This window comes from Spermophilus citellus, assembly GCF_964194105.1.
Source record: "Spermophilus citellus genome assembly, chromosome: X".
In the NCBI taxonomy this organism is placed as follows: Eukaryota; Metazoa; Chordata; class Mammalia; order Rodentia; family Sciuridae; genus Spermophilus; species Spermophilus citellus.
The window spans coordinates 95,099,900-95,171,988 of record NC_138190.1 but is presented as its reverse complement, the minus strand read 5'-3'; positions in this window follow the sequence as shown (position 1 = coordinate 95,171,988).

Sequence of the window (72,089 nt, the reverse complement as noted above, 5' to 3'; positions counted from 1 at the left end):
AATGAAGTCTTCCTGTCTGCGTCTTCATTTTTCTTGGTTGTCTGAAGACCTTAAAAGAGCATGCTACATGGATACTGCCACATCGATGTTCATAGCAGCACAATTCACAATAGCTTGATTGTGGAACCAACCCAGATGCCCTTCAATAGATGAATGGATTAAAAAATGTGGCATTTATACACCATGGAATATTACGCAGCACTAAAAAATGACAAAATCATGGAATTTGCAGGGAAATGGATGGCACTAGAGCAGATTATGCTTAGTGAAGCTAGCCAATCCCTAAAAAAACAAAGACCAAATGTCTTCTTTGATATAATGAGAGCAACTATGAACAGAGCAGGGAGGAAGAGCAGGAAGAAAAGATTAACATTAAACAGAGACATGAGATGGGAGGGAAAGGGAGAGAAAAGGGAAATTGCATGGAAATGAAGGGAGACCCTCATTGCTATACAAAATTACATATAAGAGGTTGTGAGGGGAATGGGAAAATAAACAAGGAGAGAAATGAATTACAGTAGATGGGGTAGAGAGAGAAGATGTGAGGGAAGGGGATGGGGGATAGTAGGGGATAGGAAAGGTAGCAGATTACAACAATTACTAATAGGGCATTATGTAAAATTGTGGATGTGTAACCGACATGATTCTGCAATCTGCATTTGGGGTAAAATTGGGAGTTCATAACCCACTTCAATCTAATGTATGAAATATGATATGTCAAGAGCTTTGTAATGTTGTGAACAACCAATAAAAAAAATAAAATCTATTATGTTTATTTTTATTCAGTAATGATGAAAGAATTAATAATAATGATGAAAATGTATGGGGTACTGACTATTGCTAGAAACTGTGCTAAGAATTTTACTCATTTATTCAGTTATCCCAACAATATTATTAATAATGTACTCTTGGGTTGGGGTTGTGGATCAGCGTTGGAGCACTTGCCTAGCACATGTGAGGCCCTGGGTTCAATGCTCAGCACCACATAAAAATAAATAAAATAATGCTATTTAAAAATTAATTAAAAATATGTACTCTTATTATGCAATTTAAAGATGAAAAACTGGAGATACAGAAATATTAGTAAGAGTTCTTTTGTTTATGAAGCACTATATGTGGCACTGTGCTAAATGTGTCCCAATGAATTTTTTCATTTAGTGTTCCAAAAAGAAAAACCCCTAGAGTTAGCATTGTAAAGACAACCACTTACAGATTTTTTTTTAATCTTAAGAAGCTTAATCAAGGTAATACATATGGTTAGTGCTACAATTGGAATTCAAACTTCAGATCCAAGCTCATAAGTACTATGAATTCATTTTCCTTCTTTCCTCAAACAACTTGGCCATTTCAATATCTTTAGTCAATTATTCATTGATTTCTTGGATGATTTCTACAAGTTGATAATATCCCCCATGCTATATAGCTTTGACCATGTTTATTCTGAGGACAATAATATTTCAATTACTTTCATTTTTTTTGTAAAGATATTGGAATATCAACTTTTATTAAGTACATGATATATCTGGGACCAAAAATGAGTAAGGCATAATGCCTTCTGCTGAGAAGCTCCCAGTCAGTAGGCACAAATAGACATGTAAGCAGATTTATTACAGTTAAACAGGACTATTACATGACTATTAATTAATAAGGAACACCTAGAAGAACAGAAAAATTAATACTGAAACAGAAAGAGGTTTTTGTGTGTGTGTCTGTGTGTATGTGTTTAAGCATATAAAGCAGGATTTATTGAAAAAGGGGTAACAGACTTCTTCTGGGAGGGAGAGGGAGGGCATAGCTGGTATCTTGGCATCCCAAAAAAAGCCAGGCTTTTTGTCATTTTTATATGTCTTAGCTTCCTTTGTTCTTCTACTCTCTTCCACTTATTGTTCACCTTCATGCATATGTGACTAGGCCCAGAAAATGCTCAGTTGGATGGCAAAAAGGTGGGAAACAGATGGGCTGAATGGGCTGGGGAGGAGTGATCTGGGTAGAAGGGTGCCTAATTAACAACTTCCTATAGGGAAGCACAATTCCTGGGACAGGTTACATTAGCAACAGGTTGTAGCCATGGCAGGTGGAGGAAGAACTCTGAAGGCATTAGCATTTCAATCTATCACCAACTTCCCAGACCCAAATTGGTCTCCTTGATCTGATATGACTTGATTTGCCTATCTATACTGACTGCCTTTTTAAATTCTGGCTTCATTCCCTCCTCTATTTTTAGGAACTCATTACTGTTGTAAGGAGAAGGGGTGATGACTGCTCAAGATGCTTGTAGCTGAGAGGGGGCAACGTGAGGTAGGGCAAGCAGTTTGGAGTTCCCTTTTAGAAGTTGGGCTGCGGAAGAACAGGTTGTAAAGTAATCTAGGGGTGGAAGCTTCAGGAGTTGTAAGAGCTGAGAAGTTGTTCTTAAAACAAGGCTGGAAAGGACTAGGCCTTTATTTGGGCATGTTAATCCTTAACATTGCCAGAGTTTTCAGGGATGTAAGCACAACATTTAACTTTTAATGTCACAAGTGTCCATTCCCATAAGATGTAGTTCATCTATTTAATGTCATCTGTTTTTTTTTTTTTTTTTTAAACATCTTTCTATTGGTATGACCTCTGTGTTTAGTAGAGTTCCCTTTATTTTGATACTTAGGTCTAGATAATCATATTAGCAAAAATTAATCCTACCTGTGTAGGTTAGGAAGATCTGTAGGTCTTAAAGTAGCTAAAAACTTTTGGTTCTGGTGGTTTCTCTTGATAGTTGTCAGGCACTCATGCCTAAGAATCTCTTTTGTAGCCTCCAGTCTTATTCTTGGGGGCTAACACAAGTGTATATATTAAGTTACATTTAACTATTTTTTTTTTTAATTTTCTTGTTTAAGTGCCTAGGAATGGCTGTGTTTGGGGTTTAACTGTTTTTGCTACATGTTTAAGATGAAGCAGGTAAAACTGATTTTTGTTTATATCTATTGGTAAGAGTCAGCTGAGTTCCTATGGGGGTCATTCTTGGGGAACTTGAGAGTAGCTTCTTAGCTCTGCTAGTGACATTTGCACAAGGACAGTTTGAGGTCTCAGTGACCATGTGGCTTCCCTTGGAAACATCAGGGATATCTCCCTTCTCCAATGACCATTCTCATCTTAGCAAGAGCACTGATAGGCTTTTTCAGTTCTCCAGTGATCTCATTAATCTTCCTAATTAGGAGGTTATGTGGCCCAGAGTTGCAAATCTCTTTAGAGAAGTTTCCTATTCTCTGGAATCAGACTAAATCCAAGGGCAATAGCCAAATATTCTTGGCCCTTTTAATTTAACTATAATTTTTAAGTCTTGATCTTATATAGCAAGTCAGTCTCATCAGTCTTAAATTAAGAGTACTAGGATTTAACGTTAATGTCTATAATATTACCATAACATTACCGTCATTTACCTCTTTTGTTAACTGGAGTCTGCATTATCCTATCTGTCCTGTAGGTGATGACTTATTTTCTTAAATTAACCCAGGTTGTGTATTCTTGAAGCAATTTATAGGCAACAGTTTACAGTTTATAAGGAAAATACAAAATGAAATTAATAAGAACAAAAACATATTTAGTTTGTTCAATAGCTATCTTGAATTTTGGCTGAGCTATACATTATATCTCCTTTTGGAGATTGTGGTAACATTTATAATACAAATTAATCTTTTGAACAAATCTTAAATGAACTGAAGTCTGGCCTAATTTGGAGTCATTTTAACATGTAGTAAGGTGAGAGACAGAGCTCTTCATAAATCTTAGGTAGAGCATTCTACTTCTGAAGCTTATGTTTGCCTCTTTTTAAAATATTATTTTACAAAGTTTACATATATTGTTTCTTGATTCCACATGAATATTAGCTAACACAATATGATATTACATATAAAACATGAATTAAAGAAAGCCTGAGAAGGCTTTTAGTTTTTTCTTTTGTGTGAAAAATTAGCTAAATTTTTCATATTTTATAATATTAAAAATTTAAATATATTAGATTCTCATTTACTTAAAAATTTATTTAAATTTTTCCCTATTGTAAAAAGTAACATAAAACTTTATATTTTATTGATGACAGGTTCAGTTATAGAACATTAAATGATATAAATAAATCTTTAATAAAATTTGTTATTCTTATAATTCTAAAATTACCATACAACTTTAGTTTGGAGAACACCAGCTTGATATAATGTTCTTTTAAATCTTCTACCTTAAAGACTTGCATATCTGGAAGATATGAATACATTTAATATAAAAAGAAGAGTAATAGCACCACCATTATATTGATGTTTTCAAATTAACAATGTTTAGCTCTTAAAGAAATAACATTGTAAAATACTGCAAAATAACAATTGTTTAACCACAGTTGTATAAACCTTAATTCCTTCAAGATTTCTTGTTCTAAAAAATAAAATTAATAAACACAATGTTATGGATAAATTAATGTTTTAAGAAATCCTTGTCATTTCAACACATAGATTAAACTTTGGTTTATATCAGTACATTAACATTTGACCTTAGGGGAAAAATATTTAAATAGCTTTAACTGGTTGTTCCATATATATAAAGCCAACTTAGTTACATACAAACTTGTTGAAATTTGCCCTTACTTACAGGAACCTTCTTTACCACTAAACTCTCTTGTTTATTTCATCACACTTTTTTTTACCCAGAAACACTTTCTTTTCCTTCTATTTAATATAGCTTTCATACCCAGAACCTTCTAATTTCTCTTTCCCATCTGTTAACTGCTTTTATCTGTTCACATTTTAAAATAATCCTTGTAAATTTCTGAATTTAGGAAAATTATTCCATTTTAGTAAGAAATACTTTATATGCAGTACACAGTTAAAACTTTTAAGTCACTTTGTATACAGAATCACATCTGTTTACCATTTTATGAAAATAAAAATAATGTTTAAGTCTATAGAATTAAACCTGTTGGAAATTTAAACTTTTAGTAACCTTGTTTTTAGTGATGACAAAGCAATTTAAATCCTTTCTTTTTCATTTACCAATATATGAAAACACCAATAAAGTTACCCTCTGGAATTCAAGGAGTTAAGAGTACTTGATGTTATATTTAGTAGTTAGCATTTTAACTTGGATATTAATCAGATGTCTGACAAACACATTTATGAGTAAGCCCATGTCAAATCTAATTTACTTATTTTTAAAGATATCAGACAAGTATATTGAACAGTATTAGCCATCTCTTCCAATATTTTATTAGTTCTTTGACCACCTAGAGAGACTCCTGAGTTAAGTAATTTTAAAGGCATCTTTACTTCTAACTGGTTGTTCCATATATATAAAGCCAACTTAGTTACATACAAACTTGTTGAAATTTGTTCACCCAATCTAAACTGAATCTTCTTAAGTCATGCGAATTAAAGGTATTTTGATCCATTCTTTTTATTTCTATTAGTACCCATTATATATATGCCAATTTTGATATCATATACACAATATATGGATGCACATACATATAGACAGACAACACATAACACAAGTGTGCACATATAATAGCAAAGGCCTTGTACCTTTTTCTAGGTGAATATCCATTGCAATGTTACAGATGTTTAAAAAACCCCATAGTTGAATAAAAAATAGGACTGATCAGAAAAACATCAATCTAGGTGTGTAGGAGCAAAATCATGAGCTCAAAAAAATACAGAATTTAAGGAAAATCAGGAATTCTGGAAAAAAAATGATACAGCTGGTAACTATTTTAGTAAGGTATCATATAATTTACTTTTTGGAATAATCTAGTTACAGTAAAAGACACTTTCCTTTTTTTTTTATTCCCCCTTGGGCCTCAGACCAGTCTCCTACTGAGCCTGCAGGCTTCTTTCATTTACATTTCAATGTAAGCCCTGACTGAGATCTGGAGGAGCTGGGGAAAACTACTGTTTTGAGCAGAAACCTAAGCCTAAGGCATTTCAACCATTTTTCTTTTTCCTAGTTGATAATCAACACAGGTTTGGATGTTGAAAATTATAATACCTTATTTTTCATTATGTTTGAGAACAAGCCTACTATGTTAAGCTCCTTACAGAGAAAAAAATACAGGCTGTTGAGCAGGTTGGTTCATGGGTGTCTTCCAGTATTTGGGGGGTGATTATTTTCAGGGTTATTTTTCTCAGTGACTAACAGGTTAAAACTTTTCAGTATGTAACCTGAGGACAGGTGCTCAAGCTCAAATTAAGACCCCATTTTAATGTCTTAAAGCCTTCCAAAGCTTCAGAGGGGGAGTAAACTTTTTGGTAATAGGCTGTTCAGACATCCCTCATTTCTGATTTTTCTTTTCTGTCTTTTCTCTCTCCCTTCCTCCCCCCTCCCCCTCCCCCTCCCCCTCCCCCTCCCCCTCCCCCTCCCCCTCCCCCTCCCCCTCCCCCTCCCCCTCCCCCTCCCCCTCCCCCTCCCCCTCCCCCTCCCCCTCCCCCTCTCCCTCTCCCTCAGAATTGCCTGTGCTCTAAAGGAATAATTAGGTTCCCTTCTAATTTGTATTGTTGGGGCCTGGGCAAAATTTATATCATCCCCAAATTGTTTAGCTGCTTTAGGATGGCCTCCTTCTCAATGGAAGGCTAAAGTTTGGCTAAGTAATAGCATAATATTTTTCCAGGTGAGGCCAAATATCTGGCATAACTTTTGAAACATCTCAATATAATTATTTGGATACTTTGAAAATCTCCCTGAATTTATTCATATCTGGGATTTTTTTTTTCTTTGTAGTTGGACAGAATGCCTTTATTTTATTAGTTTATTTTTATGTGGTGCTGAGGATCGAACTCAGTGCCTCATGTATGCTAGGCAGGCACTCTACCACTGAGCTACAGCTCCAACCCTCATGTCTGTTTTAAGTTGGGAGGGGTTCTCTTGATTTTCTTCCTTAGTAGGTGATTTCTTAAGGCCTTCTCTCATGGCATCAATTGAGGTTAGGCTTAACAAAACATGAAAATCAGGCACTTGTCTTGATAATTTCCCAGTATGTAGACTAGTGGTCAATCTACAACTGTTGAGAGGGAAGCTCCCACCTGACTGATTGTTTCATGTGCTACTTTTTTTTTTCAGTGTTTTACGACAATAGGTTTACAGTCTTTGTTAAATCAGATTTTTTTCAGACATTATTTATTTAAAATATCTCATTCTTTTTCCTCTCCTGTGGGAGTTCCAATTAAAATATATTAGTTCTCTTGAAATTATGACACCATTACTGATGCACTGTTCATATCTAAATGTTTTTTCTATGTTCATTTTGGATAGTTTTTACTACAAAGTTTTGAGGTTCACTAGTTTAAGTATTTAAACTACCTTTTATTCTCTCTATGATATTTCTCATCTGAGAAGATATAGTTTTCATCTCAAACACTGTATTTTTTCCTGTTGAAAAGTTCAACCTGAGTCTTTTAATATCTTCCATGTCTCAACTTTCTGAGCGTACAGAATATAGATCTAATAACTTTGTCCTTTCTTTGATAATTTTAACATATGTGTCAATTCTGGGTCAGTTTCAACTGACTTATCTCCTTCTTATGGGTCATATTTTTCTCCTTTACATGTCTGGCGATATTATATTAGCAAGCAAGCATTGTGAATTTTTTCTTGTTTAGTGCTAATTTTATAGAAATATCCTTGAGTTTTGCTTAATGATTCCATTATTTGAAATCAATTTGATCTTTGTTCTTTCTTTTAGGATTTATTAGGAAAAGAACAATGCTCAGTCTAGAATGGATTATTGAATTATTCTAAAGTAATTAGTGAATATATTTCCAAGTATTCTATTTAACACTTCATAAATCATGATGTTTTTTCCAAAATGGTTAGTGGGAACAGGCACTAATGATAAAACTATATTAACACCAGATATCATTAAAAATTTCATGGTGATTCTCTGCTTGGGCTTGGGTAATTTCCTTCCACTCCTGTGCTCATGAATACTTTTCTAAACACTCAAAGGGAGTTTCTATAGTTTGAATGAGATCCACCTTGGCTTACATGTTCAAAATTTCATCCTCAGATTCATATGTATATAATATCAGGAGCTGCAATCTTTGGGAGGTAATTAAGATTAGATGAGGTAATGAAGGTGGGGCCTCCTTGTTGGAATTAGTGAAATTTATAAGAGGAACACAGATTGAGCTATAATGTTTGATCTATCTTGCCATGTGATACCCTCTTACCCATGATATATTGAAGCAAAGTGGTCCTCGGGCAATGCTAGATTCATGCTCTTGGACTCCACAGTCTCCAGAAGTATGAGTTCAATAAGTCTCTCTTAAATGCATTAGAAAGCCTTAGTTACAGTGAAAGAAAATAATAGATATCTGGAATTCTCACATTGTGCAATTTTCTTCTCTCTAGAACTCTATCTTGTGAACTCTAGCCCCAGATTATCAGGACTGATTCCTGCCTCTTAACTCATAAGTTTCAGTTGGCTTAGAAATTCTTCATATAAATAAGTTGAGACAATCATAGGTCTCATCTCATTTGTTTACACTCTCTGTCTCATGGATCATTATCCTTTATCCATTATCCATTATCCATTATTGCCTAGTGTTTTGCAAACCATTGTTCATTGCATTTCTGTTCAATTTTGCATTGTTTCAGGCAAGAAGGAAAATACGATCCTTGACCCTTCATTTTATACAAAAGTGGAAATACTTGTATTCTCTCATCAACTCTTATGTCGAATTATCACTTGAGCTATATACTTTGAAGTAACTGAACTACTCCACATCCTGGTCACCTTGGATATAGTCCTTTGATGAGGAATTATATACCTAAACTTCTAGATAATATGGGAAAACATTATGATAAAGAGGCTTCCTGCCAATGTATCTTCAAATCACAGAAAAAAGTTCAGTTACAAAATGATTTTGTGTAGAAATAAACAAAAATATTCTTTCAGTATTATGTCAGTTTTTAATGTATCCAGTACAACTGAAGGTACTGGAGATGTTATAATATCTAACATTTTTATTTTTTAGTTGTAGTTGGAAAAAATACCTTTATATAATTTATTTATTTATTTTATGTGATGCTGAGGATCAAACCCAGTGCCTCACACACGCTAGGCAATTACACTACTACTGAGCCACAAGCCTAGCCCAATATCTAACATTTTTAGGAATAACTTTTTTATATTTTTATTAGCTTGTTATACATAATATTTGGATTCATTTACACATAATCATGCATGTGTGGAATATAAATTGCTCCACTTCAGTACCCAGTGCTTCCTCTCCCCTCCATTTCTCCCTCCCCCTGTTTCCCTTCCTCTACTCTACTGGTATTCCTTCTACTTATATTGTTTTAAATTAGTGCTTTATAGACACAAATAAAAGTGAAATGCACTGTTATATATCCATATGCATACATTACACAGTTTGGTCATTTTCATTCCACCCTTACTCCCTTTTCCTATTCTTCCTCCTTCCCCCTCCATCCCCTTCCGCTACTCTACTGATCTGCTTTCTGTTTTCATGATATTCTCCTCCATTTTTCCCCTTATTTTGGTCTAGCTTCTGCAATATGAGAGAAAACTTTCAACTATTTACTCTCTGAGCGTGCCTTTTTTCACTTTCCATGTTCTCCACTACCATTGATTAACTAAAAAATGCTGTAATGCCCTAATTTCATTCTTCTCTGTAGCTGAATAAAACTCCATCATGTGTGTGTGTGTGTGTGTGTGTGTGTGTGTGTTTGTGTGTATTATATTTTTGTTACCTGTAGATCTATTGATGGACACATGGGCTGCTTCTTTAACTTTGTTATTATGAATGGCACTGCTATAAACATCAAAGTACCTGCATCAAACAGGATACTGATTTTAGTTTTTTGGATAAATAATAGAGTTGTATAGATGGGTCAAATGGTAGTTCTATTTCTCATTTTGGTGGACTCTGCATACTGCTTTCTAGAGTGGTTGTAATACTTTATGGTCCCACCAACAATGTATGAGCACACCATTTTCCATGAATCCTCAGCAGAATTTATTATTATTTGTAGTCTTGCTAATTGCAATTCTAACCAGCATTTTATTAAATTTTATTTTGTATTCTAATTTATTATATATGACAGTGGAATGCATTACAATTCATATTATACATACAGAGCACAATGTTTTATATCTGTGCTTACCAGCCTTTTTTAAAGAAAGTCTTTTTTTTCCTTAATTTTAATATCTTGAGACTTGATTGAAATAGATAATCATCAACTGGTTCAAAAGGAATTTGAAGACCTTTCTAAGGTAACTGGCTGTTGTAAATATTTATTTGCTCTTTCCATTTAAATTTTGAATATAAGCCAGAGGTAGTGGTGCACATCTGTAGTACCCGGTTCTCAGGAGGTGAGGCAAGAAAATCAATTGAGCCCAGAAGTTGAAAGACAAACTATGGAACATACCAGAACCCTCTCTCAAAAAAGGAAACTGCATCAGTAGCAGTAAAAAAAAATGTGAATAAAATACTTCCTATAGTACATGAAGAAAATTACAGAAACTATTAAAAATTTAACCTTTACATTAAAATCTCTTTCACTGATTTCATATTTATGTATTTTCCAATTTCAATACATATATATATAAGTATTTACATTTTACATGATTTCTGCTACCAGAATTTGACTATGTAATGCATAGTCTCATTGTTAATGTGTTTATTACATTCTATTGAACATATAATGCATGATATATTTAATAATTCCCTATCATTTTCAATTTCAGTTCATTATTTTATTTCTTCTTTTGTTTTTATCCTTATAAATAACACATTCATGAAATATAACTATTATGTATTTCTGATAGATTTCCACAGGAGATATTACTCAGTCGAGATATTACTTAGTATAGCTTGTTTCACAGTTCTGCAGAGAAAATGAAATGATAGGATGATGATGTATACATCTAAATCTATCAATCTATTTTCATGCATAAATACAGTAGATGGTTGATACTCATTATATAAATAAACATGATAAGTATGATTGTTATTAATAAATTAAGAAATTTGTTATTCAAATTAAGAAATGACATGAATACTTGCTATGTTTATAAAAAATAAATATAACATATGTTGCACTTATTATAAAGTATAGGTTCAGGTATTTGTGGAGGTTGACATGTTCAATAATCGTTAAGATGTCTGCCATCTACATATTGGAGACCCAGGAAGGTCAATGGAGTAGCTTAAATACCTATGAACCAGAGAACCAATGACATAGTTTCCAATCTGAGTCTAAAGGCCTGAGAATCAAAAACACTGAAGACAGAAGTTTAAGGTTTCAATTCAAGCAGTCAGGTAGAATTAATTCAGTTTTGCTCTACATTTTTAGTCCATTAAAGCCCATAATGGACTGGATGGTGTGTACCTACATTATGGATTTATTCAGTTAACAATTGCACATGCTAATCTCTTCTAGAAACACCATCATAGGTACTCCCAGAAATAATATTTAATGAGTTCTCTGTATATCTTGTGAGCCAGTCAAATTAACCATCATCTACCTCTTTTTATTTTTTTTAAATTGTTGATGCATCTTTTATCTATTTATATGTGTTGTTAAGAATCAAACTCAATACTTCATGCATGCTAGGCAAGTGCTCCACCACTGGGCCACTACCCCAACCCCATCATCTACCTCTTGATACCTATTTAAAAATTGATTTTCAAAAAGTTATGTTTCAGCCTGGTGTGGTGGCACACTCCTGGAATCCTTGTGGCTCAGGAGGCTGAGGCAGGAGGATCATGAGGTCAAAGCCAGCCTCAGCAATAGTGAGGTGTTAAGTAACTCAGTGAGACCCTGTCTTTAAATTAAAAAAAAAATACAAAATAGGGCTGGGGACATGGCTCAGTGGTTAAGTGCCCCTGAGTTCAATCCCTGGTACAAAAAAAACCAAACCAAAACAAAACAAAACAACAACAACAACAACAACAACAAAAACAAGAAACAGTTATGTTCCAAGTATTTTTTTTAAAGAGAGAGAGAAAAAAAATTAATATTTATTTATCTTTTTTAGTTTTGGGTGGACACATCATCTTTATTTTATTTTATGTGGTGCTGAGGATCGAACACAGCGCCCCGCGCATGCCAGGCGAGTGCGTTGCTGATTGAACCACATTCCCAGCCCTGTTCTAAGTATTTTTTAAAATATTTATTTTTTCCTCTGTGAAATTTCTTTTCATGTGCTTTTCTTGTACCATATATTTTAAGTATAAAACCCATTACTAAATTCATGACTTCCTGTACTACTATTTGCATTTATTGACACAAAACAAAATTTATTTTATCCCTGTTGCTGTTTGCTCTTATTGCAATATGTTCATCCTAAAATATTTGAAATTTGTATAAATAGTACAAAGAACTTCTGGATAAGTTGAGGTACAATACCACTATCTAGTGATATTTCTTGTATGCTTTCTTTCACTGTTTGAGCACTGTAGTTTTTTTTTTTTTTTCAAAAAGTGGATATTATCATGAATACAGCTTGTTTCATGTTTTCCTTATTTAAAATTATTTCAATATACATAAACTCTAATTTTAATGGTCAGTTCCTATCACATAAATATATCATAATTTATGAACTACTTTATTATGGCTAGCCTATTTGCACAAATGTGCACTATAGTAAATGTCATTGCATATGTTACTTGAAGAAAACCTCAGATTTATTATTTTTAGGATTAAATAAATCCAAAGATTTTCTATATACCAATATTGAATATGGTATGAAAGAAATATGGAAAAGAATTCTATTAGTAATAGCTTCAAAAATGACTTAGGAATAAATATAGCCAAGAGGTAATTGACATGTACAAGAAAATGTACATAGTTCTGAAAAAAAGGAAATTGAATAAGAAACCAAAGAATAGAAAAAACCTATCAAGTTCATAGGCAGAATTAATATTTTTAAATGACCACACTATAAAAACTTCTCTACAAATTCAATACAATCCCCATAAAAATACCAATGATATTCTTCTCTTATATAGAAAATTTCCTCAAATTTATATAGGAAAATAAGGACTCAAAATAGTCTTACCAACCAATTCTGCACAAAAAGTGCAAGATGGATGCATCACAATACCTGAGTTTAAATTATAATAGACACCCATATTAACAATAACATCTTAGTACTGGCATAAAAATAGGTCTGTTGACCAATGGAACAGAATAAAAAGACACAGAACAAAGCTTACATAGCTACAGTTATCTTATTCTTGACAAATGAAGAAAAGACAGCCTCTTTAACAAATATTGCTGGGAAAATGGATATCCATATATTAAAGACTGACATTAGATTCTAATCACTTGATGTGCATGAAATTCAATTCAAAATGAATCAAATACCTAGGAAAAAGACCAGAAACTTTGCAACTTCTAGGACAGAGCATACGGGGAAAATAATGTAACATAGAGGAGGAAGCAGTGACTTCCTCAATAGGACTGCAGTAGCTTAGGATACAATTCCAATAATGAATAAATGGTATGACATAAAACTAAAAAGTGTCAATATAAGAAAAGAGATAATAAACAATATGAAGAGAGATCCTACAAACTGGAAAAAATATTTGCCAGTTACTCTTCCAACAGAGAATTGATATCTAGAATGCATAAAGAACTCAAAAAAAAACCCCTCATCAAAAATATAATCCATTTGATAAATGAACAAATGACTTAAACAGACATATCTGAAATGAAAAGGTACAAATGTCCAAAAAGTATCTGAAAGAAAAAATGCTCAATATCTCTAGTCATCTGAGAAATGTAAAGCAAAACTACACTGAGATTTTTTCTTTCTAAAGAACCACAAATACCAATAAATGCTGGTTAGTATGCACTATAAAAAGAACTCTTACATAGTATTGGTGAAAATGTGAATTAGTACATTCCAAAGGAAAATCAGAATGGTGTTTCCTTAAAAGATAAGGAAAAAAATGACCATATAATCCATTTATATCATCCTTGGTATTTATCCAAAAGAATTAAGGTCAGCATAACACAGAGATACATACATATTCATGTTCACAGAGCACAATTCACAATAGTGAAGTCATGAAACTTGCCTAGACAACCATCAACAGATAAATGGATAAATAAAATATGAGTTACATACACAATGGAGTTTTATTCAGCAATAAAAAACAAAACTGTCATTTGTGGAAAAAAATGGATGGAACTGGACAGCATTATATTAAGCAAAATAAATCAGACTCAGAAAAATAAAAGGCATTATGAATTTTTCCATATGTGAAACTAGACCAAAAAAAGGGGATAAAACAAGGGGAGTATCTCATGAAAATATGAAGCCATTAGAGTACAGAAATAGGATTGTGGGAGATGTAGGGAATGGAAAAGGGAGGTATTTGTGGATTGAAACTGATCAATTTTTTATGTGCATGTGTATGTGTGTCATTATAAATCCCACTATTCTGAATAATTATTATATACCAATAAAATATAAAATTAAAAAAAATTAGTATTAGAAGTAGAGTTTTAGATACATGTTGCAAAATTTTTTTTTCTGGAAGAGATATTATGGCCAGGTGGATCTAGATAGCAACACCTGACTCCTCCACAGTCCAGAAATGAAACAACTGGCCAGAGAGATAGTGACAGAATTAACACTATAAAACTCAATACTAGACAGCTTGAGACTTGGAGGGACCTGGAAATAGGTTCCTGGATCAGAAAATAAGGACAGAATTCTTTGACCCAAATTCTTACCAGGGTGGAGACAAAGGGAAGAGTAACAAAGAGAGAAAAGGGGGATTAAAAAAAAAAAAGCCCATAAGCTTACTTCCTTAAAGTAAGAAGACCAAGTTAAAATAAACAGAAAAAGCAAAAATGATGAAAGAGATCACAGAGTTGAGTCCAACTTGTGGACTGAGAGCTGCTCCAGACAGGGCAACCATTTTGTGGACACCAGAGCTATCCAGCCTCCCTAGAAAATGTTTAAACAATGTAGATTCTCTCTACCTACAGATAGTAAGAAAAAAAAAAAAAAACACCACAGGAAACACCTCTGAAATGGGTTGTCTCAGAAATTCATCAAAAAGGAATTTGTAAAGGGATTGCTGCTAGCTGGAGTATATGGATACTCCCTCACCCTTACTGAGAGCAATGTGAGTGGGGTGGAGTTTACCTGAGATAGTTAGCCTAAACCCAGTGCAATCCAGACCTTGCACAGGAGCTCAGGCAAAGATAGGCCAACTGAAATACAACCCACATTGTGGTGACAAGTAAAACCTCAGTTAACTGCAGCAGCCAAGGTTAAGCATTCTATATCACAGGCTGCCATGGAGAGGCCCCACAGTTGTAGACAGTCACCAAGCTGCATGCCACTTTATAAAGAAGCCCCTGTTGAGGGAAGTGGTTGTTTAGTGTTCACATCAGTCAATGCCAGTCCTGAGCCCTGCACTCTATGCCCCTGCTTCAAGCAGAAAAAGCCAGAAGATACGTTATTCTCCAAGCATATAAATTGGGACCTCTGGGCTAACTAATGAGCACCATAAATTAAAGGGATACAAATAGGAAAATAAATAAAATTATCTGTGTTTGCTAATGACATGGTACTATAAGACCCCAAAAATAAAAACCAAATGATTATATAGATAATAAAAATAAATTCAACATAGTAGCAGAATATAAGTTCAACATACATCATTCATTCACTTCTATACTCTGGTTATGAATCTGCTGAGAAACAAATCAGGAAAATAATACCATTAATAATGGCCTCAAAAAATTAAAAAAAAATCCTGGGGATTAAATTTAATAATTTATAATGAAAACTACAGAATAGTGAATAAAGAAATTGAAGAAGATCTTAGAAGATAGAAAGATCTCCCATTATCTTGTATAGGTAGAATTAACATTGTCAAAATTGCCATACTAACAACAGTGATCAAAATACCAATAACATTCTTCACAGTCCTGAAATTCATTTGGAAAAACAAAAGACCCAGATTAGCCAAAGCAATGCTCAACAAGGAGAGTGATGCTAAAGGCATCATAATGCTTCAACTCAAATTATACTGCAGCACTATAGTAATAAAAAACAGCATTGAAATGACATCACAGCGAACATGAAGACCAAAGATATAGCACAGAATTCATACAAAGCCATAATGATATAGATATATGGAACTCAAAAAAGTACCCCAAACATATATTAAATAGAAGATAGCTTTCTTAACAAAAGGTGTTTAGAAAACTGGCTATTCATACATATGTAGATGAATAAAACTATGTTCCTCTTTGACTCTGCACAGAAGTCACCTCAAAGTGGACCAACGACCTAGAAATTAGACCAGAAACTCTGTATCTGTTAGAAGAAAACATAGGACTCCATCATATTGGTGCAGATACCAACTTCCTTAATAGGATTTCTAAATCCCAATAAGTGTGAGATGGCATCACTTTAAAAGGCTTCTGAACAGCACAGGAAACAAATAGGAACATGGAGAGAGCTTACAGAATGGAAGAAGTCTTTGCCAGAAGCTCTTCAACAGGATTAATATCCAGAATATATAAAGAGCTCAAAATCTAAACACCAAAAAAATCCAAATAATAAATGGTAAAGGAATTAAACAGATATTTATCAAAATAAGAAATACAAATGACAATAAATGTATCAGAAAATGTTCAACAGCCTTAGAAGTTGGGGAAAATGAAATTAAAAAAAAAAACTACTGTGGGATTTTCTCTCACTCCAATAATAATAGTAATCATGAATATAGATAATAATAAATTCTGGTAAGGATATGGGAGACAAGTTACACTGACACTTAGTTGTTCAGACTGTAAATTAGTACAACCATTTTGGAAAGGAGTATAGAGATTCCTCAAAAGAAAACAAATGGAACAACCATATGACTCATGTATCCAACTCCTTGTTATTTATCCCAAATTACTAAAATCAGAATTCTATAGTGATACAGGCACATAAATATTTATAGGAGTATAATTCACAATAGCCAAGTTATGGAACCAGCCCGGGTACCTGTAAAAAGGTAGAATGGATAAAGAAAATTTAGTTATATACCCAATGGATATTTTACTTGGCCATAAAGAAAATTGAAACTTTGGATTTTCTGATAAATAATTGAAACTTGAGAACATTATGCTGAGTAAAATAAGCTGGATTCAGAAAATCAAAGGTCAACTGTTGTGTCTCATATGCAGAAGCTAGAACAAAATAAGGGGTAAAGGGGAGATCCCATGTAAATAGAATGGAGATCAATGGGATAGAGAAAGGAGGTAGAAGGTTAAGGAGGGACAGGAAAGGGGAAGAACAACCAAATGAAATGACCAAATTAAGGTATGTTCACATATGAATATACCACTATGAATTTCAACTTCATGTAGATCTATAAAGCACCAGTTAAGAAAAAGATTAAATAGAAGGAAGTCATAAAGAACAGAGAAAAGGGAATAGTGAGAAGGAGGGAGAGAGGGAAAAATGTAGTACTGGGGTCTGAAATTGAAAAAATTATATCCCACATATATCTGAATATCTCAAAATGAACCCTGTTACGCACTGTATAAATACAGTGCTATAATAAATAATTTAAAGTTTGAAAACCAGGATAATGGGCAAAATCAACTTGAGTATATTTTCTATGATTTTTAGCATTTATTACACATTATTTTCACTTGTTTAACATGGGAACTTTGTTATTTTGGAACAGGAAATGTCTGCTAAATTCCAGGATTTTTTAAAGTATTCTCTGGAGAACTCACATGAAATTGTTCACCCATTAGCATAATTCTGCTTCACTCACTGTACTGCCTTCAAACATGGTGAAATTTTTTATGCTTCCCAATTTTGTCAACTAATATATTTTCTTACTTTATTTTTAAAGCAACTTGATCATTCAATATTTAACATTTAAAAACTAAATGTATTGGCCACTTATATAATTGACTTTAACAGGAGTTCATTAGGGATATACTGGAGAGGCCAGAAAAAAAATATCATGCTGTGGTAAAATTCAAATCTATTAGAAGACCACTTAGGAGGCTATTGACTATATTAAGTATATTTTAATAATCCAAGGGAGAGAAAAATGAAGTCTAAAATAAATCTGTATTCTTGGAAAGTATATAACACAAATTTGGAGAGATGCTTTAGAAACAAAATGACAAGATTCAGTGATAACACAGTTCCTTGGTTAGGTGACTAGATAAATGATGATATCATTAAATGCAATTAGAATCATGTGAAGAATGTGTTTTGGGGGAAATTTATGAATACACTGCTCAACATAAGATATTTGTAGTGTCATTGTATGAAATTTGAAGGAATATTTTAGTAGGCAGTCAGGGTTCTATATCTCATTTCTGCAATATTAGTGAAATAGAAAAAGAAAGATTTCAAAACAAATGCTCAAATAGGTAAGAACTCAGTGTACAATATAACGGGCATTTCAAAAAAAAATTGAAAGGATGGACATTTTATTTAATATTTGGGAGAACTGATTTATTTTAAATAAAAGTAAATATATTATCTATCTCATATCCTATATAAAAATAAATACCAGATGTATTAAATATTTAAATGCAAAAGACAAAACCATTATCATATCAGAAGAAACACATTGTTTGCTTTAACTTCAGATTAAAGAAGGACTCTTAATTATGAAACAGAACCCAGAAGTCATAGAGAAATAATTAACCAAATTAACTAAATAAAATGTTTAAAATCATATAGAATAAAAATAAAGGGCAAAGGGATTTGCCATAGATTACATATATAGAAGTCTTATAGACCAACAAAATATAAATAACCCATTAGAAATAAAAATAAACCAAATAAAGTAGAAAATTATTTATGTTCACTAAAAATCAGAAAAATAAAAAATAATAATATTAAAAAATAGGGTATTAGTGAGCTACCAATTTTCAAATGTTCATAATATCTATTGTTGATTAGAATATTTGGAAAAAGTTCTTTTCATACCAGGTGAATTGGAGATTAAATTGATAAAGCTTTTTTGAATAGCAGTTTGACAATATCTATTAAAATTCTCATGCATGCCTTGGGTCAAGCAATTTCACTTCCTTTATTGTATCTCAGAAAGATCTATACATTAACATAAAGATATAGTTCAAATAATTGCAGCAATATCTTAATATATTTAAAAAATAAAACAAGATAAAAGTCTATCAACAGAGGAACTTAAATGTGATAATACATTTAAATTAATAAAATATTATGCAGTTTATTTTGAAAAATTTCTATGATCAATCATTAGTTTTAAAAAACCAATTCACTTCTTCTGGGAAAGCACATGCTCACAAGTGGAAGTCCAGGGGTCAAGCTTGTAGTTTCCTTCAGCTAGGAGCACAAGGGACCTCTTTTTCTCAAACTCAGAATGAAGGTGGCCACAAGCAAGTATGGGAGCTGGTGAGGACCAGGGGATGGCAACTTGTTGGCAGCAGAAGCAAAGCAGAAGCACTTCAACCTGGAAGCTAGGCATCTGATAGCCCAATGCAGCTCAGATTTCTCCAGTGGTAGCCTGTGTCCTCTGACCAGCAAGCCAAGTCATCCTGACCACTGTAGAAACTGAGCCTGATGAATTAGCTTGATGTGGGAAATAGATCTGAAGAGAAGCAACAAGCAGAGAAGAGGAGAACTCCAAACTTTATTTTAAGCCAGCAGGCCTAGTAGAGAACTGATTCCAAATTCTGAGCCCTGATCTATTGTGTCTCACATTTATAGGCTACTTGGCATCATCTTAGACTCATACTATCTTTTTCCCGTCTTTTAAAAGTATTCCTAATCTACAGGGCTGAAGGCCTTATGCAGGGTCTGTAACATAAAGCATGCTTACAGAAACAGATAAGAAGTAAGGGCTCTTTTCCCCTGCATCTTTTAAGTCTGGAGTCTTGAAAGCCTGAAACAGGGATGCTTACATTTTAAGAGGGAGTAGTCAGACTACTAGGGCAGTTTTTTACAATCTCAAAGGTAGGGACCTGTGGCTAACTAGGCTCCCAAAGAAAGGGTAAGAGAAGGGAGAAGAGGGGAACTGACTCTTCCCCCTGCATTGTTTTCTTACCATAATGTTTTTTATAATTTTATTTTGCAACCAAGTCTGGTTTTTCCATCACAAACTGGCCCCAGGCAGAAAGAAAAGGTCCTCAGGGAGAATAAGCAAGTCTCCTGAGTAAGAAGCTAAGGTCCAACATTCAAAGTGAGGCAGCAACAGGAGAATCAATAGCAATGTGAAACATTAGAACAGGACCACAGGAGAACTGGTAACAGTGACTGGGACCAGATACTATGACCATTCCAGCTGTAGAAGCTCTTACTAGAGGACTGGGGCTGTCAGGGACATGATCAAATGAGTCAACATGTGAAAGCATAGGAAAAGTGAGTTTAATGCCAGTTATTGGAAACATTGCAAGAATGAAGTCAGTGGCAGTGGTAATGAGACTCAGGAGTTGAGTCCTTAGCCTGGTGGTAATAACAACAGAGGTACCTGCAAAAAAAAAAAAAAAAAAAAAAAAAAAAAAAAAAAACAACAAAACCAAAATCTTTGGACTTTCTGATGCACCTCTGGAAGGCACCAATATGTTTAAGGCATAGTCATTAAATACAACAATCACTCCCCAGAAACACTTATCCCCAAAAATGCTAGTATCTCTGCCCATTTAAAAGGAGTACTTCCAGTCAAGTGTATCAATAGACAAAGTGCTTACCTTTTGTGTGACACCACCAAATTGCAGACTTACCAGTCTGAAAAGAGGCATGCAGCCTTTCAGTATCATCTTACGGCACATACCCACAATGATGGCACAGTTGGCTGAAGCCCTACATCACTGATGTTATCTCAGGCAATGGAACATTGAACAAATATATTAAGACACAGAGATACTATAAACACAAAGAAAAGGATGAACTTAAGTTTGGGTTCATATCTTGCTTCTGAAGTCATTGTATACCTCTGAACTAAATAGGAAGATGAGAATAAGGAGGAGGAAGAGGAAAGTCTTCTGACAGCTAGAAAACTCAAGAACCTTAACTACTAAGACAGCTAGAAAACTCAAGAACCTTAACTACTTTTTCTTCTTGGAAGACTTGAGGGTTGCCTTAAAGAAGATGGTGGTATTCTCTGTAATGTCTCTTATTGCCTCAATTCTTTCCTCTGTTGCTAACCAGCTTATGTTAATTTAATGCCACTGTCTTTAGCACATAAGCCACATGTCTGTGGGCATTTGTTTTTAAAACAGTCTTACCAATTATAACACATCGTGTTTTTAGTAGAAGTGTTATGGGTTTAGTTGGTGCTTTCAGAAATGCTGCCTAGTCATTAAATACAACAATCCAAACCCCAAAGGGATGCCTGTCCTCTTTGTAAGTAAGGTTTTGTGGACTACGAGTTTGGGAGGCAAACACCTGAGCAGATAATTTTATTAAACTTTAGTTGTCACCAAAACAGCCTCCAACATATGCCAAAGCTTTGACCTGTTGAGTTCTTGAATGTTAGAAGTTGTTATTTTACTTCATTTTTTGGGGGAAGATGGTAATTTACCAGGTGACCCAACTGTTTACATAGGCTTTATAGCCCCTCTTTAAGCACACAACTATATGGAAACATCATGGCTACTACCAATGGGTGCTGATTTAACATTGAGAGAAGCTGAAATGGGCCATGGATATGTTTATGATAAAATTTCCAATTTCTATTGAACGTTTACTTGACTTTGATCATGTCTGTTCTTTGATTTTGTATTATATTCAAAATTTGAAAAATACACTAATATAGTAGGTCCCTTTTTAACATGTGTAAGTAAAGGAGATTGTGTTATTTACACATTTATATACACTTCATCTTTTAATGGTTCAAAGGTTGTATTTACCTTCCAAGACTGGAAATCTAGAGAATCCATTTTAGTTTTTCTGGACGATGTAAACAGAAAAAAGGTATTAGATATAGTGTGAATGTAAATAAAAAATTGTGCATTGAAGAACTGCATACCAATTTCCATATGCCAGTGTTTTCTGATATAAATGTAACATATGACAGGCAAAAAAAATTCCACACAAACATACATGTTTTATGACCTCACTTATGTGTGTGTGTGTGAGTTCACATGTGTATTCACATATGCACATTTATGGGAGAAATAGCTGTTTTAAAAGTAAATATTCAGGCCCCATAAGGTCAAGATATATTATTCCCCTTTGTTTGCTTAAGACAACTCATTTTTAAATAAATCCCTATGCTAAAAAATTTTGACAGATTTGTGTTCCTTGTAGATAAAATAATCTGAAATCAGTTTGAGTGATTAGATTGGAGGTGGGTATTTTGGGTTGCTTTGTTAGGAAAGAGAAGTCTTAGACATAGTTTGGGGTGATGAGAATTTAGCAGAGATGAACATATAAATTCTAGAAGAAGAAAAAATGACAGAGGTGAAATCCCAAAAGGCACTGGAATAAAGTTTAGTCTTTCAAAGAAGGAAAGTTATATAATTTGACTAGGAAAGGAGAAAGGTAAATCTAGATAAAAGGACCCAAATTGCTCCCTGATTTATACACTGCAATGCAGCTAAAATGTCTTTAAAGTACTGGCATGTCCATGGGGGCATGGTTTTAACATATTTATTCAATGAAGAAATATAAATATTCTTTTAACTTTATTGTATAAGTATCTGAATAACCCCATTAATATTAAAAAGAACTTCCAGATCCAGAAATTGAAACTAGTAATACACAATAACTTTTAATACCCTAGCTTTCCTGTACAAATTGCCTTTTTGTTGTTGTTGTTTTTTGTTTGTTTGTTTGTTTGTTTTGCTAGAGTATGGAGATTATTAATCTTACAGTAAATGTTTCAATGGGAGCAATGGTGGATATTGATTTGAATGAAATATAATCCAAGTTATCTGTCAGGAGGAAATTGGATGGAAAGCAACTCTGCTCAACCTATCCATATGCTGGCATTGCTCAATGAACAGGGAATGAGAATAAGAAAATTGGAAATTATTGAATAAAATATATATGTTTTGCTGTATTGATGCCAATATCATAGATTGTATTTAGTAAAAAATTAATCCTGCCTAAAATGACACTAGCTCCTCCTCTTTCTCTCAATAGACATCACTACAGAATAGATGTTGAATGTACCACAAAAGACCACACACCAGATCACCAGAGTCATACTATTGGGAGGTGGTAGAACCTTTAGGAAGTAGGGCTTAGTAGGATGTTCTTATATTATTTGAGGAAGTCCTTTGAAGGAGATTGTAGGGTCCTAGTATTTTCCTTTTAATTATTGCTTCCTGGCTCATGATGTGAACAGTTTTGCTTCACTATGAACTCTTACTATGATGTACTGCGCCCTGCCCCCAGAATGCCAAAACTATGAGGTCACTCTATTTGGGACCGGAAGCTCCAAACTTTTAGTCAAATTGACTTTTTCTTCATAAATTATTTTGGGTAACTTTATGTAATACAAAGCTTACTAGTATACTTACTGTAAATGACAAGAGAAAACAGTGAGGTGTCTTGGTCCTGAGCTTATGTGAAGGCAGAGTATTTGGTTTTCATTATAACTGTAGAATGACCATGTACTGGCCCCTTAAATGTAATGCAAATGTGAGCATTTCAGTGTCATTATTAATTTAAAGTACACACACACACACACACACAATCTTTAAGTGAGAAACATATCATTGAGTCTCCTCTATAATAGATATTTACTATGAACTCTTTCAAAGATTTTGTTAATTGGATGGAGGTACTTTTACCATTTAATATAGAAAAGTTTATAGGGTTGTTACTAGAATATGCAGAGAAATATAAAATAGTTATTTATTCTCTATCTCTGAATTGTCTTAAAAGAGCATCAAAAATTATAAAATGACATTAACTATGAATAGATCTAATGGGAAAACAAAGTCCCATGTATTAGAATTGTAAATTAGCACAGAACTCTGATTCCAAATAATGTAGTAGCATTTATAGTTAAATCTAAGACTATGTTTTCTACTTAATGAAAATAAAATTATGGCCATCAAATATTTTAGTAAAAATTTTATCTTTTCTCTTGACATGGTGTTCACAAACCTATAAGGAATTATCCATTAAACCATAATTATGTGTAATTTAATCTGATTTTAATTATCAGTTGCTTACTTGCTCAATTATTTATCTTTAGTTGTTTTGTAAATAATTGTATAATATCTAAGAAGAATTAACTACATTATTATTCAAAAACTTTGCCCCTTCAAGTTCTTCATTGCATAATGTTATATATTTTAAAAGAAATTATTAATTATGCAAGCATTGCACTCAAAAAATTCCTTTGTTTAAAAAACTCTACAAAATATTTTGGTATATAATTTGCATGTTTATAGCTCCAAATTAGTGAGATTATAATGTGTACCATATATTAACTATCACGTACATAGTGAATGAGCTACCTACTGTGGTTTGTAAGTAGGTTTATTTCTTCCAAGACTTGAAATGCAAGCAACATTTGGATTAATATTTTTATATACAAATTTATCATCCCAAGGCTTTCTTTGACACCAGCATCATTTTCTTCACTATTATCATCATCTAGTAATATTCAATTCTGGGGTTATAACTTTATACTAAACTGCTAATCCTAAAATATTGACCAATAACCAAGTGGCTTGATAATTAAAATGTTGTTTTTATGAACATAATACTAAAACAAATATACTCAAATTTCCTTTCCGTTCAGGAGATTCCTGGTCTGAAGTCTTCCAGCGTGGACTGGATAATGGCTATACATCACCTGCAGGACTAATCCACCCACACTAGGAATCCTCACCATCCTGAGGGTGGAGCTACCATCACACCACACAACCCTACCTATCAGTTGGAAATGGAAGCTGAAAAACTTTGACCAAGGGAAACAACTGTTCAATTTCCCATTGAGGTTGTTTTTTTCCCTTTCTCTCATCTCCACAATTTTTGAAATCAAGAATTCTTCCTGGGCTGGGGATGTGGCTCAAGCAGTAAAGTGCTTGCCTGGCATGTGTGGAGTGCTGGGTTTGATCCTCAGAACCACATAAAAATAAAATAAGATGTTGTGTCCACTGAAAACTGAAAAATAAATATAAAAAAGTATTTTTCCTGCATCAGTTTATTGAGAACTGGGTTTTCTGAAGAGTATATTATTCTTTTATTTTTATAATTTCTTTTTATTATGATTATTAAAATTTTGTATATATATTTTTCCTCTCACTCATCTAGTTTCCTGGATTTTCTTTCTCTCTTTTCTCCTCCTAGAAACCAAACTCCATTAATTTCTCTTTCACTCTGTTTATAAAGTTTTACATCAATCATCTTTCCTCCTTCCTCATAAACATCACATCCTACACCACCTCTGGTCTCCCTTTGTTCACCATTTGAAATTGAAAATCCTTTCAGCAAATTTAATGTTTATATTGTAGATAACAATTGAACATATCATTTTTATTCATTATGACAAAAATGGAGACACATTAATAGGAGATATTTGGTTTAAATAGCTATATATTGTCTGCAGTGGGTGCTGTTATTATTGGTTTTCCCTTAAAGGTGAAGTACTGAAAAGCTCAGGGACAATATAATTCCACAGGGTAGAAAATACACTGCCTCAGATACACAATGAAAGATGGGAAGACACATTGTGGAGCATGATGTAACATGTGGGGCATATTGCATCAGAAAAGAGGAAACCTAACTTGCTGGATGCTACCCGCTTCCCGGTCTTGGGGCTGGACATGTGGCTAAGACGGCCCCTGGAGATCAGCCAGAAGGCTTTACCATGGGTTGTGACGAAAAATCGGACCACCTCTAGGATAGACTCAGAACCCTTCCACCCTCATGGACAGTTTGTGTCTCCCATTACTGCCTGTAGGATGGGTGTAGATGTAAATTCTCCCCACCCTGATGACCTTTATCCTGATTGGCTCCTGTACATTATATTAGCTGTGTGTGTTTTCTCAATAAATGAGCTCCTGCTTTGACTGGTCTCCCTGATGCGTCTGATTGTCCTCCGGTGAGGGAGTGCTGGGAGGGCTTGGTGCAGGCGGTCAGTAGGCCCTCTCCTTTCTTGGCTCTTCCTGGTCAGGGCATGCTCTCCCCATCTCTTCCGTAGATCAGGAGGGAACGAGGGCTAAAAACCCCGACAACACATAAAAAATATGAAAAAACAAGGGAACAAAGTGCCACAAACAAACCAAGGTACAGTAATAGAATACTTTAACAGCGCAGTAGAAGAAATGTCAGAGAAGGAGTTTAGAATGTACATAGTTAAACTGATGCATGACAAAACAGATGATGTGAGAAGTGAAATTAGAGACAAATTTCCAGAAGCGAAAGATCACTTCTATAAAGACATAGAGATTATGAACAAAAATAAGGAAGAAACTCTCAAAATGAAGTAATCAATAAAAAAAATAAAAATTCAATTTAAGCTACTATTAATAGACTAGACTACTTAGAAGACATAACCTCATACAAGAAAGGCAAAATGTATAATCTTGAAAATAAAGTTGATTACACAGAGGCAATGGTAAGAAACCATGAACAGAACTTCCAAAAATTATAGGATACCATGTAAAGATCAAATTTAAGGTTTATCAGGATAGATGAAGGTGTTGAGATACTAACTAAATGAATGCACAATATTCTCAATGAAATAATATGAGAAAACTTCCCCAAATTAATAATGAGATGGAAAATCAAATACAAGAGGCTTATAGGACTCCAAATACACAAAATTTGAGAAGATCTACACCAAGGCTCATTATAATGAAAATACCTAACATACAGAATAAGGATAGAATTTTAAAGTCTGCAAGAGAAAAAAAAAATATCAGATTATGAATGGGGGTAAACCAATATGGATCTCAGTTCATTTCTCAACCCAGAGCCTCAAAGCTAGGAGAGGCTAGAACAATATGCACCAACCTATGAAAGAAACTGGATGCCAACCAAGAATACTATAACTTGCAAAATTAAGCTTCAAATATGAAGATGAAATGAAAATCTTCCATGATAAACAAAAGTAAAAAGAATTGAGAATTGAAAAGCCTACACTGCAGAATATATTTAACAAAGTATTGCATGAAGATGTAATGAAAAAAAAGTGAAAACCAGAAAATAAAGAAACTACAGTACAGGAACATTCAATCAAAGGAGAAACTAAGTGTTATTAAAAACCTAATAAACCAAAATTACTGGGTAAAAAAATCTCAATAATAACATTAAATGTTATTGGCATAAACTCATCCATCAGAAGAAATAAATGAGCATATTGGATTAAAATAGAAGACACAACAATATGATATCTCCAAGAGACTCACTAACCTCATAGTAAAAAAAAAAATCTACAGACTGAAGGTGAAAGGATGGGGAAAAATATCACTTACATAGATAATGTAAATAAACAGAGTTTTCAAACCCCTTATCAGATAAAGTGGGCTTCAAGCCAAACTAATCAGAAGGGACAAAAAGGGCATTTCATACTGCTTAAGGGTATTATACATCAGAAAGACATAACAACCATAAATATTCATGCCCCAAAAAATGGAATCTATGTACATCAAATAAACCCTTCTCAATTTGAAGGATCAAACAGACCACATCACAATAATACTAGATAGATTTAACACACCTCTCTCACTGCTGAATAGATCTAAAAAGCAATAACTAAACAAAAAAATCTAGAAGACACTGACAAATTTCTAGATATATGACCTACCCAAACTAAATTAGGAGAACATACACAATTTATACAGATCAATTTCAAGTAATAAAGAGAAGATGATAGCAAAAGCCTACCAAAAAAAAAAAAAAGAAAACCCCAGGACCAGATTGTCAGCTGGGTTCTACAAGACCTTCAAGTAAGAATTAACACCAATACTCCATGAAATAGAAAAGGAGGGAACACTTCAAACTTATTCTATGAGGCTAGTATCACTCTGATACCGAAAGCTTACAAAGAAATATTAAGGAAAGAAAACTTCAGAACAATATCTTTGATGAATGTAGATAGAAAAATTCTTTTAAAAAATTCAGGCTTGGGCTGGGAATGGGGGCTCAAGCAGTAACACCCTCAGCTGTCATGTGTGGGGCACTGGGTTCGATCCTCAGCACCACATAAAAATAAAAAAATAAAGATGTTGTGTCCACCAAAAACTGAAAAATAAATATTAAAAACTTCTCTCTCTCTCTCTCTCTCTCTCTCTCTCTCTCTGTCTTTAAAAAAATTCAGGCCAACTGCATACAAAAACATTAAAAATATAGTGGACCACAATCCAGTGTGTTTTATTCCATGGATGCAAGATTGGTTTCACATAGGAAAATCATAAACATAATTCATCACATCAGTGGACTTAAAGACAAGAATCACACGATCTTCTCAATAGATGCATAAAAACAATTGACAAAAGACAACACCGCTTTATGTTCAAAACACTAGAAAACCCACAGACAATAGGAACATACTTTAACAATATAAAAGCTATGTATGCTAAACCAAGGCCAACATCATGCCAAATGGAGAAAAAAAATGAAGGCATTCCCTCTAAGAACTGGAACAAGATAAGCATGCCCCCTTTCACCCCTTCTATTTCACATCATCCTTGAAACACTTGCCAGAACAATTAGAGAGCAGAAAGAAATTAAAGGGATACAAGTACGAAAAGAAGAAATCAAACTACTACTATTTTCATAGACATGATTCAATATTTAGAAAACCCAAATTATTTCACCAGAAAACTTCTAGAACTAATAAATGAATTCAGCTAAGTAGCAGGATAGAAAATCAACACCCATAAATAAAATATGTTCCTACATCAATGATGAATCCATTGAAGGAGAAATTAGAAAAACTACCCCATTGAAAATAACCTCAAAAAATAAAATAAAATAAAATACTTGCAAATGACTCAAACAAATAGGTGAAAGGCCTCCACAATGACAACCACAAAACACTAAAGAAAAACCTAAAGAAGACATTAGAAGATGGAACAATATCCCATGCTCCTGGATAGGCAAAATTAATATTGTCAAAATGGCCATACTACCAAAAATATTATACAGACTTAATAAAAATTCCTATTAAAATACCAAAAACGTTCTTTATAGAACTAGAAAAATCAATCATGAAATTCTTCTGGAAAAAATAAGAGGCCCAAAATAGCTAAAGCAATCCTTAGCAAGAAGAGTGAAGCAGGAGGCATCACTATATCAGACCTTGAACTATACTTCAGAGCCATAGGAACAAAACCAGTATGGTACTGGCACCAAAACAAACATGAAGACCAGTGGTACAGAATAGAAGACACAGAAAGAAACCCACATAGATACAGTTATCTAATACTGGAAAAAGGTGCAAAAAACGTTCATTGGAGAAATGAGAGCCTCCTTGAAAAATGGTGCTGAGGAAACTGGAAATCCATGTGTATCTAAATGAAATTAAAGCCCTGTCACCCTTAATGAAAATCAAAGACTCAGGCATTATAACAGAGATCCTGAGCCTAATAGAAGAAAATGTAGGCCCAAATCTTCACCATGTCAACTTAGGAACTTACTTCCTTAACAAGATTCCTAAACTGGAAGAAAAAAAAATCAAGAATCAATAAATGGAATGGAATTAAACTAAAAAGCCTCTTCTCCGCAACTGAAATAATCAATAATATAAAAATAGAGCCTACAGAATGGGAGAAAATCTTCACCACCACACGTCAGCTAGATTATTAATCTCCAGTATATATAAAGAACTCAAAAATTTTAACACCAAAAAAACAAATAATCCAAACAATAAATGGGCTAATGAAGTGAACAGACACTTAATAGAAGAAATACAATCATTCAATCAATATATGAAAAAAGAAGTTCCACATTTCTAGCAAGTAGAGAAATGTAAATCAAAACTTCTCTGAGATTTCATCTTACTGAGTCAGAATGGCAATTATCAAGAATATAAGTAACAATAAATGTTGGCAAGGATGTGGGGGGAAAAAGTACACTCATACATTGCTTATGGGACTGCAAATTAGTGCAACTATTATGGAAAATGGTTTGGAGACACCTTAGAAAACTCGGAATGGAAACACCATTTGACCCAACTATCCCAGTCCTTGGTCTATACCTGAAGGACTTAAAAACAACATACTACAGCAATGCAGCCACGTCAATGTTTATAGCAGCTCAATTCATAATATCTAAACTATGAAATCAGCCTAGGTGCCCTTCAATAGTTGAATGGATAAACAACATGTGGTATAGATGCACAATAAGCCTTAAACAAGAATGAAATTATAGCACTTGCTGGTGAATGGATAGAGCTAGAGAAAATTATGCTATGTGAAATAAGCCAATCCCCAAAATCTAAAGGCTGAATATATTCTCTGATATATGGATGTAAATTCACAATAAGGGAGGGGTGAAGGTTAGGGAATAATAGAGGTACTTTGCATTAGGTAGAGGAGAATGAATGGAGGGGAGGGTGTGTGGTTATAGAAAGTATAGTAGAAAGAAAGAGACATTATTACCCTATATGCATATATTACTACATTACAGGTGTGATTCTGTATCATGTTCAATCAGAAGAATAAGTTATACTCCATTTATATATGAAAAACTTAACATCTGTAATTTATTTTCTCTATTTTTAATATATTGTAGTGCTTAAGAGAGAACACAGTGTAACAAGAATGCCTAGGTTTGAGTACTGGTTCTAAAAGTTTTGTGCGCCCTTGGAATTTTATTTTAACTCACTGAGGTTCATTTTCCTGATTTTTAAAAGGAATAAGGTAGTATGTACCTCATAGAATTGTAGTGCAAATCAAATGTGTTAATTTATATGAAGGGAAAATATTAGTGACTGACACATAATAAATTATATATTCCTGTCATCATATTATGTTATTATTAGAGCATTTGTAATATCTGATTGCTATAGTTTCACAGTCACCAACACATTATTCATATGTACCCTATTCTTTCAAGGACCAAGTAGATAAAAAAACACAGAAAAATTTTAAATTAACAATTTCAATTTATTTTTTTCTTTTTTCACTATTGATATGATTATGCAGGTATTCATTACATACCACTAACTTTTTGATACTTCTATGGCTTTATGTTATGTATCTATTCTCAGTTTATGCTTTGTATTAAAATGCAAATGTTACTGCTTTCAAGTCAGAAGATTGACGTTTAGTATAATTTCTGTTACAAATTTTGTAATCCTAGATAAGTCATGAAACTTGTCTCAGTTTCCTCTTCTGACAAATGGACATCATCAACTTCAAATTTGCCTTATTAATATCACAAGAAATCTTGAGAATCATAAGAATAACTGAATGTGAAAGTATTTAGAGTAGTACTGTGCCTTGAAAAAGCAATGTGGTGTGATGATGATGATGATGATATTGTATCACCACATAGTAACAAATCCCTAATCCCTAATGAACAAATTCATACTGCATAATATTACAAATCATTTCAATTTTTTGGATCTCATCCACAGACTGCATGGCAAAGGAATAAGCAACCCTCGGAGGTGTGAGATGACTGAAAATAAAGGACTGAAAAAGTAGTATCAAGAAATAAAGGACACAAGAAATGTAATTTTTTAAAAACCTTTATTTTACTTATTTATTTCTGTGTGGTGCTGAGGCTCAAACTCAGTGCATTGCACATGCTAGGCTCTACTGCTGAGCCACAACCCCAGCCTCACAAGAAATGTAATTTAAAGCAGGGGTAAATGGATTGAAAAGACCTGATGGGTCTAATCCTAACAAATGGAAAAAGCCCACAAATGTTGTATTTATAGTGAAATGCATCAAAAGAATTTATTGTGAGGAAGGGTTCCTCAAGACAAACAAGAAGAAAGAGGCTATGAGAAAGTTAGCCTGATTGAGGAATGATCATTTGTGCAGTAATTCTTCCTCCTTCAGATAACTGGTACCTCAAGGCCAGTGGGTACTGGTATCTCTATCTACCTCCGGGGAGTTCCATTTGAACATAGCACTGTTTGAGCCAATAAATTCCATGGTATCACAGAATTCTCTTTGAGTGGGATGTTTTCCAAGGCAACCAAGCAGTCTCAGATTGGTAAGATAATATTGAGAGTTCTCTAATGGGCTCACCTCTGCTTTGAGACATGCCCACAATTCATTCACAGCTTCCAATAATTGGATATGCTATGGTCTATCAAAAATGAAAAATATGATATAAAGAAAACATTATGTTAATAAAAGTATAAACCAGCTATTACAAAATTGTATATGCTTTTTTACATCAATTCATATAGAAAATCTTTTAATATGTGTTCTTACATTAGTCACATTTTTATTTTGAATGAAATAATCTTTCACATGGGAATAAGCATGCTACAGTATGTCATAAAGTTTTATGCTATCAATTTAAAATGAGAAATAATATGTTAAAAAGGTTAAAATTGTTTTTCAAGTTATGTAATTTCCTACTGCACTAGACAGATCTCTCCTTTTTGAATATTGTGTGCCAGTGCAGTTTAATAATCTTTTGCACTGAAGTTGGGGTCAACAGGTCCTAGTTCTTATAAAATTTGATGAGATGATCTCTAAAGTGCTTTTTATCAAAGTATTAAACTTAACTAATGTCATGCTAAATTAGGTCCCAAAGGACTGAAGCCAAGTGAATAGAAGGAGATACTGGGGTATGAAAGCCAACCTGCAGATGTCCCATAGTTATTGTTTGGGAAGAAGTCAAATCAGGTATAAATGCTATTTTTTCAGTATCATAGAAGTTGGGGGATACTGTGCAGCATCCAAATTCCTATTCCTACTGAGGAATTATTCTTCTCTACACACAGAAATGACAGGGAAGTGCCTATTTCCCACTGCAAACAGAAATGGGCAACATTTCTTCTCACTACTACATGAAATAATAAGTCCACAAAACTAAGACATGTACTTGCCCAAGACTTTTACTCTATAGCATTAAGACAAAGGAATGTGCAAAATTAGTGATGTCCTGCAAAAATGGGAGTCACCTTTTCACCAGGGAGTTTCAAATAAAAGACGAATCCTGACTAATATAATAGTCGGAGTCTATATAGCATTAAAAATAAGAAGTTGTATTACACTTAAATTATATAAAACTTTAAAAATATCAAACACATATACAATGGAATATTACTCAGCTTTAAAGAATAATAAGATTATGGCATTTGCTAGTAAATGGATGGAGCTGGAGAATATTATGCTAAGTGAAATAAGCCAATCCCAAAGAACCAAAGGCCAAATGTTTTCTCTGATATGTGGATGCTAATTCACAATAAGTGGGTGGGGGCTAGGGAATAATAGAGATATTTTACATTAGGCAGAGGGGAGTGAATTGGAAGGGAAGGCATATAGTGGTAGGAAGGATAATGGAATGAATCTAATATTATTATCCTGTGTGTATATATGAGTACCCAACCAGTGTAACTCTACATCATGTACAACCAGAAGAATGAGAAGCTATACTTAATTTATGTATGATATGTCAAAATTCAGTCTACTGTTATGTATAACTAATTAGAAAAAAATATAAAAAACTTTTAAAATGCTGAAATCAATGACTGTCATATAGACAAATATTCAGATATATTGACTAACAAAAAGATCCTGAGACTTTTACCAGCATTGAAAAGGAAAATTAAAGAGAGGAAATGAATGTTTATTCAGAAAGTATATTATAGTAAGTTATTATATGCAAAAAGCCAATGCTCTAGAAAGAATTATTCTGCATATACTGAGAGAGAAATATGTAGGTATTGTGACATGTATCTTGCAAATATAGTGGTTGCCTTGTGAGTATAGATGAGGAGAAGACAGCTGAAAATAATGTGGAAGACAGGGGAGAATAGAAGTCTTACTTATGGGATTTGACCTCTGAGTTATGTGTAAATAGATGAGTAGGCACTCCACAGGCAGGGAATAAATAAGAGAACATAGAAGAGCACTCTAACAAATGTTCAGGCTGCAAATACAGCTTCAACCTGAACAAAGAGAATGGAATCTGACAAATTACCATTGTCAAAGAAAGGTGAAAGTGATTTAGATATTCTGTCAAGTGATTAGTAAAAGAGCACTTGGGGTAGGGTAATTGCTTTGCTAGCTCTGGATGAATAGAAGGTAAGCTCTTATAGGAGTTTTGCCAAAACACTAAATCAGATGTAAGTAAAACACCAGGTGGAGTGTTTTCCAAGAAGTAAGTCCACAAATTTTCAATACTATGAAGTCTCCTTTATACTATGGGTGTATGTTGAGTTTCAAAGAGTAGAGTAAATACAATAAAAAATATCCCAAATAATTCAATGATAAAGCATAATAAAGTTTTTTGACTCATATCTAAGCCAAGTATGGATTGGAGGGGAATGGGAACTCTCTTCTTTGCATTAATCAGGAGCCTAGCTTTCTTTCATCAAATGTATCTACTATTCCCTCAGGCCTTAATAACCTTCCACAGGATTATCTGTTTTCTGGCAGACAAATGAAGAAAGACCATAAGAAGAATCTCAAGAGAAATTTTAGTGTTCAGGCCTGAAAGTGAAACACTACTTCTACCTATACTCCACTGACTAAAACACAATCACTGGTCCTCACAAAATTTCAGGAATGTCCAGGTAATGTGGTTTAGTTATCTCTACAGAAAAAAAGAAAAGAAATTTTTTCTGCACATAAAGTTTCTCTGCCAGAGATAGGGTTTAATGTAGGGAAGGACAAAATTCACATCCAGGTTAAGGCTCTGAGCATGTAGAAGTTACTGGACTGTAAATTGATGAACAGAAGTTAATCTCTAGTCTAATATTTTATTTATAGAACTATAGACTACAGAAGAATAATTGTTGAGGAGTGTATTTGTGACACAGAGGATAAGCTATGTTGTTTTTTTTTTTTTTTTTTTTGTACCAGGGATTTAACTCAGGTGCAGGCAACTACTGAGCCACATTCTCAGCCCTATTTTGTATTTTCTTTAGAGACTGAGTTACTTAGAACATCACCTTTGTTGAGGATGGCTTTGAATTCATGATCCTCCTGCCTCAGCCTCCTGAGCTGCTGGTATTACAGGCACGAGCCACCACACCTGGCAGAAAAAGCTATTTCTTGACTCCTTCTCTGTTCTAATAAGAAATCATTGTCATTTACATTATCCAGAGTTCTTGCAAGCTGGAAATTTAGAGTGATTGACACCTTTATAGGAGAGATTATCCAGAATCTGGACAGGGAAAAACAACAACAACAATGTCATTTTTATATGGCAAAAAAGTTCCAGTGCCATATAAGGACCACACTACATATTTATCTTTCCCTTCACCTTATTGGCATGTAGTAGATGCATCAGGAGGTTTTATGTGCTTCAAACCAAGACCCAATAGTATTTTTTTAATTAAGTATAATAGTTATACATTAATTATTCAAAGGAAACTACTTTCCTATTAATATTAAGAGAAGTACCTAATTTTTCATTATTTAAACCACATGGTTAAATATTAAATTAGTTTAATTTAAATATGAATTTAAAAGGAACTTATTGCTGGCATGGTGGTACACCTGCAATTCCAGCTACTTGATAGGCTGAGGCAGAGCAATGACAAGTTTGAATCCAACCTTCACAACTTTGTCAGATTCTTTCTCAAAATAAAAAGGGATGGGGATGTTTCTCAGCCATAAAACACCCATGAGTTTAATCCCCAGTACCACAAAATTCACTTCTTAGAATTTTATGAGTTTTTTAGACACCGTTACCTAATGTATGATTAAGCTTTCTAATTAAACTTGAAATTTCTCAATCTCCAGTTATGTCCTTCCTTAAACATTTTTCAATAGCTATTCTCAAATATGGTCCTCTTTGATGCCTCATTATTCATTGAATTATCTTTATAGACAGCTAATCAGATGTCCTCCTGCTACAGTCAGAGCAGTCCATGATAATACACTAATAGTGAAATATCCACCAATCCCTTTCCATGACCATGTCCTTCACTCAGATCAGGCAACATGGAAAATAATTGTTTTCTGCACAAAACTTTAGTTAGCAGTGATTAACACATTCTGAATTTTAAAATGTCAGTGAAGTACATGGTAAATATTATTTCATACTTTGAAAATGAAAAGCAAAATTGTTTTCTGTCTGTGACTGGTAATAATATTTCCTATCAATAAATTGGAACAAAAGCAATTGTGAAAATGTGTTAACACTTTAGGGGGCAGAAACTCAAATGTGAGTAACCAACTGAGAAAAAATTCTACCCTATGATAAAAATAGACATTTTTTTTTGTTTTTATTTTGAATGCTTGACTAAGAAAGATTTACTTCTAAAGCATGCATTAACAAAAATCCAAAAGTAGAAACTGATACCTAGCGGGCATATAGAACTACAAGTGAATCACCAATGCTGAATAAAGTAAGTGGGAAAATAAAATGAAGTAAGCTTCATCAAGCAAGTCCTAAGACCTGTCTGAAGAGACAGGGAAAAGTGCTGATACTTTCTTTCAATAATAAAGAACTTAAAGGAAAGAAAAAAACCTCAGCTAGCAACCAATATCACCATTTTCCCCACCTTAAATGATAATGTTCAGTATTTTAAAATATTGGTCTTGTTTCTGGTTTGAGGTGATATGGAGTGTAAAATATCTAACGGACTCCTGGTAGAAAATAGATGTAACATTAAAATTAGGATAATTAAAGAAGAATTATTTACAAAAGCCTAATTACAAAGATATGGGTGAGCTCTATGGGTATAAACAGGAATTATATAGGAACAAAGGGTAACAGTAGTAAAGTTATCACCATCACTTGGTCTGAAAGGACAAAGGTAGGGAAAGGTTGCCAAGGACAGGAAGGAGAATGTCTGGAAAGTAAAACATTTTTTGAGCACCAATAATTTTATGTGGTGAAGTGTATGAAAAATGTGACTTCACAGAGAAATAATTAAGAACACTGACCCATATTCCTTTTTCACCCAATCACTTGATGGGCCTCCCCATTGGCTGAAACAATATAGAAGCCAGAAGGCATATGTATCTGTTTGATGTTGTAATCAAATTTGTTGGATAACTGGAACATAGAGCAAGGAGGAAAATAATAGAAAAGGAAAGGAAAGAGCAAAATTATCATATCTAGCAAATCAAGTACAGAGATATAGCTTGCAAACTCATTAGATACATGTGTCAGTGAAAAGTCAGAGGGTGTCCATTTCTTAATGATGATGGGAATGCTCTATAGTGAATTACAGTGATTTTTGCATAACTCTAAACTCACTTGTACACTTAAAAATGAGTGAATTTTATGATGTGCAAATTATGCCTCAATAAAGTTGTTTATTTTAAAAAAGAAATAAACACAAAATCAAATAATAATAATAATTGAATGAAAATGATATAATCCAAGGGGAATCAACGAAGATGGCAGAATAGAGGGGCCATTCCCCTGGTGGAATCTGTAATGTGAACCAAGAAAAATAGACAGCTTTTCAACAAGGTGGGAGAATGATAGATAATTATGGGGAACATTGCTGAAATTAAATACTGGACACTCAAAAATCAAGGACTCAGGAGATCTTGTATAATAAAATTAGTGCAAAGGATCCTCAGCTCTGTAGCCACAACAACAACTAAAAGTGCAAACCAGAACAGTCCCTATGCCAAAGCAGTAAAGCAATAAAGGAGTTAAAAAAACATTCTCAGGAAGACTGAGGCAGGTTGGAGTATGCAAAGCTTATAGATCAGAGACACTTCTCAAGAAAACTATAAGCTGTGCTATAGAGTATCCATGTACTGGAGGGAAGCTTCCATCTCATGCACAGAGCACAATGGAAGGAATAATTTAACAGTCTCAGTGTTGGGGCTGGCAGCTCAGAGAGTCAATTACTGGCAGACCCATGTCTGGCCCCCAAAATGAGCCTGGAAAACCCATGCACATGACAGAGTGTGTCTAAGTAACCAGGAGAAAATAAAGAATGGAGAGTGTTTTACATAGTTGAATACTAGTCACAGAAACCCACGAGGTGTTCAACTCCCCCTCCAATTCAGCTGCTTGCAGCACAGGCTGGAAAAGAAGTACCATACTGGGAATTCTAAAGGGCAGGGCAGGGAAGAATTAGTTCAGAGACTGAATTAGAGACGAGGAAATGTGGAGTCCTCAGGTGAAATAGTGGGCTAAAAATAAGCTTATACACTACACAGTGGAACCCAAAGGAAATTCCTGGGGTGCAGTTTTCCAAAGTGGACCAGCAATAGCAGGTCCTTTGACTAACCATTTCACCATAGAAACTATAAAACATCCCAAGAGTGTAGCTAGCATCAACCCCTACACAACCTCACCTATTGACTAAGAAGAGAAGCTTAAAAACTTTTGAAATCCAATGGAAACAATTGTTCAATTTTCCATTGAGATGTTTTTTTTTCCTGTCTCTCTCATATCTCTATCATTTTTGAAACCAATATTCTTCCTGTATCAATTTATCCAGGACTGAGATGTCTGAATATTATATTACAGTTTTGTTGTGTATTCTTTCATTTTTATAGCAATTTTTTTCCAATTTTTTTACTGTTTTAAGATATATATATATATATATATATATATATATATATATATATATATTAAATATATATATTTCCTTTCATTTATCTGTTTTCCCTTTATTTACCTGTTTCCCTGGATTCTCTTTCTCTCTTTTCTCCTAATAGCCAACCTCCATTAATTCCACTTTCACTCCTCCTATAATTTTTTGCCTCTATCATCTCTCTACCTTCTTAATAAACATCAGATCCTATACCACTTCTGTTATCACTTTTTCTAAAATTAGAAATTGTAAACCCTTTTCCAAATGAACTCTATAAGTTAAAGACAGTAATTGAATACACCATTTCTCTTCATTGAGACAAAACTATAGAAGCCATTTGGTTTACGGGGTGAATATTTTTTGCATTGGGTGCTGTGAATATTTGTCTCCCCTTAAAGGTGAGGTATAGGAAAACTTCAGGGACAGTATAAGTCTACAGGGTAGAAACAAACTACTAACACAACTCCACAATGCAAGATGGGAAGACACAAAAACAACATGAAAAAATGAGGGGAAAAACTGCCACAAACAAACAAAGATGTTCAAATAATAGAATTGATTGACAATACAGTAGAAGAAATACCAGAGAAAGAGCTTAGAATGTACATAGTTAAACTGATCCATGATAAGAAGGAAGACGTAAGGAGTGAAATCAGAGATCAATCAAAGGAGGAGAAAGATCACTTCAATAAAGAGGTAGAGCTTATAAAAAGAAATCAAGCAGGAATCATGAAAATGAAGGAAACAATAAACCAAATTAAAAATTCAATGAAAAGTACAATGAACAGACTAGATCTCTTGGAAGATAAAACCTATACAAGGAAGACAAATTTTATAATCTTTAAAATAAAATTAATCACACAGAGGAGATGGTAAGAAACCATATACAAAATTTCCAAGAATTATGGAGTAATATGAAAAGACCAAACATAAGGTTTACCAGGATACATGAAGGTGTGGATACAATTCAAAGGAATGCACAATCTTTTCAAAGAAATAATAACAAAAAATTTCCCAAAACTAATAATGAAATGTAAAATCAAACACAAGATGCTTATAGAACCCCAAATAAACAAAATTAAAGAAGACACATACCAAGGCCTATTTATAATGAAAATGCCTAATACAAAATAAGAATAAAAATTTAAAGGCTGAAATAGAAAAATATCAGATTATGTACAGGGGGAAAACAATTTGGATTCCAGTTGACTTCTCAACCCAGATACTCAAAGCTAGGAAGTCCTAGAACAATATTTACTAACCTCTGAAAGAAACTGGATGCCAACCAAGAATACTATACCCAGCAAAATTAAGCTTCATATTTGAAGATGAAATGAAAACCTTCCATGATAAACAAAAGTCAGAAGAATTCAGAAATTAAAAGCCTGCACTAAAGAACATTCTCAACAAAATATTTCCGTGAAGATGAAATGAAAAAATTGAAAACCAGCAACGGAAGTAACTATACTAAAGGAATACTCAATCAAAGGAGAAACTAAGTACAATTAAAAACCAGAAATAAACCAAACTGGACTGGGTGAAAAAGGCATATATAAATAATAATCTCAAATGCTAATGGCCTAAACTCATCCATCAAAAGAAATAGACAAGAATATTTGATGAAAACACAAGAACCAAAATTATGCTGTCTCCAAGAGTATCTTCTCATAGGCAAAAATTTCCACAGATTGAAGGTGAAAGGATAAGAAAATAAAAAGCATACCACTCACATAGGTAATGTAAACAAACAAGGTTTTCAAACCTTATATCAGATAAAGTGGGCTTCAAGCCAAAATTAATCAGAAGGGACAAAAAAAGGATATTTCATACTGCTTAAGGGAATTATAATCAGCAAAACATAACAACCGTAAATATTCATGCCCTAAACATTGGAGAATCTATGTACATCAAGTAAACCCTTCTCAATTTCAAGAATCAAACAGATCATATCACAATAATAATGGATAATTTTAATACACCTCTCTCACTGCTGAGTAAATGTAACAAACAATAACTAAACAAAGAAACTATAGGACTAAATAATACAATCAATAATGTATATTTAACAGACATATTTAGAACATTTCATCCATCAACGAGTGAATACACATTCTTTTCAGTAGCACATGGATCCTTCTCTACAACAGATAATAACTACGCCACAAAGAAACTCTCAGCCAACCAAAAAAATACACATAATACCCTGCATTCTATTATATCATAGTAGAATAAAATTAGGAATGAATAATAAAATATAAAGTAGAAGTTACTCTAACATCTGGAGACTAAATAATATGCTATTGAATGATTAATGGATAGCAAAAGAAATCAGGCAAGGAATAAGAAAATACATAGAGGTAATTGGGAAGACTGAAAGAACATATCAAAATCTTGCTAAACTTTGAAGTAAGTGCTGAGAGGAAAGCTCATTGCACTAAGCTCATTCATTAAAATAATAGAAAGTCAACAAATAAATGAACCAACATTACATCTCAATGTCCTAGAAATAGAAAAACTCAACCCCCAAAGCAGTAGAAAACAGTAAATCATTAAAATCACAGCTGAAACACAGAAGATTGAAACAAAAGAAACAATTTTTAAAAATTGACAAAACAAAAATTGGTTCTTTGGAAAAAATGAATAAAATTGAAAAACTCATAGCCACACTAAGAGAGAAAGAGAGGAAACACTCAAATTACTAAAATTCATAATGAAAAAGGAATTATCACAGTGGACACTGCTAAATACAGAAGGTAATCAGAAACTATTTGAAAATTTATTATCCAATAAAATAAAAAATCTAGAAGATGTCAACAAATTACTAAGGAGACATTACCTACCAAACTGAATCAGGAGGATTCAGTTTAAACACACAATTTAAACAGATTGATTACAAGCAATGAAATAAAAGATGTCATCAAAAGCCTGCCAAGAAAGCAAAGCCCAGGACTAGATGGATTGCCAGTAGCATTATACAAGACCTTCAAAGAAGAATTAACACCAATACTTCTCAAATTATTCCATGAAATAGAAAAGGATGAAACACTTCAAAATTTATTCTATGAGGCTATAAATCACCCTGATACCAAAACTTAACAAAGACACATCAAGGAAAGAAAACTTCAGAACATAATTCCTGATGATCATAGATGCAAAAATTCTCAATAAAATTCTGGTAAATTACATACAAAAACATATTAAAAAGGTAGTGTATCACCACCAAGTGTGGTTCTTTCCAGGGATACAAGGTTTGTTCAATGTAGAGAAATAAATAAATGTAATTCATTACTATAATAAACTTAAAAACAAAAATCACATGATTAACTGAATAGATGAAAAAAAATTGTTTGACAAAATCCATCACCCCTTTATGTCCAAAACACATAGATGCCTCAATATTGTAAAAGCTATATATGCTAAGCCCAAGGCCAACATCATTCTAAATGGAGAAAAATTGAAAGTAATCGCTCTAAAAACTTGAACAAGAATGCCCTCTTTTCTCACTTTTGTTCCACATTACCCTTGAAAAATTAGCCAGAGAAATTAGAAAAAAAAGAAAGAAATTAAAGGAATACAAATAGGAAAAAAAGAACCGAAACTGTCCTTGTTTGCTGATTACATGATGCTCTGTCTCAAAAGATCCCAAAAAATTCTACCAGAAAACTTGTATAACTAAAAAATGATTTCAGCAAAGTAGCAGATATAAAATTAACATCCCCAAATCATATATATTCCCATACATCAGATAGGAATCCACTGAAAGACAAATTAGGAAAACTACCTAATTCAAAATAGCCTCAAAGAAAATAAAATACTTGGGACTCAATCGAACAAAAGAGGTCAATGGCTTCCAAAATGAAAACTACAGAACTACAGATCACTAAAGAAAGTAATGAAACATGGCCTTAGAAGATGGAAAGCTTTCCTGTTCTCCTGGATAGGCAAAATTAACAATGTCAAAATGGCCATACAACCAAAAATGTTATACAAATTTTATGTGATTCCTATTAAAATTCCAATGACATTATTCACAGAAATTCAAAAAGCAATCATGAAATTCATCTAGAAAAAGAGGAAGCTCAGAATAGCGAAAGCAACCCTTAGCAAGAAGTTTGAAGCACGAGCCATAAGAACAAAACCAGCATGGTATTGGCACCAAAACAGACATGAAGACCAATGGTACAGAATAGTAGACACAGAGACAAACCCACATAGATACAGTTATCTAATACTGGACAAAGGTGCCAAAAACTTTCATTGGAGAAAAGAGAGCCTCCTTGAAAAATGGTGCTGGGTGAACTGGAAATCCACATATAGCTAAATGAAATTAAAGCCCTATCTCTCACCCTTCATGAAAAGCAAATCAAAGTGGATCAAAGACTTAAGCATTAGAGAAGAGATCTTGCACCTAATAGAAGAAAATGTAGGCCCAAATCTTCACCATGTAAGTTTAGGAACTGACTTCCTTAACAAGACTCCTAAATCAGAAGAAGAAAAATCAAGAATCAATAATTGGGATAGAATCAAACTAAAAAGCCTCTTTCCAGCAAATGATACTATCAATAATGTGAAAAGAGAGCCTACCAAATGGTAGAAAATTCTTAATACCTCATCTCAGATATAGCATTAATCTCCAGGATATATAAAGTACTCAAAAAACTTAACAAAAACACGCGCGCGCGCGCGCACACACACACACACACACACACACACACACAAAAAAAACAATTCCATAAATGGGCTAAGGAAATGAACAGATATTTCACAGAAGAAATACAATTGATCAACAAATATATAAAAACTAAGTTCAATATCTCTACCAATTAAATAAATGCAATTCAAAACTATTGTAAGTTTTCATTTCATCCCAGTTAGAATGACAATTATCAAGAATACAAGCAAAAATAAATATTGGTAAGGATCTGGGTGAAAAGGTACACTCATACACTCTTGGTGGGACTGCAAATTGGTGCAACCACTCTGGAAAACATGAAATGGAACCACCATTTGACCCAGCTTGCTCACTCCTCAGTTTATACCCAAAGAAATTAAAATTAACAAACTAGAACCACCATTTGACCCAGCTTGCTCACTCCTCAGTTTATACCCAAAGAAATTAAAATTAACAAACTACAGTGATGCAGCCACATCATTGTTTATAGAAGCTCAATTCACAATAGCTAAACTATGGAATCAGCCTAGGTGCCCTTCAACAGTTGAATGAATAAAGAAATGTTGTAGGGCTGGGGATGTGGCTCAAGCGGTAGTGCGCTCACCTGGCATGTGTGCGGCCCGGGGTTCGATCCTCAGCACCACATACAAAGATGTTGTGTCTGCCGAAAACTAAAAACTAAAAAATAAATAAATATTAAAAAATTCTCTAAAAAAGAAATGTTGTATAAGTACACAATGAAGTATTACTCAGCCTTAAAGAAGAATGAAATTATGGCAGTAGCCCCTGAATGGATGGAGCTAATGAATATCATGCTAAATGGGATAAATCAATCCCAAAGAACCAAAGGCCAATTTTTTTTTTCTGATATGTGGATGCTAATTCAAAATAAGGACCATGGCCTAGGGAAAAATAGAGTTATTTTGCATTAGACAGAGTAGAGTGAAGGGAGGGGAAGAAATCTGATGGTATGAGGGATAATAGAATTAATTGGACCTTATGATGCTATGTGCATACATATTTATATGACTGGTATAATTAAAATCCTGTACAACCAGAATAATGAGAAGTTATGCTCCATTTATGTATGATCTGTCAAAATTCAATCTATTGGCCAGACCCTGCCCAACTACCCACACAGGACCCAAATTGCTCCTCCTAGTGGATCCCCATCTATCACTGTAGGGATCCCCCAGTTGCTTTCATCTTGGGACACTACAACTGCTTCCATAGTTGCCTACACCTAGGGAAACCAGACTGGTTTTGGAGACAGCCACAACACTGCACACCACATTGAACATGCTCAGCAATACCACCCCTCAGCCTGAACTGAAACCTCACCTCTTTAATCAGCCACCTCCATCTTGGGACACATTTGTCTACATCTTTACTTGAGGTAACTCCCAGCTTGGGACACCATCTGGGGCCTAGAAACAATATCAAAGTTCCTATAGTCCCCCAACTCCCTACTCTTGCCCATAGTCCTAACCAGGCACAGTACTTATGGGTATATCAAATGGTCTGTAGCTAACAAATCCTGGTTCTGATCTACCCAATACAAAACAATTCTCTGAGTCAGGTGCACAGACCCCAGAGCACAGCCTTAAAGCCCTCCAGAGAGAACCATTTCTACTTGTGAAGTAGAAAGGGAGGGGGTTAGTGAGATATAGTTTAGAGACTAAATTAGAGACCAGGAATTATGGCATTTACAGGAGATATAAGGAGATAAGACACAGTGTCCAAATCATACAAGCAGGCCTCCAAGAGTCAAATCCACAACACAATAATATTTGACAACTTTAACACACCTCTTTTACCACTGGATAGATATTCTAAACAAAAACTGAACAAAGAAATTATAGAACTCAATAAAACAATCAACAACTTAGACTTAACTGTCATATGTAGAATAATTCATCCAACAACAAGCAAATACACTTTCTTCTCAACAGCACATGGATCATTCTACAAAATACACCATGTATTATGCCACAAAGCAACTCCAATCAAATACAAAAAAAGTAGAGATACCACCCTACTTTCCATTAGGTCATAATGGAATGAAATTAGAAATAAATGATAAAATAAAAAATAAAAGCTACTCCAACACCTAGGGACTAAATAATATGCTATTGAATGAACAATGGGTGGCAAAAGACATCAAAAAAGAGATTAAAAAATTCTTAGAGTTGAATGAGAACACTGATAGAACTTATGAAAACCTCCGGGACACTATGAATGCAGTACAAAGAGGAAAGTTCATTGCATGGAGTTCATTCCTTAAAAGAAGAAAAAGTCAACAAATAAATGACCTAACATTACATCTCAAAGCCCTAGAAAAAGAAGAACAAATCAATACCAAATGCAGTAGAAGAGAGGAAATAATTAAAATCAGAGCTAGAATCTATGAAATTGAATCAAAAGAAACAATTGGAAAAAAATTGAAAAAACAAAAGGTTGGTTCTTCAAAAAATAAATAAAACTCTGAAACCTTTAGCTATGCTAACGAAGAGAAGCAGAGAGAAAACTTAAATTACTAACATCTGTGATGAAAAAAAAATACCACAACAGACACTACAGAAATACAGAAGATAATTAGAAATTATTTTGAAAATATTTGCTCCAAAAAATAGAAAACACCAAAGGCATTGATAAATTAGTGTCACATGATTTGGCCAAACTGACCAAGGATGATATACATGATTTAAACTGAACAATTTTAAGCAATGAAATAGAAGACACTATCAGAAGCCTACCAACCAAGAAAAGTCTATGACCACATGGATACACAGCTGAGGTTTACAAGACCTTTAAAGAAGAAGTAATAACAATTCTCCTAAAATTATTTCATCAAATACAAAAAGAGGTAACAATAGAAGACACTATCAGAAGCCTACCAACCAAGAAAAGTCCATGACCACATGGATACACAGCTGAGGTTTACAAGACCTTTAAAGAAGAAGTAATAACAATTCTCCTAAAATTATTTCATCAAATACAAAAAGAGGTAACACTTTCACTCACTCTATGAGGCCAATATCACACTGATTCCAAAACCAGGCAAAGACAATCAAAGAAAGAAAACTTCATGCCAATAGAGTTTTGTTAATTGAACATAGAGTTCAATTAATGCAAAAATTCTCAATAAAATTCTGGCAAATTGAATACAAATACATATCAAAAAGACAGTGCACCACAATCAAGTGGGGTTCATCCCAGCAATGCAAGGTAGGTTTAGCATATAGAAATTAATAAATGTAATTCATCTCATCATTAAAACTTAAAGATAAGAACCATATGACCATCTCAATAGATGCAGAGAAAGCATTCGAAACCCCTTCAAGTTCAAAATACAAGAAAAACTAGGGATAACAGGAGCATATCTCAATATGGTAATAGCTATCTATTCTACGCCCCAGGTCAACATCATTCTAAATGGAGAAAAATTGAAAGCAAGACAGGGATGCCTTCTTTCACCACTTTTATTTAACATAGTTCTTGAAACACTAGGCAGAACAATTAGACAAAAAAAATTAAAGGAATATGGATAGAAAAAGAAGAACTCAAATTAGCACTCTTTGCCAATTATATGATTCTAAAAGATCCAAAAAATTCCACCAGAAAACTTCTAGAACTAGTGAATGAATTTATCAAGGTAACAGGATATAAAATCAACACTCATAAATCAAAGGCATTTGTGTACATCTGTGGCATATCCTCTGAATGATAAATGAGGAAAACTATCCCACTTACAATAGCCTCAAAAAATAAAATAAAATATTTGGGAATCAACTTAATGAAAGAAGTGAAAGACTTGTACCCTGAAAACTATAGAATGATAAAGAAAGAAATTAAAGAAGAGCTTAGAAAATGGAAATATCTCCCTTGTTCTAGGATAGGCAGAATTAATATTGTCAAAATGACCATACTACCAAAAGCACTATACAGATTTAATGCAATTTCAATCAAAATCCCAATGACATTCCTCATAGAAATAGAAAAAGCAGTCATGAAATTCATCTAAAAAAATAAGAGATCCATATTAGCTAAAGCAATCCATAGCAAGAATAATGAAGCAGGTGGCCTCACTATACCAGACCTTAAACTATACTACAGAGCAATAGTAACAAAAACAACATGGTATTGGCACCAAAATAGACTTGTAGACCAATCGTACAGGATAGAGGACACAGAGAAAAACCCACATAAATATAGTTATACTATATTAGACAAAGGGGCCAAAACCTGTGTTTGAGAAAGATAGCCTCTTCAACAAATGGTGCTGGGAAAACTGAAAATCTATATGCAACAAAACGAAATTAAACTCCTATCTCTCACCATTCACAAATCTCAACTCAAAGTGGATCAAGGACCTAGGAAATAGACTATAAACGCTTGTTGAAGGGAAAGAGTAGTCCCAGATCTTCATTGTCAGATTAGGCCCTGACATCCTTGACAAGAGTCCTATAACACAAGAAATGAATGAAATCAAGAATCAATAAATGCAATGGATTCAAACTGAAAAGCTTCTTGTCAGCAAATGAAATAATCAGTGAGGTGAAGAGAGAGCCTACAAAATGCACATCAGATAGAGCAGTAACCTCCAGGATATATAAAGAACTCAAAAAACTTAACACAAAAAATTAAATAACCCAAGTAATAAATGGGCCAAGGAACTAAATAGACATTTCTCAGAAGATGATATACAATCAATCACCAAATATATTAAAAAATGTTCATCATCACTAACAATTAGAGAAATGTAAATCAAACTAATCTAAGATTTTATCTCACTCCAGATAGAATGGTAGTTGTTAAGAAAACAAGGATTAATAAGTATTGGCAAGGATGTTTGGAAAAAGGCACACTCATACATTGCTGGGACTGAAAATTGATGCAACCAATCTGGAAAGCAATATGGAGATTCCTCGGAAAACTTCAAATAGAACCACCATTTGACCCAGCTAGCCCATTCCTGGGTTTATACCCAAAGGATTTAAAAACAGCATACTACAGCGATGCAGTCATGTCAGTGTTTATAGCAGCACAATTCACAATAGGTAAATTGTGGAACCTAACTAGACACCCTTCAGTAGATGAATGAATAAGGAAACTGTGGTATATGTACACAATGGAATATTACTTAGCATTAAAAGAGAATAAAATCATGGAATTTGCAGGTAAATGGTTGGAGTTGGAGAATATCATGTTAAGTGAAATAAGCCAATCTCCAAAAACCAAAGGTCGAATGTTTTCTATGATAAGTGGATGGTGATCCATAAGGGGGGTGGGTGGGGAGCATCAGTGGAATGGAGAAATTTTGGATTAGGGAAAGGAGAGGGAGTGCAAGAGGGGGGAATGAGAGTATGAAAGATGGTGGAATGAGATGGATATCATTACCCTAAGTACATGTATGAAAATATGAATGGTGTGACTCTAATTTGTGTATAATCAGAGAAATGAAAATTTGTGCTCCATATGCATACTATGAATTGAAAACATTTCTGCTGTCATGTATAACAAATAGAATAAATGAATAAATTTTTAAAAAGAATAATGGAAACATTTCAATCTATTGTCATGTATTACTGATTAGAATGAAGAAAAGCACTGTCATCAAAAAATGCTCATAAAGTATAAAATTTTGTACAGGTTGAAAAGTTAGTTATAGAAAAGAGAAAAATACTGGTTGCCTAATAAGTCCCTCATCTCTTACTATATATGAAAAATAACCCCCAAAAAACTTCTAGAAGAAAATATAAAAGTTACATAACATTAGACTATGATTTTTTAAATAAGACCCCTGAAAGTAATTATTAAAAAGCTTCTCCATAGGTAAATGAACAATTAAAAAGGTGAAGACAAAACACATTTATAGAAATAAATTATTTGCAACCTACACATCAGATGTGGGATTAATATAAAAAATATTTAAGGAACTCAATCCTCTTCATATTAAAAAAAATAACCTGGTTAAGAACTGAGCAAGAGACCTGGGCAGACATTTATCAAAATATAATATACAAATAGCCAACAGGTATATGACAAAATGGTTAACATTACCACTCATCAGGGAAATGCAAATTAAATCTACAATGTGCTAATATCTTGTACCTATTAGAATGGGTATTGTTAAGAGATAGTGCTGATGAGGAGGTAGAAAAATTGTGAGACTTTGTAAATTATTAGTAGGCATGTAAAATAATATAGCCATTTTGAAAACATTATGAAGGTCCCTCAAAAAATGAAAAATAGAACTATCATGAGATCCAGGAATATGACAACTGAATATATATCCAGAGGTATTATATATCCAGGGTATGTAAAAAAATATCTTCACTCTTATCTTTATTGCAGCATTGTTCACAATAGTCAAGAAAAAAATCCATTTTTGTCCATCAAGAAAATATAGTATATAGATACAAAATCCTAGTCAGCTTCAAAAAAAAAAAAAAATAGAGGAAATTCTTTCAATTGTAACAGTATAGATGGACCTGGAAGACATTATGCTAACTGAAGTAAGTCAGGCACACAAAGATGAACACTAAATTGATCTCACTTATACATGGAAAAAAAATTGAACTCATAGAGGTAGAGAGAGGAATGATGATTATCAGAGATTGGTAAGGTAGGCAGAAGAATGAGGAGATGTTTGTCAAAGATGTTTTCCAACAAGTCAGTAAGAATAAATTTTTGAGATCTATTTGACAGTATGGTGGACCACAGTGAAAAATAATATATATTTCAAAACAGCAAAAAGAGTACATTTTTAATGTTTTCCCCACAAAAAAATTAAAAGTATATGAAGTATTGGATATGTTAACAAACATGCTTTGAAATTTCACAATGTATACAGAAAAACATCATATCACACCCCAAAAATGTATATAATTACTATTTTCAATTAAAAATAAAATAACAATGAATAAAAAGAATAATGATACCCCATCTTCTAAGATTTGACAAAGGACATGATTTGTAGTGGAAGAAGGCACATATTTATAGGTGTTTCTGAATGAAAGTTGAGGGAGTTCACACCTGATTGCCTAGATTTTAATGATGAAGTAAAAATAGAATTGCTCCAGAGCACAGGACATCCTGTACATATATTTATCAATGCACAATACATTGAAACAATCTACTTGTGTAATCATTTTACTCATTGAACCAGAAATTCTTAAACTGTGGTCAAAAGCTCCCTAGGAATTCCTTTCAAATCGGTCTGTAAGGTCCTCAATTTTCCAATTTATATATCTTTGTGAGGCTTAAAAAATTTTTATATATGTCAACCGTGTAATATGCCATACCAGACTAAATAAATGAGATATGAAAATCCAGCTTGCTCTCTCTCTCTCTTCATAGTAATAGAGATTGAATCCAGCTCTTTTTTTTCCTTATGCCAGATATCTTAGAGGATTTCATGCTGGTATAACACAATAGCTGAGACTGGTTAATTTACAAAGAAATTTATTTCCTCCAGTTCTGGAGGCTGCAAAGTCCAAGAGCCCAGAAGCTGTCATGTGGCATGGGTCCACTTGTTTCAACATACCATGGAAGAATGCAGATTGTATATTTTTATGTGAACTCCATGAATGCTTCCTGCCATTGCTAGTTTTTTTCCTCCTACTTTTAAAAAATGTGGAGAAATCTAAAGGAAAGAGTAAATTCTCTACATTGATTCATTAATCTTGGGACATATTTGAACCCATATTGAATGACAGCCATGTCATTTAAGCAACAAACATGCTTTTGTATTTATTCAGGAAAATATGTGTGTTATCCTCAGAATTTGAAATTGTATTATACTTTTCCAGCAGAAATGCTTATTTTTAATTTCTGGTTTTCAGCTCCACTATCTCCATGGGTAAAATTAATTCAAACAGAAATTTGGAATATACTCTTGGCTCAGCAAGAGATGTTTTTTTCAAATGGAAATGATCCCTTTTATTTTGAAAATTAAATTCTTAATGAAAGAGCAGAAGATAGAATTTTTTTTTTGGATGGAGACATTGTTGATTGTTAATGTAATGAAGTATCCAGTGTAAGGGCTGGAGCCTAATCTTAGCTTTTAATTTGGATTTAATTTGTATTAAAATAGGCAATAGATGAGAAAACCATATTAATGAAAGTGGACTAATATGATCCAAGATAGTTTGATAATGTTCTTTACATTTCTTCAACTTTGTGATATCACACTTATAAACCTTGACAAAAGTTTCTTTTAATAATTTTCATGATCTCATTTAACTGCATGAATACATTGGTAATTCTCTATGCAATGTTTATGTTAATAGTTTTTAGGAGTTTTTTAATTAACCATTTCTTTCTATTCTTTTTTTAATAGGGTATCTTTTCAATTGCAAAACAAAAAATATTCTTGGGCCTAAATTGCAGAGTGTGACCTGGCACAGAGTAACCTGTATTACCTCATATACTATTCTCCTTCTTACTCAATGTGTTCCACCCACACTATCCTCCTGTCTGCTGACCATGTTAGGTATGCATCCAACTCAAAGATTTTACACTTGCTTTTCTCTTGGATAGAATATTCTTGTCCAAGAAACCTTCATGGATTTAATTCATTTTTACTTTACACATTTACTTCAGGTGTTTTTCCATTTTGCCTTTTAAGGATGTCTTCTTTGTCCACTATATTTTATTTTATTTATTTATTTTTAGCAACCACTACTCTACTTCCAGCATTCTCTATACATCTTACTGTATTTATTTTTTTTTCTCCATAGCAGTTATCATCATATGAATTAGTGGGCATGGTAGTCATGTATCTAGGTAAGTGCAGGCTGGAAATTATCTATTTATATTACTGCTATATTTCCAGAATCTAGAACATAATACTCTATGTTCCATCAAAGCATATTTTGAGTGCCAAAAATATTACAGCTTAAGATACATTAGTTGAATAAATGAATTATTGCAGAAAATATGAAAAAAATGAAGAAAAGGGAGAGAAATAAAAAAGATATTCATAATCATGCAACCTGGGAATATTTATGCTATAACTTTGGTGCATTCTTTTTTTTTTTTTTTTTTTTTGTACCAGGGATTGAACTCAGGTGTGCTTTACCACTGAGCTACATCCCCAGGCCTATTTCTTTTTTAAAATATTTTTTCTAGTTGTTGATAGACCTTTATTTTATTTATTTATATGTGGTGCTGAGGAATGAACCCAGTGCTCACAAATGCTTGGCAAGTGCTCTACCACTGAGCTAAATCTCAGCCCTCCCAGGCCTATTTTGTATTTTTTATTTAGATACAGGGTTCCACTGATTTGCTTAGCTCCTTGCTTTTGCTGAGGTTAGCTTTGAACTCACTCCTGTTTAAGCCTCCTGAGCTGCTGGAATTTTAGGCAGGTGTCACCACACCCAGCTGGTGCATTCTTATAAACATTCACACATACATACACACACACACACATTCACATGCCTCTAATGTTAGAGTTAGCAGTAGAAGGAAGTTTAATAGTGATGGTGTGTTGTAATCCTAACATATTATACTATTTATTAACCTCATTTTCTCATCTAAAATCTTAACATAACTTCCAAGAAAAAGGAGATCTTCATTCAGGCAACTAACCAATCATCTAAACACTAACTGCCCTAGTTATTTATTTCCTGAAATATATTTACTTAAAAAGTTTTAGAATTAAAACAACAGACATTTATTATTTCATAATTTTGTGAATAGAAATTAGATAAGCAATAAAGGCTCAATTTCTTTCTTGAAGTTTCAGCAAAGATATGGAACATGTTGCAGGCATGTGAAAGTTGGACCAATATTAGAGGCTCTACTCTCAAGGTGGCACAACCACACTCTACAAGGTGAGTGTTGAATGTTGGAAGAGGGCCTCAGTTCCATGCTGTTGTGGTATAGATATGAAGTGTCTTATAAATACTATGTGTCTAAGGCTTGGTTCCCACATAGCAAAATTCAGAGGTGGGTATTTAATTCATTGAAGGATTAACATTTGATGCCATTTATGGGAAGTGGTGGAAAGTGTAGGTGGTTGAGTCAAGTTGGAGGAAATAGGTTAGTAGAAGTGTACCCTGTAAGGGTATATATTGTCTTAGGCCCCTTTCTTCTCTCTCTCTCTCTCTCTCTCTCTCTCTCTCTCTCTCTCTCTCTCCCCCCTCCCTCACTCCGTCCCAGATGTCATGAGGTGAAACAGCTCTGACCTACTATACCCTGTCCCTTGATGTTCTGTCTTACCACAGGCCCATAGCAATGCAGTCAGATGGCCATGGACTGGAATATCTAAAACCATGAACCAAAAATAAATCTTTCCTCCATAAAGTTGTGTGTCAGGTATTTTGATCACTGCAACTATGTCGCGACCCCTTGCCCGCAAGGAAGACGCAACAACAGGAATCTTCTTTCAGCCGTTTATTCAGGCCCCTGATGTTTCTTCTTCCCCCTCCCGGACGCCCCTCCCAGCCTTAATAAAGCATCCCAAGCCCCAATGCGAAGCTGCTACGTGGAGCTTTCTCATAGGGTGTTAAAGAATCACGTGCCAACTCTCCCAAATAAGGAGTTGTTTATCACAAACCACAGCGGAGCCAGCGCCATCTTGTAATGGTGACCACAGTCCGAAGAAACGGCTCACCACACAACTAAAAACTGTCATACTTGCTATGATAACCTGTCCAGAAATGTTCTCATAACATGTCAGAGGTTTTCTCCAAAAGTGAGTGATTTAGGGCTGAAGTTGTGGCTCAGTGGTAAAGAATTCTCCTAGCACATGGGAGGCACTGGGTTCTATCCTCAGCACATATAAATAAATAAATAAATAAATAAATAAATAAATAGTATTATGTTCATCTACAACTTGAACAAAATATTTTTTAAAAACTGAGTGACTTAAAGGAAAGAAAGGAGAATGCCACAATACCTTCTATGACCTCTTTTACTTAATTCTTTTTGTTAAGGAAGTTATGGAGTCAGGTCCAGTGGGGCATGCCTGTTGTATTCCCTGCATTTCAGGAGAGTGAGGCAGGAGTATCTCAAGTTCAAAGCCAGCCTCAGCAACTTAGCGAGGCCCTAAGCAACTTAGTGAGACCCTGGATCAAAAATTTAAAAAAAATTAAAAATTAAAAAAAAAAATGGGATGGGAATGTGTCTCGGTGGTTAAGTGCCCCAGCCCATTTTATATTTTTATTTTGGGATTACAGGTGTGCCACACTACACCTGGCTTCAGGTTATTTGTTTTCTGGTTTGTATTAGGTTATTAATCCATTTTAACTGATTATCCATGTTTTCCTTAAGTGAATTGTGTTGTTATTTTCTGATTTGACATGAATGTATAATCCAGTTGCTCTATTGTTATAAAAATCCATTAATTTTCCTTAAAACAAATTTGTCAAATTTTAAGTTCAATATGTACCTACAAAATATCAAATCCATTTAAATTACTCTCTAAGCCCCAGTTTCTTCATCTATAAAACTCATATTACATATCTTCTTCATGTCATTATTGTACAGATTACTTGTACTTATTTTCATTTCCTTTTGACTTCATAATTTCTTAGTAGAGATTTTTTTTAATAATTGCTATATTACACATCTTTTTGTCTGCCAAAATCTGCTTAGAATTCATAGAAATGTATTGCTATTTTAATGGGGTACCAAACTCCCTAATTTAAAAATTACATCTAAAGTGAGTCACTATGAAACTAAAGATTATTATAACATTTTGAATTGGGGATGGAGAAAAAAAAGTAAGTTGAGATTTATTGGTTTAGATGCTGAGAGGACATCTTGTTTTTACATTTTAAAAGATTTTCTAGGCTATGCCCACATGTTTTCATTGCATAGAATGTGAGTAAAATAACCTATACTTCTTTTAAAGTAGCATTTTTTCTGTTTAGCCAAAATAAAGGCAAATATTAACAAAACCTAATCTTAATTCTAATTATGGAAACTATCTAGTAACTATTTAAACAAATGAAAACATACTAAATCAGAATTTATATTTTCTTGACAAGGGACTACAATTCTGTTCCATTCTTTCTTAAATTTCTTGGAATTATATTTTCCCTGTTAGGCTTAACTTTCTTTATCCTGAAATTATATGTGATCTTTTTCCTTCTTCATTGAAAGGTCATAATATGTTTTGTCAGGATACCTTATTTTATCTTCTATCATAGTTACTTTTGTCCTTGTTTTATCCTAATGAATTTTAATCTCACTGAGGACACAGACTTTTATAGGTATTAGTTGTTTTCTTTAGTTTCTAGAATTGTATCCTGCATGCAGCAGTTGCTAAATAGGTATTTTTTAAACAAATTAAAAATTAACTTATTTTCTTTGAGGACGTCTGTGTCTTCAGTGTCCTGGAGTCCTCCTAGAATGCAACAGGATTAAAAATGGTTCATTAATCCTTGCATTGAAGTATCAATTCAAATCTGTTTTATGCCATTATAAAAATTACTGTAAAACTTCACACTAATTTCTTTGCAATCTACAACTAGTGTAACCATATAATTCATCTTCTCAACTGCAAGGTCTCAGAGTGAAAAGAGAAATTATTACTGATTATGCTGGGGCAATAGTCACAAAACAGAGTCCTGGGCAATATGGGATGTTAGGTCTCTCTACCTATAACTTAATTCACATGGTTTTGCCTGTTTTCTCATTTAGTTTTAGTTCTTCTGCTCAGTCAAGTGCTGACTGAATATCCTTGTTCTTGAAATACTTCATTAAATGATAAGCATATTGAACTGATGCCATGTTAAATTAATCAAAACTTTCTCAAAAGATTCAAGGAGCTTCTTGAAATCCCTGTTACAACTTTGAAATGACTGATGGTCTGTTTTCTCCTCATGCTTGCCTAGGTTTACAAATTTATTTTCATATGAATTTTAATATAACACTTTTAGCATATAAAATAGGGAGAATGATAAAAATGTAACAAATATTTAGGTTTCTACAATCTGATGGAGTTAATTCTAAATATTTCCTATATATATGCTCCATACCAACTTCTAATAAATATTGCAAATAAATCTGAAAATCCCCATGAATTCTTCTCTAGTCCTATTCACCTTTTTCATTCCTCTATATTTAAAAAAATGAGAAATTATATATTGATATTGTTCCAAAGGATACCATTATCATATTAAATCTTTATATACAAAAATGCTATTTATCTCTTTTATTGAAATTTTCATATAGGTCTATTAACAGAGTTTCTTAATTTTCACTATAAAATTCTTCTGTGTCATCTGAAAATAAAACCCTTAATACCTTGTAGTATTATTATTAGTAAAACAGATTTATTTTAATAATTAATAATATATTTTCAAATTGCTAATAGATAATATGACCCAGATTTATTTAAGTGTATTTTTTTCATTTTTCAAGAAATATTACTGAACTATTTTATAAATTTTAATGTTTCTACATATTCTCTTAGATTTTTCAATTGAAAATTATATAAAATTGATAATTTTAAATATTTATTTCCAATTATTTTTATTGGAGTTTTTGAAGTTTCTTACAACATTTAAATTACAAATTATAAAACAAACATCCTGGAACAAGGGAATTATTAAGCAAATTTTTGTAAAACCATGTTAAAATGTAATTTACTCATTCAATATAACAGTTGCCAAGATACAGCTTTATATACTTATTCATTTACTTACTTACTTTGTTAAACTTTAAAAACATTAAAGTTATTGGACATATTTTTAATTTTGAACATTTTGGTTCTTAAAAGTTTTAATTGACAAATAATAATTGTATTTGGGGGTCCATTATATGTTAATGTTATAAACTCTTTTTGAAGAGAACATTTAACATCTTCTCAGTTAACAATTTTTAAATAATATATTCTTATAACTATCCTATAATTATTTATATTTTATATTGATTCTTCATAAGTTATACCTAACAATAGGATTCATTTTGACATAATTATAAAAACTTTAATGTAATTCTTCTTATTTATTTATTTATTTGTTTTAGTTATATACAATACCAGGGTTAACACTAACATTATCACAAAAGCATGAAATCCAATCCACTCCAAATCAGTCCCCATCACTTACCCCACTGCTACTTCCCTCCACTCTATTGATCTTCTTCATATATCTCTTATATGCTGGTTTAAATTCCTTTGGGTATATTACTAATAGTGGTAATTATTTTACATTTTCGAGGAACCTACATATTGCTTACCAAAATGAATATACTAATTTACATTTTCCCAAATGTTATAAAAAGGATTCCCTCTTCTATGCATTATTGCTAAAACTGGTTATATTTGATTGTGGCCTTTTTTTTTGGGGGGGGTGCTAAAGATTGAACCCAGCGGCACTTAAACACTGAGCCATATACACGACCCTTTTTACATTTTATTTAGACACAGGGTCTTGCTATGTTGCTTAGGGCTTTATAAGTTGCTGAGGCTGGCTTTAAACTTGGGATTCTACTGTCTTAGCCTCCCTAGCAGCTTGGATTACAGGTGTGCACTACCACAAGTGGTTCATTTTTGTTATTTTTCATAATAGTTATTCTGATAGGTTTGAGTTGATATCACATTGTTATTTTAGTTTGAATATTTCTCTGATTATTAGTGATATTGAATATTTTTAAATATATTTGTTAGCCATTTTGAGAAATTCCTTTTCAGATTCCTTGCCCACATCTCAATATGGTTATTTGTTTTCTTATTATCAAGTTGTTTATCAAACTTTCTGGATATTAACCCCTTAGTTGATGTATGACTTTCAAATATTTTCTCCAAATGTGAAGGTTGTCTCTTCAGTCTCTTAATTGATAAAATTAATATGCTGGCTAGAAAAATAATAAATACAATTTATAATAGTAGGTTATCATTTCTCTTGTTGGGACTTTCAGTGACCTGCTTCTTATAGTTCTTCATTAATTTCACATTCATTTTGAATTCTGTTTATCATACTAAGGAAGTTTCTTACTATTTATAATTTATTTAGAAAGTTTACCATAATTTCTGATTTTTAGTCAAAATATTGTCTTAATTTATTGAAATGATCCTAGATTTCTCTATTAATCTCTTAAAGTATTAAATTACATTGGTCAATGTTTTTATTATTCATCAACCTTGATTTTGAAGATAAGGCCCCTTGGTCAAGGTATATTATATTTTTCACTTCTTGGTAGAATTAGGACAATAATGGTATATTTAGGATTTTTTCTTTACTATGAAATGTGAAAGTGTTCTATAATTTTCCTTTTCTCATACTGTATTTATGTGATTGTGATATCAAATTTATACTAGTTTCATGAATGGAGGTGGACATTATTATGTATTCAGTTTTTTCCCTATGAAATATCTTTTTTTAATCTTTATTTTCTTTATTTTTATGTGGTGCTGAGGATCAAACCCAGGGTCTCACATGTGCGAAGTGGGCACTCTACCGCTGAGCCATAAACCAGCCTATTATGAAATATCTTGATATATTCACCATAAACTATTCTTTGAATATTTGGAAAACTTGGATCTAAACTAATCTATATCTAACATTTCCTTATGAATTAAACTTTTTACTATTGATTTCAGCTACTTAAAAGATATTTCACTGACAATTTTCATATTTGTCCTGAGTTTATATTACTATATTTTTCTAGGACACATTTTATTTAAATTTTCAAATTTATTGTAATGAAAGTAAATAAACCATTAACTTCATTTAAAAAAAAGTCCTTTTGGGGACTGGCTAAAGGGGGAAAGGGGAAGAATAGAAATTCAGTAGAATAGACAAATAGGAATGAAGAGAAGGGAGGAGGATAGGAATGAAAAGACATACATAGAATCTGACATAACTTTCTTATGTACATATATAAATGCACCAGAGTGAATCCACCCTAATGTACACCCAAAACAATGGGATCCTAATTGGAATAAGATATATTTCATACTGTATAATTATATCAGATTCTACTCTTTTGTATAACTAAAAAGAACCAATTTTTAAAAATAGTGCTTATGAGGATGATGTCAGCAAGATCAAGGAGTCTTTTGGGGGTCCCGAATTCGAGCATAACAAAATCCACATCAAATTGTACCTCATGAATCAATAGCAGTTCTGAGTCAGTATCCAGAATTCTCGGAAATATTTGATTATTTCTTTTTTCTATAATGCACAGGTAAAATCGTAAAAGTCTATAGGTCGTTTGTGAAAATATTAAATGTATAAATTTTTGATAGTATACCAGGTTCCTTCTTCATGAAGACTGTTTTCCAATTAATTGAAGAGATTCTAAGTCTGTAAACAGGATGAAGTCTTGTGATTTATTTAGGAGTTGTGATTCTCTATTTTTATTAATTTTAGACTTTTTTTACCTAATCTAGAACATTTTTCTCTATCCATCTATATTAAAAACTTAGTATACTTTTGACAAACTTCATTTCTAGGAACAACATCATTATTTAGGCATCACAGAGCTCTTTATAGAGATGCTAAAGTTCCCAGACTTATTTATTTCTTCACATTTCTAGTTGGGATGAGCAGGTTTTATTTGATAATTCCACTGTAGAATTCCAGTCTTCCTATGCCTTGGAATCCCTTCCTGTAAGTAAACCCAAGGAAAATTTGGTTATCTCCTACTCAATCATACTGGTACTCTTTTGATCCATGTTTCATTCAGTCAATTTAACAAATGGTTAGAGCTCTTTTAAGCTCACTAAACTGCCAGATTAAATACAAAAGGTATGCTTGTGTATATATTCAGCCTGAGCTAACTTCATGTTTCTTGCTCTATTATCCTATATTCTTAATATCCATTATCACATTTGTTCCATGGATTTATAGTTGTATGTATTAGAAAACTCAACTAGCTCTTTGTAGTGCAGCACACTTCCTTGTGGGCCACGCTTGGTCTCTCATCCTTAGGGGACTTTTGGACTTGTCCAGTTACAGGTGTAGAAGCAAAAAAGTGGTGAAATGTCCCTATGGAAAATAAGCATTGTACTATTTAGCAACTCCCTCAATAGAGGTCATTACTATTTTTCCCAGTCAATTCAGGATTAATCTCAGAGTAAGGTGGGGGTGGGGATGCTGTTGCACCTTGGAATACATCTGTTGGCCAAAAAGACATAAGAATTATAGGAGCTCTTTCCCCACATAGAAAAAGATACACTCATACATTGCTTGTGGGACTGCAAATTGGTGCAGCCAATCTGGAAAGCAGTATGGAGATTCTTTAGAAAATTGGGAATGGAACCACCATTTGACCCAGCTATTTCTCTTCTAGGACTATACCCAAAGGACCTAAAAACAGCATACTATAGGGACACAGCCATATCAATGTTTATAGCAGCACAATTCACAATAGCTAAACTCTGGAGCCAACCTAGATGTCCCCAGTGGATGAATGGATAAAAAATGTGGCTTTTATACATAATGGAATATTATTCAGTGCTAGAAAATAACAATATCATGGCATTTTCAGGTAAATGGATGGTGTTGGAGAAGGTTATGCTAAGTGAAGTTGGCCAATCCTGAAGAAACAAATGCTGAATGTTTTTTCTGATATTAGGAGGGTGACTCAAAGTGGGGTAGGGAGGGAGAGCACAGGAAGAAGATTATTTCTAGATATGGAAAAGGGGTGGGAGGAAAAGGTGGGGGGAAAGGGAATAGCAAGGATGGTGGAAGGTGATGGTCATCATTATACAAAATATGTGCATGAAGCTTTGAATTTGGTGTCAATATACCTTATATACAAACAGAGATATGATAAATTGTGGTATATATGTATATTAAGAATTGTAATGCAAAAAAAACAGAGTACAGGTATAATGGCATAATTTGGTATGAACATACTTTATATATAGAGTTAGTGGTAACTATAGGAAGGAAGGGTGTGACTATAATATGTGGGTCATTAAGGCATGCCTTTGTGAAAGGAGAAGTCTTTCTCTCTGCTACTTGGTGGCCATGAATTGAGACACGTTCATCTAACAAATTCTTCTTCCATGGTGTCCTGCTTATCTCAGGCTCAGAGAAAAGTAATCAACAATCTATACAGTGAGACCTCCATACCATGAGATCTAAATAAACTGTCTCCTATAAAATTGTTCTTGTCAGGTCTTTTGATCACAGCATCACATATTGCCATTTTTCTTCAATTAAATTTATTTTTAACTTATATATAAAAAGAAAATATTATAAATTCTAATTCTGTGATATTTTGAAAACATGTGTACATTGTGTATTATTTAGATAAGGTTAAAGACATTCATATCCTTGAAGATTTATCATTTTTTTAAATTGGAAACTTTTAAAATCCTTTCTCCTAGATTTTCATTTTTTTAAAAAAATTATGTATTTATTTTAATTATATATATATATATATATATATATATATATATATATATATATATATGACAGCATGTTGCATTTTGATTCATTGCACACAATTGCAGCACAACTTTTCATTTCTCTTGTTGTATACAATGTAGCATCACACCATATGTGCAGTCATACATGTACTTAGGGTAATGATGTCCATCTCATTCCACCATCTTTCCTGCTCCCATGTACCCTACCTACCATCCCTCCCCTTTGTTCAATCAAAGTTTCCTAGTTTTTCAAAATGTACAGTACATTGGCATTATCTATAGTCAGCCTGCTAAGCAAAGCAGATCAAAACTTTCTGCTTTTAATTGTATCTTAGTGCCCATTGATCAACCCTTCCCCATCCTTCTCCTTCCCCACTCTCCCCATCTTTGGATATCACCATTGGCTTCTTAACTTTTATATAATCAACATTTTCATATTTCACATGTGAGTGAGGACATATGCACTTGTCTTTCCATGCCTAGATTATTTCTTGAACATAATTATCATCAGTTATATCCATGTTGTCTCAAAAGACAGGATTTCATTTTTTATTATGGCTACATAGAATTCTATTATGTACAAGTTGAATATATTCTTTATCCATTCCTATGCTGAAGGGCACCTATAATCCTTGAGGGAAGAGTTTTTTTTTAATTGCTTTTATTTTTCAAATACATGACAGTGGAATGCATCACAATTCTTATTAAACATATAGAACAAAATTTTTCATATCTCTGTTTGTATATAAAGTATGTTGACACCAATTCATGTCTTCATACATGTACTTTGGATAATGATGTCCATCATATTCTATCATCATTGCTAACCCCCTGCCCTGTCCCTTCCTCTCCCACCCTTCTGTCCTATCTAGAATTCATCTATCCCTCCCATGCTCCCTCTCCCTACCCCACTATGAGTCAGTCACCTTATATCAGAGAAAATATTTGCCATTATTTTTTGGGGGGATTGGCTAACTTCACTTATCATTATCTTCTCTAACTGCATCCATTTACCTGAATATGCTATGATTTTATTGTTTTTTATTGCTGAAAAATATTCCATTGTATATATATATATATGCCACATTTTTTTTAATCAATTCATCTACTGAAGGGCATCTAGGTTGGCTCCACAGTTTAGCTACTGTGAATTGTGCTGCGATAAACATTGATGTGGCTGTGTCCCTGTAGTATGCTGTTTTTAAGTCCTTTGGGTATAGACAGAGGAGAGGAATAGCTGGGTCAAATGGTAGTTCCATTCCCAGTTTTCCAAGAAATCTCCATACTGCTTTCCATATTGGCGGCACCAATTTGCAGTCCCACCAGCAATGTATGAACGTGCTTTTTCCCTCACATCCTCGCCAACACGTATTGTTGTTTGTCTTCATAATAGCTGCCATTCTGACTGGAGTGAGATGGTATCTTAGAGTAGTTTTGATTTGCACTTCTCTAATTGTTAGAGATGATGAACTTTTTTTCATATATTTGTTGATTGCTTGAATATCCTCTTCTGAGAAGTGTCTGTTCATGTCCTTGGCCCATCAGAGTTTCTTATTAGTATTGACATAATTTAACTACAGAGTGATACATAGAAGGTATAATACAATATATATATATATATATATATATATATATATATATATATATATACATTTACTTATCAAAATTTTACTGTAATACCTGCAAGAATTACACAAAACTGGATATACCATTTTATCACCTATGGGTCTATTCATGTTTTTCCAAATAGTTATTTAAAACCTATATAAAGTTGTGTGGGAGTTGAAAAACTAGTACAATTAATATTTATCTACTATTAATGTAAATACTGTGACTGCTATATGCCACCCATATACTTTTTAATTTTATCATTATAATTACACATAGCATTTGGGTTCATTTTGACAAAAAAATACATGCAAGGAATTTGATTTTGATCCCCATTTTCCTCGCCCTTCATTTCCCTTTTCTCTATCCTCCCTCTTTTCTTTCTCCTATCCTGTATTGATCCTTTCACTTATTTTTTTCTTTATTTATACATTTATGTATTTAAAATATTTTTAGTTATATCTGGATGCAATATCTCTATTTCATTTATTCACTTTTATATGGTGCTGAGGATTGAACTCAGTGCCTCACATGTGCAAGGCAAGCACTTTGCCACTGAGCTTCAAAACCTTAGCCCTTCATTTATGTATTTTGATTGGTGTTTTATACACACACACACATACACACACACAGGTGAAATTATTTTGGTACATTTACACATGTATATAATAAGCTACTGTTAAATTCATTCCATATGTTTATCTCTTTATTTTCTTTTCTCTCTCCTTTTCATTCTCCTCCTTCTTCTCTACTGAACTACTTTATCTTTGTATCTTATATACTCCCCTGCCACCTTCTTTCCATTATTTGGCTCTAGATTCCACATATGAGAGAAAAATATTGGACAATTGATTTTCTCAGTTTGACTTATTTCACTTAGCATGGTTTTCTTCATTTTCATATATTTACCAGAAAATGCCATTACTTTATTCTTCTTCATGGTTGAGTAAAATAATATTGTGTATGTATACACATTTTCTTTTTTAAAATATTTTTTAGTTATATGTGCACACAATATCTTTATTTTGTGTATTCATTTTATGTGGTGCCAAGGATTGAACCCAGTGTCTCACATGTGCTAAGCAACTGCCACAACCACAGCCTGATACCACATTTTCTTGATCCATTAATCTATTTATGAACTTCTGGGTTGATTTCAAAATCTGACTATTATAAATTGTGCTGCTATAAACATTGTAGTAAGTGTGTTTTTATAGTATGCTGAATTTATGTGTTTTGGATAAATACCAAGGAGTGGAATAGTTGAGTTATATGGTAATTCTATTCCTAGATTTTTCAGGCATCTCCATACTGCTCTTCATATGGCTCATACTAATTTGAAGTCCCACAAGCAAGATATGAACATACCTTTTCCATTCACAGATTTCCATTTTCTTCCATATTCTTGCCAGCACTTGTTACTGTTCATGTTCTTAATAATTGTCATTCTGACTGGGGTGAGATAAAATCTTAGTGTAGTTTGATTTGCATGTTGAATGTTTAAAAAATATTCCTTCTTTTGAGAAATTTCTGTTTAATTTTTGGACCATTTATTAATTGGGTTATTTGTTTTTATGTCATTGAGTTTTTGATTCATTTCAGTTCTTCATGTAGTCTGGATATTTATTCCTATCATAGGAGTGGCTGGCAGACTTTTTGCCATTCTGCATGCTCTCTCTTCATTCACCTAAAATTTCCTTTGCTGTGAAGAAACTTTTTTATTTGATGGCATCCCAGTTATTGATCTTGTTTTATTTTTTTTCTTGAGCTTTAGCTGTCTTGTTGAGGAAGTCAGTACCTGCACCTATATGACGGCATGTTGACCCTATATTTACTTCTAAAAGTTGCCTAATTTCTATTATGATTCCTAAGTCTTTGATTCATTTTATTTGACTTTTTTTTTCAGAAAGAAAATAGGGATCTAAATTCACTTTTCTGCATATGAATATCCAGTTTTTCCAGCCCCATTTGTTAAAAATGTTGTCTCCAACATACATTTTTTGGCATATTTATGAAGTATTATTTGGCTTGAAGTATTTGGGTTTGTGTCAGTACCTTCTGTTCTATTCCATTGGTCTTCATGTATATTTTTATGACAGCACCATGCTGATTTCATTATTATACTTCTGTGGTATAATAGCAGAATTTGCGATAAGGTAATGTGATGCCTCCTGCATCACTTTTTTTGTTCAGAATTGTTTAGACTATTATAGATTTCTTATTCTTCCAAATAAATTTAAGGACTCATTTTTTTTTTAGTTCTGTGAAAAGTGTCATTGGTATTTTAATGGAGATTTCATTAAATGTGTATATTGCTTTTGGCAGGATAGCCATTTTGATAATATTAATTCCACTTCTCCAAGAAATTGTGTTCTTCAATTTCTTTCTTTAATGTTGTATAGTTTTCATTGTAGAGTTATTTCATTTACTTAGTTACATTAATTCCCAGATCTTTTTGAGGTTATTGTAAAATAAATGGTTTTCTGGATTTGTTTCTCAACTAAATTGCTGTTGGAGTATAGAAAAGATGTATGAGTTTTAATATTGTATCCTGTTTCGTTTCATTAATAAGCTTTATAAGTCGCCTGGTGCAATTTTGGGGTCTTCTAGATATAGGATCATGTCGTCAAAAAAAAAGTGATAGTTTGACTTGTTAGCAATGTTTACCTCTTTAATTTCTTTCTTCTGCTTTATCTCTCTTGAGTTTTATTAACTATAATGAAGGATGTGGTGAGAGTGGATATCTTTGTCTTGTCCCTGATTTTTGAGGAATATCTTTTCATTTTTTTCCAACTTAGTTGATGTTGACTTTGAGTTTGTCATATATTGTTGGAAGCCGCAATCAAGTCAAGATGGCGCCTGGCAGTTTGCCAGGAGGAGTGGTTTGTGAGGCAATGCCACCGAGCCATCAGATGGTGGGGACTCCTTATTGGCTGATTGCTGTATCTATAAGGGAGCAATGCTATGATTGGATGATGCTGATTGAGTCAAGCTGTATGGAATCTGTTAGATATATATACCTCTGCTGTCCCACAATAAAGCAGTTCCCGCTTCAGCCTTCAAGTTGCTTGTCACCTCTCGGTTATTTTGCCCAGCCGGACTGCGGCAATATATTGCCTTTATATTAAGGAGGCAAGTTCCTTCAATTCCTAGTTCCTACAGTGTTTATAGTATGAATGTTTTCTGGATTCTATCAAAGGCCTGTTTCTCCATCTATTAAGATGATCATAAGATTCTTGTCCTTAATTCTATTTAAATGATGAATTACATTTATCAATTTGCATATGAACCAACCTTGCATCACTGGAATGAAACCCGCTTGATCAGGTGTATTATATTCTTAATATGTTTTTAAATGTGGTTTGATAATATTTTATTGAGGATTTTTCCATCTATGTTCACCAGCAATATTTGTCTATACTTTTCTTTTCTAGATATGTCTTTGTCTGGTATTGGCATGAGAGTTATATTAGCATCATAGAATGTATTTGTGGATGTTTTCTCCATTTAAATTTTACAAAATAATTTGAGGAAGACTGCTACCACATATACTTCATCTCTTTCTGTCTTTATTTCTCTTTTAGTACCTAGGAGTGAAGCAGGGACACTTAATCACTTAACCACATCCCCAGCCATTTCATTTATTTATTTATTTTATTTTGAGACAGGGTGGTGCTAAGTTGCTTGGGGCCTCACTAAAGTGCCGAGGCTGGCTTTAAACTGCGTAAGGGGGTGGCTGAAGTGCTGAGCCTGGTGCTCAGAACAGCGGCTTTAATAGAGACTTCGCCCAGCTTGTTAGAGCTCCTTTCACCATTAATCTGTAGTGGACCACCCGGCCAAGCAGCAGAAAAAACAAAGAGATTGAAAAAGAGACGCTTGGCTCCCGGACGCTTTCCTGCTCAGAACCACAGGCGCTTTTCGCCCATCTGCTTCCTCTTTCACTACGCTCCCAGCAGAGAAGCTGAATGGGTAATCAGCAGTGGATTGTAAGTACCTGAGGCAAAGAAAGCTCAGTACACCCCGCCCTATTTTTTTTTTTTTTTGAATATTGTCTATACAGGGAGAGTTAGTGGATTGGAATTGTTGGCGGGGCTGTAGTTTCGGGGCCGAAAATCCACTCCGCGGGAGCCGCCATTTGCTTTCTGCATGCTGTCTTGATGGCCCTGCCTACACGGTCCAGCTGCCGCACCTAGAGACTGGAACTGGGCTGCGTGCCGAGCCCTGTCCTCCGAAGGCTGGACCACGGCCTCAAGTGCCTCGGTGGCCTGTTCCCTGCTGCACCTTGGGGCATAGCCTGCTCTGGGGTCATTCGGCATCCCTCTGTGAGGGGACAGGCGCGGCGGCAGCTGCTTGGCCCCCCCGTGGCGCCAGCCGCTTGGGCCCTCCGCGGCGGCAGCCGCTTGGGCCCTCCACGGCGGTGCTGCTAAGGTCGCAGACAAGCGTGGCGCCCAAAAGCGCGGACCAGAGGTGGAGGCAATGGCAGCAGGGTTTCAGTTCTAGAAAACTGGACTGGAAACAGAAGCAGCAGTTTGTATAACCCCAAGATCTTGCTTATGCCAGGAAACTGTAAGGGTAACATGAATATCATTGAGGAGGTCCAACATGACGGCAGGCGCGAAGAGATCAAGTCTCTGACCTCTTCAACTGCGCGGGCATAGGGAGCTGTAAATTATCTAAAGCCTATTTGCTCAGGATTACTAGGCAATGCTGAACTGACGTGGAGCTAGGGCGTACACTTTGGGCCCCTCAGAAAACACACACTGAGCACGAATTTGCTGCATTTAAGCCCCGGATCACCTGCTTTTCGTGACTCAGCACTAACGATCCTGCTGAAATAACTAGTCGGCCCACCTGATCTCACAGAGGTAAAAGCCAACTGAGCACCATAGCCAGACCCAGGGAATCAGGAGTGAAGCGGGACTAGCGGCGCAGAACCCCCGGCTATCGCTCCCACCAGGGCTGACAACAGAGGTCCCTTGCACCAGCTACCGGGGGAGTTGCTACCTAAGGGCAAACAAATTCGCTGGGTGTCCTCAGCCCCAAGCCCTACAAACTTAGGGTCTGAGGGAGGCAAACAGAAAGGGTGTGCCCAGGCATCCGTGAAAACAGGGCTCCCAGGAGCAGCAGACCCGGCGTGTAGCCAGTAATGTGGTAAGCATCACAGGTGAGTGGGGCCTGGATTGAGGAACCACAAGAGAAGGACCTAGGCACTCAGGACTGGAGACTCGCACAGTCTGGGAAGAAGAGTTGAGGCACAGTGATTGGTTCCCACCTATAACGAGGAGAAGCCTGGCCCAGTGGGCATAGCTCCACCTACTGGAAGAGAAGTTAATCGAGCTCTATGACTGCATTTATTATTATTACTATTTTTTTAATGATTATTATTAGTATTTTTTTTATTCTCACTTTTTGTAGTTGATGTTGTTGTTGTTCTTTAAATTGCTTATTAATGGTTTCAATTTTTTTTTAAATTCTTTTTATTCTATTATTATTATTATTATTTAAACTTCAATTTCCATTTTTATATTATCATTATAATTTTTTTTGTTTGTTTTAAATTTTTATTTTTTCGTTTTTTCTTTCTTTCTTTTCACTTTCTTTTCTTTTGTCTTTTCATTTCTTTTCAATTTTCTTATTCCCCCTCTCTTGAATTCCACCTGCCTACACTCATTCTCTTTAGTGACTTCTTCCCTTCCGTTCTAATACCTCTCCTCCCAAGCATCAAATAAATTTATAAGAGTAAACAGTAACTCAGCAGTCAAACAGAACAAGAAGTATCATAAGCATAAAAAAGCAAGGAAGAAAAGGAGTACAAACAATGAAAAACAGCCTAAATATTCAGGAGAACCTGGAGTCATCAGAAAAATGGCCATATAAAGAACTCAAGGAACACCTTAGACAGATGGAAAGGAACCTTAAAGAGCACATTGAAAATGAATTACATAAACAGATAAAAGAAGAAGTTAAGCATCTTTATCAGGAGATAGAGATTATAAAAAAAATCAAACAATAATTCTAGAAATGAAGGAAACGATAAACCAAATTACAAACTCAATCGAGAGTATCACTAACAGAGTGGAGCAAGTAGAAGCCAGAACGTCAGATAATGAAGACAAAATATATCATCTTGAAAAGAGTCTAGCCAACTCAGATAGACTGGTAAAAACTCACGAGAAAAACATCCAAGAGATTTGGGATAATTTAAAAAAACCAAACTTACGAGTCATTGGGATAGAAGAAGGCACAGAGATTCATGCCAAGGGAATGAGTAAGTTGCTTAAGGAAATAATTACAGAAAACTTTCCAGAAATAAAAAAGGAAACAGATATACAAATTGTAGATGCATACAGGACACTGAGCACACAAAATCACAGTAGACCAACGCCAAGACACATTGTTATGAAGCTATCCAATATACAGAAAAAAGAGAAAATATTAAAAGCTACAAGAGAAAAGAGGCAGATTACATTTAGGGGTAAACCAATAAGGTTGACAATGGATTTTTCATCACAGACGCTGAAACCGAGAAGATCCTGGAACAACGTATTTCAAACACTGAAAGACAATGGATGCCAACCAAGAATTCTGTATCCAGCAAAATTAAGCTTCAGATACGACAACGAAATAAAAATCTTTCATGACAAACAAAAGCTAAAAGAATTTGTAGCCAGAAAACCAGCATTGCAAAGCAAGCATCTTGAGCAAAACCCTACACGAGGAAGAAATGGAAAACGATAACCAAAACCATCAGCGGGAAGTGCCTCGGTAAAGACAGAGGATGGGGGGAAAGCTAATCATGGAGAAACAAACTAGATTAGGGGAAAAAAAGAGATAAATAATCAAACATGGCAGGAAGTACAAACCATATATCAATAGTAACTCTAAATGTTAATGGCTTAAACTCTCCAATAAAGTGACATAGGCTGGTAACATTGATTAAAAAAACAAATCCAACAATATGCTGCCTCCAGGAGACACATCTGATTGGAAAAGACATACACAGGCTCAAGGTAAAAGGTTGGGAAAAAATATACCACGCACATGCTCCTCGTAAGCAAGCAGGGGTGGCCATTCTCATATCGAATAAAATCGACTTCAAGACTAAGTTAATAAAAAGGGATAAGGAAGGACATTATATACTGTTAAAAGGAACCATTCACCAACAAGACATAACAATTATCAATATTTATGCACCAAATAATGGTGCTGCAACGTTCATAAAACAAACTCTCCTCAAGTTCAAGAATCGAATAGACCACAACACAATAATCATGGGTGACTTCAACACACCTCTCTCACCATTGGACAGATCCTCCAAACAAAAGTTGAATAAAGAAACTATTGACCTCAATATCACAATCAATAACCTAGACTTAACTGACATATATAGAATATATCAACCATCATCAAGTGGATATACTTTTTTCTCAGCAGCTCATGGAACCTTCTCAAAAATAGATCATATATTATGCCATAGGGCAACCCTCAGTAAATATAAAGGGGTCGAGATAATACCATGCACTTTATCAGATCATAATGGAATGAAACTGGAAATCAATGATAAAAGAAGGAAGGAAAAATCCTACATCACATGGACAATGAACAATACGTTACTGAATGATCAATGGGTTACAGAAGACATAAAGGAAGAAATCAAAAAATTCTTAGAGATAAATGAAAATACAGACACAACATATCGGAATCTATGGGACACAATGAAAGCAGTTTTGAGAGGGAAATTCATCGCCTGGAGGTCATTCCTCAAAAAAAGGAAAAAACAACAAAAAAATGAGCTCACACTTCATCTCAAAGCCCTAGAAAAGGAAGAGCAAAACAATAGCAAATGTAGCAGAAGGCAAGAATTAATTAAAATCAGAGCAGAAATCAATGAAATTGAAACAAAAGAAACTATTGAAAAAATTAACAAAACAAAAAGTTGGTTCTTTGAAAAAATAAATAAGATCGACAGACCCCTAGCCATACTGACGAAGAGAAGAAGAGAGAGAACTCAAACTACTAACATACGGGATGAAAAAGGCAATATTACAACAGACGCTTCAGAAATACAGAAAACAATTAGAAATTATTTTGAAAACCTATATTCCAATAAAATAGAAGATAGTGAAGACATCGATAAATTCCTTAAGTCATATGATTTGCCCAGACTGAGTCAGGAGGAAACTCACAACTTAAACAGACCAATATCAATAGATGAAATAGAAGAAGCAATCAAAAGACTTCCACCCAAGAAAAGCCCAGGACCGGATGGGTATACAGCGGAGTTCTACAAAACCTTTAAAGAAGAATTAATACCAATACTTTTCAAGTTATTTTAGGAAATAGAAAAAGAGGGAGCTCTTCCAAATTCATTCTATGAGGCCAACATCACCCTGATTTCGAAACCAGACAATGATACCTCAAAGAAAGAAAACTACAGACCAATATCTCTAATGAACCTAGATGCAAAAATCCTCAATAAAATTCTGGCGAATCGGATACAAAGGCACATCAAAAAAATTGTGCACCATGATCAAGTAGGATTCATCCCTGGGATGCAAGGATGGTTCACTATACGGAAATCAATAAATGTTATTCACCACATCAATAGACTTAAAGATAAGAACCATATGATCATCTCGATAGACGCAGAAAAAGCATTTGACAAAGTACAGCATCCCTTTATGTTCAAAACATTAGAAAAACTAGGGATAACAGGAACTTAACTCGACATTGTAAAAGCTATCTATGCTAAGCCTCAGGCTAGCATCATTCTGAATGGAGAAAAATTGAAGGCATTCCCTGTAAAATCTGGAACAAGACAGGGATGCCCCCTATCACCACTTCTATTCAATATAGTTCTCGAAACACTGGCCAGAGCAATTAGACAAACGAAAGAAAT